Consider the following 71802-nt stretch of genomic DNA (forward strand, 5'->3'; position numbering starts at 1 on the left):
AAGTGCGAATGCACTTCTTAAGCGAGCCTGAATCGTCCGCCGCCGTCGTCCGCATAGCAACAGCTGCGGGTGCGCGCGCTCCTCGTCTTCCTCCTCGTCTTCCCTAGCAACGGGGGGAGATGGGCGCGCGCTACTCTCCTCCTCCTCTCTCCGCTCAGTGACTGCGGGTGTTGGGCGCCTCCTCTCCACTTCGGGCGGGAGAGCTCTCGCTCGCGTAGTGGGCGCTCCGCATTCCGACGCGTGAGGGCGCTCGTGTAGCCCTCGCCGTAACGGCGGGCGCTACTCTCCTCCTCATCTCGCCGCTCAGTGACTGCGGGTGTTGGGCGCCGCCTCTCCACTCCAAGATCACGATATCCACCGTAATCGCGCAATCAACAACCGTGCATTCGCACTTACACACTCTCCCCCTCGGGGAAGTGCGAGGGAATTTTTTCCCATGTATCCCTATGGCTTCGGGGAATCCTCGGACTACCCGCGGACTATCCGCGGTGAGTCCGAGAGTGCAAATCGAAGAGCCCCAATGACACGGCGTTGCGCAATGTTCGGGGAGATCGACGACACGGAGAACAAGCGGCGTAACGCCGTAACCATTCCTTGCCCGTAGATGGCCATGCTTCACTGTGCAACACACATGTGGGAAAGCCAGCTTACAAAGTCCAAGCTTACAGGCGATTGGCGTCACTAAATCTTCTTAAAGTCGGCTTCACCTCGAACACAAATGCATTGCTGGGAAGACATTACTTTCAGGGGAATATGGTAGCCCTAGCCTAGGACCACTCCTTTTATTTTAAGTGCGAATGCACTTCTTAAGCGAGCCTGAAGCGTCCGCCGCCGTCCGCATTCCGCCGCCGTCCGCATAGCAACAGCTGCGGGTGCGCGCGCTCCTCGTCTTCCTTGGCAACGGGGGGAGATGGGCGCGCGCTGCCTGGCCGCTGACATGGCACATACCCACGTGGGGGATTGGCCAGGCATCTCCTCGTCTTCCTTGGCAACGGGGGTAGATGGGCGCGCGCTGCCTGGCCGCTGACATGGCACATACCCACGTGGGGGATTGGCCAGGAATCGGGCGTGAGAAGGGCTAATGCACCCGCTTAAAGGAGTACTGACACGAAATTTCAAAGCTGAGATCCGCTCTAGCAATCAAGTACAACGACAACACAAATAGGTGTCTGTGCACGGCACATACCCACGTGGGGGATTGGCCAGGAATCGGGCGTGAGAAGGGCTAATGCACCCGCTTAAAGGAGTACTGACACGAAATTTCAAAGCTGAGATCCGCTCTAGCAATCAAGTACAACGACAACACAAATAGGTGTCTGTGAATAAATGCATCTTTCTTTCTTTGTAGTTGTGTGTGTGTGTGTGATCTCTCTTTCGCGAACATTACCGAACCGCGCAAATTCAACTCGTGCATTCGCACTTTCACATTCTTCCTCTCGGTGAAATGCGGGTCAATTTTTTTTTATTAATTCTTTCCCATGCGCTGAAAATTGTTGGTCTACGCTCGGTCTGACTCTGGAGGCGATCTGATACCTACTAGCAGAGTCCTTCAAAAGCATTGAAGGACTCTGATACTACCCATAAACAGCTTTCGTTGGCACGTACCTTGCACAAGCTAGATGGCATATGCCGTCAACCCGATTTCATCACCATCAGGATCAATATTCTTCTCTCATCATGACCATAAGCTCATCAACAGCCGAAAATCGTTTTTGTTGGATTTATAAATTAATCAGGTAAGCGATGCATCGTCGTGCTTCATGTTAAAAAAAAATATACTGCAAAATGCGACTTTCTGGCAAAGCAGTATTAACTCTATAACGTCAAGCCGCATTTTGAGCGCAACTGAAGTAAAGGAACGCTTATCAAAGGCGCCAAAGGCGTACAAGTGCTCTATGCACTGTGCGTCTGCTCCATACCCTATTCCGTGCTCAAAGTGTATCGGGGAATCTGTTCACGTTTGTTTTGTATCCATAAATAATATTTTGGCATTTATTTGCCAATATTTTTGGTTTTGCTCGCTTGTAACTTTTTTGTGCATGGCTAAAAAACACCATCATCATCACCGTTCGACAATGCTTGCTTTTGTTATGCATTTCTTGCTTTCCTCAACTCAGCACATGCTTGATGCAGCGGTTTGTCTCCCTGACCGAACGTTGTACCTGACGCACGTCTAAATGGACATCTTCGGAAAAGACAGCGGCAAGTTCATGGTTGTGCCGTGGTACAACCGGTAAGTTATTCGCACATTCGGAACGAACTACGAAGGTAGTACGAGCCGATCGGTACGTAGTTCACTCCGGTGGCTTCAAGCAGCACCGCGTTTGACACGACTGTTCAAAGCGATCTCACTTGGTGGTGGCTAAATTAGCGTCGCTTTTTGTCACTGAAGGCACGAATGGGAGAAGACGTACCAGAACCTCTTCAGCAGTTCCGCCGAGGATTGGGCTGCCGGACTTGGAAGCATTGCCGTATGGAGGAGCAGGTAAGAACAACGGAAAACACACGAGTAAAGGCGAGAGAACCATCTCAGTACCCGGGGGAGCTCAGCTGCCTCTAGATGTGTGACATGGCACCCAGCAGCTGCAACTGCGTTTTCTTTATTGCCCTCCAAATCTCCTAGACAAGTCGTTGCGATGCGCCCGTCGAACTCCAGACGCACCCAAAGAAACGGTCAGAAAAAACTCTGTTGTGATGACACTTTCCGTTTCCGAAAAGAGACAAAACACTGTTGACTCGAGCGGATGTGTAGTGCGAGTTGTGTCGTTTGTTTGAAAAGAGCAAGTCGGGGAGGAAGAGAAACATATGCCTCATGCTAGCGTCTATTCTTGCCACTGAGGCATACAGTGCTGCAATTCAACAGAAAACTTGACATGTTACATGCTGTGGTAATCTTTGGTTACTTGTTGGAGTGAAGGGGACTGCACACTCTGTGAATGTCCACTTCGAAGTACGTTATGTTCAGAGCTACAACAGAATTGTCGTGCTTCTGTTTTGTGAGGCACGACCTGAGAAATGTGAAGTTTTGCAAGTTTTTGCCACAGGCAACATGAAGCTATTAGCTATTGCGTCCAAGCCAAGGCTCTGTACTTTAAGATAGATGAACTGGTAATCCAGCAAGCTTCTAAGCCTGGTATGCATCTAGGATTCAGTGCATTGGGCAATGTGTTTCCATCTATGGGGTAATGGTTGGTAGAGTTGAGCCTCACACAGCAAGCTTTACGTAGATACACGTATAATGGACTGCACATTTTGTGGCACATGATCTCGGTGCAGCTGCTGGATCTGAAAGCTTTTGGTGCGCACTGCTGCCCAAGGGCATTTGAGAATACAGTCTATCTTTAGGACGAATACAGAAAGCCCTCATTAAGTCAAACTCAAACTCTCGTATCTCAAAATATTGGTTGCGTTGAAAACTTTTTCTCGCCATGCATTTTCCTCCAATAGGTGCTGTGTATTTGCCCCCCTTTATCTTGAAACGTTTTTTCAGGGGACCACAGATATTTCGAAACATTGATAGTGAGGACACTAGGCAAAGTCTGCTACTGGCAACTGATAAGGTTTTTGTGCGAATGCTTAGCACCCGAATACATACCGAAAGTGGTCATGAATGGCAAATTTGGAATTCCCGGCGCTGCGGCAGTTTTCTATCCAACTTTTCAAGCAACTGTAGGAGTGATAATGTGTGCGTTATCAGGCAAGCATCACGCAGTTCCTTCTTCCGCGATAATAAAAATTTGTTTTCCCCCCAGATTATTTTGCGTTTATTGCAGTGGTGCATTTGTTACCAGCACTGGCTCTTATTTCAGTGACTTGTCCACAAATTTTTGACATTTCAATTAACTCGAAAGAGGATTTTACAACTTTAGGTGAATGAGGTATAACTGTACTTGATTACGCTAATGATGATAAACAAAAATAAATAATGGCACAATGCAGCTAGTGTACAAGTATTGTTTGCCCTGTTGACCTAACTAAAGGGTCTGGTTTTGATAGTCTTAACTTACCTCTCTGTGCTTGTGTTTCTGAAAGTAATCTGTAACAGCTAGTCCAGACGCTTTTTTTTTTTTTTTTTTGATGGGGAAAATTTCGCTTGCAAGTCTAAAAAACCTTGTGTGTCAGTGCCACACTTTTCACTGTTTCGTAATGATGGATTTGAAGCAGCTTTAACAGTTCAGCAGTGCAACGTCAAGTTCATTAGTAGCTATTGATATCGCAGTGTAATGGTGTTACCTTATGATATATAGAGGCAGCATATGGCTTTGAAAGAAAAACTAATAAAACTTGCACCCTAATGCACTTGGCCTATATATAGACCCAGCATATGGCTTTGGAAGAAAAAATAATAAAATTGTGCTCTAATGCAATTGACCTGTGAAGCACTCTGGATTCAGTTACACCACTTTGGGTTGTTCAGCGTTCGGAAGATTTGAAACAGCTAGTCAGTGCTGCAATAAAAAAGAATGTAAAACTGCGTGGGCTTGTGATGCAGTTTCGTATACGCAGTCCTTGATAGGCTTCAAGGGCGTGAGCTTGTTCGGCGGGGTCAAACAACATGGATCAAAGGGCTTGTACAGCTCTCTATGAACATAAATTGTTACTTCTAGCGTACATGCCACTGTATGAAAATACTACGACTTTCTATTTATACTGAACTGTGGAGTGTCCACACTCGTTAGTTGTTCGGCTACAAATTTTTGTCTTGCTCAAGAGACGTTTGTAATATAGTAGCGTCATTTCACCTAAACTGGGATAGTTCAGTCTCCCATTCTTATTGTAAAGTGGTGTTTTTTGGTGCAGCTAAAAAAGAAAAAGAACTCGCAAATCAACGGGGACAAGAACACATGAAGACAGCACAATTGCGCAATTGTGCTGTCTTCATGTGTTCTTGTCCCCGTTGATTTGCGAGTTCTTTTTTTTTTTTTTTTTTTTTTGAGATGCATCATTACCAACTCGGCCAACTTTCAACCATTTTTCTTAGTGCAGGTATTGTTTTGATTGATTGTAGGGTTTAACACGCCAACGCAACGCAGGCGATGAGGTACGTGTGCCGTAGTGGAGTGCTCCGGATTAATTTTGGCCTCCGGCAGGGGATCTTTAACGTGCGCCGAAATCTCGGTACACACGGGCAGGTATTTTGTAAGCACATGCTTTGGTATTCGTAGAGGCAGCTATGCTGGTTTGACTTGCGCTTATCAAGATTTCACTTCTCACTAATGTTGCTTGTGCCCTGTACATTATTCTCTGTTGATTAATCTGTTGATCCGCAACCCCTTGTCGAAATAGACGGTAGATTGTGTCCAGGGAACGTTGCTGGAACGAAAATACGCTCAGTAATGTAGCTTTTTTTTAAAAATGTGTTGGCTTGCCTATTTGTGGAGTGTTGTCATCCCTGCTCGTGTTTGCAGACTGTACAACCAGCTTCCCCGTCCGATCGAGGCCACTGCGGCATTGGTGCGGGCGTGCCTCAGCGACAACCAGTCGACGAACCAGACCACTTTGGGGCCTGGTGTCAGCAGAGCTGAGGAGCTGAGCTCTCTCTACTCGGTCGCCATAGTCAGGTGCGGGCTCACATGGGGGCGGACCGGCAATCGTGATTGTGGCATTTGTTTGTATTTGTATCCGGTATTTATTTATTTATGAACTTGTACGGGTCTGCAGTGGTAGAAAGGGAGGACAGTTGAGCTGATTTTAAATGGCTGTTTGTAAAACTGTTTGCAAATGGCCCTAGTGGTGTCTAGGACTACCTTAGGACTCCCGCCATTGCTGAAGTCATAAAAATAAAACTGCTTGCTTGCAGTTAAAAACAAAGTTGTGTAATAGACACCTGTCGACGTTTCCCGCCAATTTCGTCTTCTGATTCGCTGTTCGTTCCGTGCTTGCAAGAACCAAATGGTGATGCACTGTGATTGCAAATGGTATGCTTTTTTTTTTTTTTGGCAAGCAGCTGTGCAAATACGACCACGCCACATTTTTACCCTTATCAGATAAAAATTTCAGCAAGACACAAGGTTTATGCTGAAGGAAAAAAAAAAAAAAAACCAGTTGATTCTAAGAGGGTGTTTTCTAAACAAACCACGAGATGGCTTTACTTGCCTTGAAGTGGCTTGAGCATGACCAAATTGGGTCCTGAAATCACATCAATCAAAAGGATCAATTCTGAATGGACGTGGTTGTGAAAGAGCTGGTAAGTGCAAATGCTAGCAAGTTTTGATCAACCATACCTAAGGTGTTCCTTCCACAAGCAGAGGGTCGAGGTTGTGAGCCCTTGCTTAATGTGCAGTGAAATGAGCAACCTGCAACTTTTAAAGTGGAGTGCAGTGCCACAAACGATTTATTGGTGAGGCCTTCTACCCCAGGGAGCAATGGTTTGAAGACAAGGAAATGGAAGAGGCAGGGAGAGACCTGCTCATATAGTAGGGGGTGGATGAAGGGTCTTCGGTGCTGGGGATGGATCATCACACCTTCAACAACAAAAGCTCAAAAAAAGGAAAATCAAAGCCCCCTTTTTTGAGAGAAAGACTGTTAAAATGCGAAGCTTTCTCCTGTGCAACCTGAGTCAAAGTCCGAAATTCAAACTACTTTGACTGTACCAGAATGCCGCAATTGTTTTGATGCCGGTTTTATAACACGAGGGACCCAGGTTCAATTCCGACCACGGGAAGGGTTTTTTTATGAGCCACTTGATGTACCTTTGCCTATCATCGTCATTGTTTTGTGAAACCCATTGGGCAAAGTTGGCTTTCTGCCGTACGTTTTACTTGGACGAATGATGTTATCAGTGAAGCGTAGAACGCTTCGCTTTGATATTAGAGAACAACACTCCAAGAGTAGAGTGTTAGGGTAGAGCGTCCCTCATTTTACGTTTTGCGCTTTGAACGGTCTTGCAATGGAATACCAACTTGCCCAGAAATCCGCCTTAATCAGTTAGGGTAGAGCTCAAAATCTCTGATTTTCATCGTTCATCCCTTGAGTATGTTTTTTTTCTATGAAGCTCTCAGTTCTGTCTTCTTGTAGGCCATAAGTAGGGATAACTGCATTAACTAAGCATGTGGAAGAACAGGCATCAAGCTGGTGAGGAACTCTTTGAAGTGAGGAACTGTCTTTCAGTTTGTTCCCTTGAGCAGACTGTTCCCGTGGCCCATTTTGGCCCGGAGAAATTCTATTGAAGTCTGCCTCATAAAGTTGATCTTCAGGTTTGTCTTGTTGGTCTTGGTTATCCAATGTCGGGTGAAGGGGCCATGAAGACAAAATAGAAGTTTGGTTCATTAGGAAGACTGTCCTGGTAACAACTGTAGCAAATTTATCGGAAACTTCAAATACTGGAGATGGAGTGACTCCCTAGCCACTTTCTGGGGATTACTCTATGGCGTCACCAATTCTTGTTTGTGCAATTGGTGGCCATTGACTTGAAGGGGCCATGCAGACAAAACACAAGTTTGGCTCATCCCAAAGATTGCCTCAATAGAATCGTACTGAAACCACTTTTAACACGCACTTCGGTAAAATAAGCTATATAATTAGGAAAAAAGGGGATGGCCACGCAACCCACCAGCTCATTTCCCGCAACAGAACCTATGATGTCATATGCGCCCAGCTGTGAGATTGGCTGAGGACGGCAAAAGCAAACACAAATTAGGCAGGGTGTATAAGCTTGCCGAACGAGCTATTTGCGCTTAAATGTAATGCCTATTCGTTTTGCAGCAGTAAGAATGGTGGGGTAAGCAATGAAAGCTGTGAAACTACACCGATGCCCACTGTTGTTGGACTGGGCACACTATGCTTGTTTTATATGCACAGCAGTCGGCCGCTTTGGAGTTGCTACTGGCCGATTGGCGTAAGTGACGTTGTTTTACGGGACCCTGTTTGTCGAGCATACCCCATGTTTCACGAAACGATTACTTTCTACCGTAACAAAAATGAGCCAAGTGCAAGTATGGTCAGAAACAAAGCAGCGGTGGCCAACGGTCCGTGGGTGAGTAGGGCAGTACCATCTGGGAGGACTAACGGCAAGCAAGGCTGCAGAGCCTAATGGCGCACTGAAAGTTCGTCTAAATACCGGCCCTTCTGACTTCATGGCAGATGTCACAAAAACACACGATTCGGTGGGAGAATCAAAATTATGACCTAAATTTATTAATTTCTCAGTGATTACGGCACAATTTGTTGCTGGACAAGTGCTGGGGGCACAATAAAACACGAAGTCTTTCGAATAAAACAAACTTGTATTTTGTCTGCAGGGACCCTTTATTAAGCCATCATCACAAAACATGATTGGGTGATTGCAGTGTGACTGGTTGTTCTGTTTGATCATATCACTTCAATGCTAACATGCAGGTAACCCACTTTTTTTGTTTTTAGTGCTGGTCCATATCATCTCACTCCTGCCCAGATAATGTCAATGCAGTGTGAAATTTTGAAGTTTTTTCAATATTTTTTACGCTTTTTTTAAGAAAACATCTTTTGTGGTTGAATGGAGCTGAGTGGATTACCAAAGGCTGGTTCTTTCAGATTGAACGAAGTTGTATCTTGTCTTCGTGGCCCCTCTAAGGATGGTGTTCCTGCATGCTACCTTTTGCTTTGGTCCTTTAGCAGTACGCTACTATTGTCAGTGTTCCAAAAGCACTACATATTATAAGATGCAGGCCAACTGATGGCTCTGGATGTCTTGCAGGTTTGTGGGAGACATCATCGAGCCCGTGCGGGCTGTGAAGAACATCAGCGCAAAGGAGGCTGCGTTCGAGGTATGTCTCCAGCAGCGTTGAGAATGCGCGGCAGGTGTTCGCTTGGAAGGCCTCCATTTCGGCTGCCTTTATAAGGCTGTAGTGAACATACCCACATTTATACTTTCCAAAGTGCCGAATTCTGAATGAACTGTGCTGTTGGGCGGTGGGGGGAAATTTTGACTTTGCAAAGGCAGTTGACTGTCTTGTGCAAGAGTTCCAAGATTCTAACTTAGCCGTGCTAGGCTTAGAAATGTCTTGGCATAGCCGTTTCTACGGTTGTTGGGATCTTAGGGAAACACCTAGACTACTACTCTGTGTTGCCCTAAGGAAGACAAGAAAAAGTGGATTCAATGAATAGTGCTGAACAGTGCCACTGCATGGCTCAGGAAAGCCTTACCTTGTGGTGTATGGGACACCCGCCGCAGTGGCTAAGGCGTGCTGCTGAGCACGAGGACGGGGGTTCGATTCCCGGCCGCGGTGGCCGCTTTTCTGATGGAGGCGAAAAGCGAAAACAGCCGTGTGTACGAGATTTCGGTGCACGTTAAAGATCCCCAGGTGGTCAAAATTAATCCGGAGTCCTCCACTATGGCGCGCCTCATTGCCTGCGTTGCGTCGGCGCGCTAAACCCTACAGTCAATCAATCAACTTCCTCCACTGTGTGGGCAATGGAATGGCTGCAGTAGCTACCTTTGGAAGGCCATAACCTCATTTTCCTCTGTCATATTAATAAGGTGAAAGTCTCAGGTGTCTCGTGAAGAGTGACTGTAGTTGTCGTCGTTGTCAGCGTGAAGGGTATTGAAATGGCTGGGGCTGCAAACAGAAAATGAATAAACATACATTTAGATTGATGGGGGATTTGAACCCAGGTGGCCAGAGCAGCAGCCAAGTGCGCTGTCGACGAACCAAACCTGGCGTTGTGCCAGAATGGAACTAGAATTTGCCTTAAGCGTGCTCCAGGACAGGTAAACGCACCAGCACGCGCATAGAGCTGGTGAACGTGGAGGAGAGGTCTCGATGTCGGGAAGCTGCCGCTTGAATTGCAGCCAGTCTGCCTCTCGGAGTAATCCACGTGAAAGACGAAGAACCGCAAGGAAAGTAGAGACTGCAAACACGATACAACATTGGAGAAAGCCTTGATAATGATTAGCTTTTGCCTTCAAATGACCTATTGAGACTTTTTAAGTACACGAAGAATTTTTATACTTGTTTTGAGTGCTGCAGCCTGCGATGTAGTGAAGCCCCTTCCACAGCCAGAAGTCTTTCTGGAAATTTTGCTGAAACCGCACCAACTTGCTCACAATAATTGTAGATTTACGAGTACTCGTTATTTTCACATTTTTACGAGTATAAAACGTGGCTCGTAGCATATTCATATTAGTTGTTTTTTTTTCCCTCACAGTTCTGATTCTGGAATAGGCAAGGCTGGCTTGTTATCTAGGCTGCTGTTTGGGTTGTTTTGTTAGGAATGTTCCACTTGTCCTTGGCATGGCTCACCAACAAGCTCAAAAGTTAGCTGGGGCTGCAAAAAAATACGATATTATTGTAAAGGATTACGTAAAAATGTTTTATGAATAGAAAAGTGGAGCTTTAGGAGATTTAACTCTGGGAATTATTTAGGAGCTTCATGCAAGACGAACCAGAAAAAAATGTCGCCGTTTCTGGTTTGTTTTAGCTTTAAAAGTGAAAAGGAGCCTTGTGGTTAGCCAAGCCAAGTAGGAGAGGGACGTTGCTAGCTGCTATGGCAGCACCCACAGCAACATGCAATCGCAGTGACAGATTTCCTTCTAGTATATATCAGAGTTTTCACATCATCACATCACATACCAATCACAAAAAGCTGCTGTTTCAAGCAGCTTGACGAGGTGGCTGGGGTATTACTGACAGCAGTGATTCGGCGCACATTTGAACAGAAAAGTCAGGTTACACATACTCGCACGCAGTATACATTTTCATTCGTAGAACCTAATACAGCATACGTATCAAAAACGCAATGAGGAACGCAGTTGAACTCGCATTTGAACACGAAAATGAACACAATTGAACTTTCAGTTGAACACGAAAATAAAAAGATACCGCTATCTGTCTATTCGTGATAGCAAAGGAAAAGAAAAGGAAAGAAAAGGATCCTCTCTGCAATTTCGTCTTGTAGAGTTGTGAAGATCAGTTTAAGAACAAAAGAAATCCAATATGTGAACGTATCGAAGAAACAAATTGTGAGAACATCTTTCTGGCAAAAGAGCAATATGAATGTTTTGCACTTCAAGTTTGTTGAGCAGTTGTGGAAGAACATAAGATAGTGATTGCATGTCATAATTATTGCATGGTATGGGTACAAGCCATTTCTCGGTAAATCGGGTGTCATGCAAACCCGTTTTCATCTTTATCTCAGATAGGTCAGCCAAATACAGATCATTATTCTCCGCTCTTAAAGGAGCCATAAAGACGAAACACGACTTTGGTTCATTCGAAAGATTGCCTCGTTAGAATCATACTGACACCACTTTTGACGTAAACTTCGCTCAAATAAGCTTCATAATTAGGAGCAACGGGAATGGCCATGCGATTCACTAGCTCATTTCCCGCAACAGAACCTATGGTGTCATACCAGACAGCTATCGGTTGGCAGAGACCGGCAAAAGCAAATGCAAGTTATGCAGGGCTTATAATCTTCCTTCACGAGATATTTTTGTTTACACGTAATGAACATTTATAGAGGTAAGAACGGTGGGGTAAGCATGGAAGCTACGAAAGTACACGTAAACATTGAAGCACCAGAGTGTGCTGTTGTTGGTACTGTGCACACCTGGCTTGTCATAGCTGCGCAGCAGTATGGCGTTTTCAGGATGTCTGGCACGACACAGGAAGATTAGAGCAAGCGACATTGTCTTACGTGACCCTGTTTGTCAAGTATACCCCATGTTTCACAACACGAGTACTTTGTACCGTAATAAAAACAAGCCAGCCACAAATACAGTCAAAAACAAAGCAAAGGTGGGCAAATGTCGGCCACAGTATGGTAGCGCCATCTGGGAGGACTGACGGTGGACAAGGCTCTGTAGTTAGCTGGATGCCTAGTGCTGCGTTCGCGTTCACTTCAAGGCCTGCTTTTCTGACATCATTGCAGACAACCTCACAAAACACATGATTTGGGGGGAAGATCAAAATTTTAACATAAATTGATTAATTTCTTAGAGAATGAACTATCGTTTGCTGCCGGAGAAGCGCTGGGGGCAATATAAAGCACCAAATCTTTCGAATAAAACAAGCTTTTACTTTGTCTTCATGACTTCTTTAAAGGGGCCATGTTTTTTTATTCAAGTTTTTTAATTTAAGTTTTATTCAAGTTTCTTTATTTAAGTTTTTTATTCTGAAGATTTCGTGTTTATAGTGCCCCCAGCGTGTGTCTGGCAGCAAACGATGTTATATGCTCTGAGAAATTAATCAATTTAGGTTAAAATTTTGATTCTCCCGCGAAATCGTGTGTTTTCGTGACGTCTGCCCTGATGTTATGAGGGTGAGTATTTAAAAAACTTCTAGTGCGTCATTAGGCTCTGCAGCCTTGCTTAACATCAGTCCCCCCAGACGGCGCTACCATACTGAGCCGCGGACTGTTGTGCGCTGTTGCTTTGTATTTGACCGCATTTGCACCTGGCTTGTTTTTGTTACGGTAAAAAGTAATCGTTTCGTGAAACGTGGTATGCTCGACAAACAGGCTCACGTAAAACAATGTCACTTACGCCAACAGGCCAGTGTCGTATAGGAAACTCTAAAACGGCACACTGCTGTGCTGCTAAAACTAGCATAGTGCACCCAGCACCAACAGCAGTGTGCATCAGTACTTCTATATTTACGTGTACCCCGCACGGGGCACCTTGAGCAATCTTGGTGACGGTACTGGCGATACCGCGGACCCCGAGCCCCCAAACATACGCTGGATCCAACCGTGGCAATGTGTTTATAGGTGGAGGGTTAGAAACCACGAACGGTGGCCGTCGGAGCCCAGGTCAAGCTCCGGCGGATGGGCTCCCTGTCTGTTCACCAGGCAGGGAGCTCCGGGACCTCTTTGGCTAACAGGGTAAGGTCAAAGAAGAAAGTACCCCCGTCTCCCTGCTTTCCAATGTATCATATGGCATTTTCCAAACCCCCCCCCAAACGTGATCGGCCCCCGAAAAGGGGCCGCACCGAAGCTTCATTCCCACCCTTGCCAACAATTGCATCCCAAAAGCCAGATAACTATCCGCGCTTCTTGATTGTTGAATCTCTTGACAAGTCAAATCCTATCTCCTCCCAGTCAGTGTTCCTTATCACCAAATTCCTTGAAGGCATCCTTGGCAAGTCTTTCCAAGCCAAGAAACTGAGAACCGGCGAAGTTCTGGTCGAGGTGAACACTCGCCAGCAAGCCACAAGCCTCCTTACCCAGAGTCGCATGGCAGATCTGGACATCAGAGTCACACCCCACCGTAGCCTCAATAGCTCTCAGGGTGTGATTTCTGAGCCAGATCTGATAAATGAGACGGAAGCCGATCTGCTCGAAGGTCTGAAAGGCGAGGGCATGACGGCAGTGAGGCGCATCACCATGCGGCGAGATGATAAGCAAATCATGACAAAGCATATAATCTTGACATTTGACCGTTCCACACTCCCTGAATCCATCAAAGCGGGTTTCATTCATTGTTCTGTCCGGCCTTACATCCCGAACCCGCGGCGCTGTTTCAAGTGCCAACGGTTCGGGCATGGCACCACCTCCTGTCGTGGAAAAACAACGTGTGCAAAATGTTCATCTCAAGATCATGATACAGATAACTGCCAGGCTCAACAATTAATGTGCAGCAACTGTCATGGACCTCATGCTGCGTACTCCCGCACGTGTGAAAGGCAGGGACGCCGGAACCGGGGGGGCAAGGGGGGCCAGAGCCCCCCCAAGCATTTTTATGTCAGGGCTCGGCCCCCCCTACTTCCTGCCTCATTGACATTTTTTTGCGCAACTTACGGTCTCCAAGTTTCTATAAATTTGGCTCCATCACTGACGTGAGAGTAGCCAATTTTGCGTTGATAATACTCGCAAAACGTGACAGCTGCAACCACGGATTACCGAACCGACACGCTGACACTGGTCTGCGTGGCTGCAACTTGCGCTGAGGTAAAAAAAAGCGGGAGCTGTTTTCTCGTCTCCCTAGGCCTGCAGTCTCAGACGTTTCTTGTGCGGGGTTACAATAGGTATTGTACTGACTCAGCATCGCGACGTGGAATAATTGCCACCACCACCACTACCAACAACATCATCATCATCATCATCGGCCACTGCAGGACGAAGGCTTCTCCCATTGACTTCCATCCGCTCCTGTCCTGCGCTGTTCGAGTCCATTCTTTGCTTCCGAACTTTCGTATTTCGTCCCTCCATCGAGTTACCGGCCTTCCCCTCCTTCTGGTCCCGTCTCTCGGTAGCCACTCAGTTACCCTGGTGGTCCACCGGTTGTCATTTCGTCTCATTACATGGCCTGCCCAAGTCCATTTCTTCTTATTTTGAATTATGATATCTTCTACTCGAGCGTGTTCCCTGATCCAGGAGGCTTCGTTTCCTGTCCCTAAGTGTTACTCCTATCATTATTCGTTCCATGGCTCGTTGAGCCGACCTAAGTTTTCTTTCCAATTGTTTAGTAAGGCGCCAAGTTTCCGCCCCATATGTCAACACCGGTAGTACGCATTGGTTGTATACTATTCTTTTTAGTGATAGAGGTAGCTTAATTTTGAATATTTGGGGGTGCTTGCCGAATGCACCCCGTCCCATTCCTATCTGGGCCAGATTTCTTTCTCGTGGTTAGGGTCAGCACTGACAACCTGTCCAAGATGGATATAATCTTCTACTTCTTCTAGTATTTCGGTACCTAGGCGGAAGAGAGTGCTTCCAGCATGTTTATTTAGCATTACTTTAGACGTATTCATGTTTATCTTTAATATCCGATGGCCCAGCTTTCTGACTAGGTCTTGAAGCATTTTTTACAGGTGTTCTGCAGTCTCACTGAACAAGACTATGTCGTCCGCAAACCTCAAATGGCTCAAGAATTCTCCGTTTGCCCGTAATCCCACCTCTTCCCAGTTAAGCTTCCTAAATATATTTTCCAGACATGCTGTGAACAATTTTGGTGCTCCCTTTCTGATCGTAAACTTTTCGCTTTTCGTGTGGAGGATTTTCCTGCCCGTACACCCCTTATATATGTCGTCTAGGAGTCTTATGTAAGTCTCCTCGATTCCCTGGTCTTTTAATGCTTCCAGCACTGCTGCGGTGTCTAGCGAATCGAACGCTTTTTCATAGTCTATGAATGCCATGTGAAGGGGTTTATTATACTCCGCTGATTTTTCAATTGCTTCATTGATGACATGGATGTGATCTGTCGTCCTTTTCTAAAGCCGGCTTGTTCCCTCGGTTGTTGGAAATCTAGGCTGTCGCTTATGCGGTTAACTATTACCTTGGTAAACAACCAACACACCACCGAGAGGAGGCTGATCTCCCTTCTTGTGGATAAGAACCCCCCCCCGTAGGTGCGCTGCGCCACTGCTAATGGTGCTTTACATTACCTGCTTGTAGGGAGGCGGCGGCAGCAAAGAGACGAGTGCATTAAACCTTCGGGTCGGGTTATAACTATGCGAACTGACCCCTTCTTCTGGCGGCTTTTCTGTTTTAATCCGGTATTCAAATCCATCCACGCTCTTTCTCCGTATTTTTCCACGAACAAGCGCCCTCCCGTTCCCCAACGGCGTGTCGAGGGAAAACATGAAGTACAATGGCTAATTGTGTCTTACTTTACCTGCCAGTGGCGAGGCTGCGGTAGCGCAGACACAGGCGGCGGCAGCAGAGAGACGAGACGAGCCGTTTGAACCTTTGGGTCGCGAACTGACCCCTTCTTCTGGCGGCTTTTCTGTTTTAATCGGGTATTTAAATCCATCCGGGCTCTTTCTCTGTATTTTTCCACGAAGAAGCACTCACCGTTCCCCATCGGCGTGTTGCGGGAAACGCATGAAATACAATAGCTAATGGTGTCTTACTTTAACTGCCAGTGGCGAGGTTACGGTAGCGCAGACACAGGAGGCGGCAGCAAAGAGACGATAATTGCCTGGTGGGGTCATTCTCCCCGCGCGAGAAAGCGGCAGAGGGGCGCGCAGCTCCAAGTCAGTCTGGTCGGAAAAGGGGATTGACTCGTCACGCCGTGGCGGGGGAAGCAAGGCTTGAGAGTGAGTGGAGGAGACAAACTAGAAACGACTGCTATTGATCCTTGAGGAGTGCTACCGAGGCTGAAAGGCGACGCCGAGCTTTTTCTGTCTTATCAGTAATGCTTGTCAGTAAGTGACGGCGGCAAGCGAGGTACACCAGCTTTTGATGGGTGAAACTGAAAAGAAACCGGAGAAAAAAAAAAAAAAAAAAATTGCTTCAGCCCCCCCACTGAAAATATAGTTCCGGCGTCACTGGTGAAAGGTTCCAGATAGAAAAGAAAATAATCAACCTCAAAATAACTGAAAACATCACCTTCCCAGAGGCGCGGAAGAGGTTCGCCTCTTTCCCTCTGGGGAGGTACGCCGACGCAGCTCGCCGGGGGGCGGAGCGGCGTCTGGTTTCCACAGGGACCCAGTTCAGCGAGTCTGACCTGGTCCCTCCGCCGCCCCCCTCTGGGTTGCCTCTGGCAGCCCAACCCGCCACCACGCTGCTTGCTGAGGCAGCAGCGGTTGTGGTGGCAACCTCTTCCGCAGGGACCGGTGCCGCTCCCGCCTCTGTCTCCCCATCCTCCAGTGCGTTGGAGGGTACCGAGGTGATGGACACCACGGGCCCCGCACCGGTTCCCACCGCCACCGCACCGCCCGTGCCACCTCTGGCGCCCCGGACGCCCTCGGCGGTGGTGGCTCAAACGAAGGGCTCCCGAGGGGGGGCCAAGTCCGGGGGGCCCGGTCCGTCGGGCACCCCTCGGACATCCGACGACGACATGGATGTCGGGCTGTTCCTGCCTGCAACGCAGCGCAAGGAACGCGTCCCGACCCCAAAGCCTCCCGACAAGCCAAAAAAGGCGAGGGTCACAGCCCTGAAAGACGACACATAAACAAACACACACACTCCAGTAGCTCTCACACTAAATAATGGGAAGAGAAAACATAATTCAATGGAACTGTAGAGGCCTTCTTAAAAATCTTGACGATGTATACGAACTACTGCATGCTAATCAGCCAAGTGTAATGTGTGTTCAGGAAACACATTTGAATTCCAAGCACACAAATTTCTTGAATAGTTACATGGTCTTCAGAAAGGACAGGGATGGCTGCACACACTCTTCTGGCGGTGTGGCCATAATTGCCCGGAAATCCTTAGCCTGCCACCCTGTCACTCTGAACACTGTCCTCGAGGCTGTAGCAATCCGTACGATAATATTTAATAGGTTGATAACGGTATGCTCCATTTACATTCCTCCTGATTTTGCACTTCTGAGCTCTGATTTCGAGGCACTGGTCGACCAGCTGCCCGAACCATACATACTAACAGGCGACCTTAATGCGCACGACTCTCTTTGGGGCTCCTCCAGAACGGATGCCCGCGGTCGCCTGATAGAGAAGTTTCTTACATCCTCTGGAGCATGCCTTTTCAACAATAAACAGCCTACATATCATAACATAGGACACAACACATACTCATGTCTTGACTTGGCTATTGGCTCCGCAGTTCTCTTTCCTCTTCTCGAGTGCGGTATGGGAACTGACCCATATGGCAGTGACCACTTCCCCACCTCACTTACATACATAGGTAAAGGCCCATGCAGTCCATCTTCCCATAATAGGTTCAATGAAACACGAGCTAACTGGAATACATTTACAGAGACATCCAAACTACACCACACATCCATAGGACACCTACACGTTGAAGAATCTACTCAACTCCTCACGGCGCACATCCTCGACGCCGCCGAAAAGTCCATTCCCCACGCCTCTGGTGCCCCGCGCAACCAGCGGAGGCCGTGGTGGAATGAGGACTGTAGGCGGGCGCGAGAGGCCTAGAACAAGCGTGGGGTATCCTTCGTCGGTACCCCACGTCGGGAAACCTCCTCTTGTTCAAACGGGCCAAGGCTTTAGGAAAACGTGTGCACCGTGAGGCAAAACGAGAGAGTTGGCATACATTCATAACATCAATAAACTCCTACACAGACACAAGGAAAGTATGGACACGAATACGCAAACTCAAGGGACAGCAAACACACAGCCTGCCTCTGGTCAGCACTACAGGGGACACACTCGAAGACCAGGCTGACACACTCGTACAACACTTCCAACACGTGTCCAGTTCAGCACACTACACAAACACTTTCCTGAAACATAAAGCCTGTTGTGAAAAGAAGTCCCTACGCGACAACAACCAATCACAGACTTCTTACAACTCCCTGTTTTCACTACATGAGCTGAGGGCTGCTCTAAGCACGTGTAAACCCTCAGCTCCAGGCCCAGACAACATTACATATACAATAATACAGCACTTACACGCAGACACTCTTGTAACACTCCTTCACCTCTACAACAAGATATTTCTTTCGGGGCACATTCCAAAGTCTTGGAGGGAGGCCATAGTTGTAGCATTCTTGAAAGAAGGGAAGGACCCTTCCTCTCCTGCTAGCTATCGACCCATTGCCCTGACCAGCTGCCTGTGCAAGCTTCTCGAGAAGATGATAAATCGCAGGCTCGTGTACTTCCTTGAGTACAACAGTCTTCTCGAGAGCTGCCAGGCAGGCTTCAGGGCGGGGCGATCAACGAACGATCAACTCGTATCTCTTGAAACATATATAAAGGATGCCTTTGTGCATAAACAATTTTGTCTGACGGTGTTTTTCGACATAGAGAAAGCCTATGACACCGCTTGGCGGTACGGTATCCTCAGTGACCTAAAGTCAATCGGTGTTGCGGGCAACATGTTGAACATCCTTTGTAGTTATATGTCGGAGAGAACCTTTCGCGTCAGAGTTGGTCGTGCACTGTCAAATGTTCACGTGCAAGAAAATGGCGTGCCGCAAGGTGGAGTGTTGAGCTGCACTCTCTTCATAGTAAAAATGAACTCTCTTGGAAATCTCTTATTCCATGTATGTAGATGACGTGCAGATATCCTTTAAATCGTGTAACCTGTCCATCTGCGAACGTCAAGTCCAGCTCGGCGTCAAGAAACTTGCCGGCTGGGCTGACAAGAATGGCTTTAATCTTAATCCCGCGAAGAGCTCTTGTGTTCTATTCTCCAGGAGGCGTGGCGTCCACCCGGACCCAGACATCACTCTTGCGAATGTGCCAATTCCTGTGAACAAGGAACACAAGTTTTTAGGTATTATATTCGACGAAAAACTTACATTCATCCCACATATCAGACAGCTCAAATACAAATGCTTAAAAACAATGAATATTCTTAAGGTCCTCTCACATCAATCTTATGGGGCCGACAAACAACTCCTGCTGCGCCTGTACACAGCGTTGGTGGGGTCTCGGCTCGACTACGGCAGTGTCGTGTATGGGTCGGCGACAAAGACCGCACTGAGAATGCTCGACCCAGTGCTGCATCTTGGCCTTCGCCTCTCATGTGGCGCATTCCGGACTAGCCCCGTTGAAAGTCTTTATGTCGAGTGCGACAAATGGTGCCTAGGGCATCAGCGGGAGTATGTTGACCTGTTGTATGCATCCAAGATCGTGTCACTGACCAACCATCCTTTTAATCCCATCATGAACGATACATCAAATTTACAACTCTTTTTAAACAGGCCATCTATTCCCTTACCGTTCTCTCTCAGAGTTAGGGAGGAGGCTTGTGCTTCTGCACTCAATGTCCCCCTTTCAGACACGCACAAGACACCCATTCATAATTTTATCGCACCATGGCATCTTCGTCCTGTAACATGCGACCTGTCATTCATTCGTGTAGAAAAAAATAGGGTACCCAGGAATGCAATTCTGCAGCACTTCCTGTTCCTGCAGGACAAGTACAGGTGCGCAGAATTCTATAGCGACATGTCCAAATCTAATTCTACTGTCTCTTGTGCAGCGCACGGACCAAATTTTAGAGTTATCAAAACAATGAATTTTCACAGCAGTATTTACACGGCAGAAGCGTATGGCATTTTACTCGTGTCAAATCACATCCTCGAACATAAGATTCCAAAGTCCATCGTCTACACAGATTCTCTAAGCGTTGTGCAGGCATTGTCATCAGGAAGGTCGTCAAAAAACTATGTAATCAATGTTCTTTTAAAGGTCATAATGACTGCATATGCTTCAGATTTAGAAATAACCATATGCTGGGTACCAGGTCACTGTGGGATCCCTGGCAATGAGACCGCTGATCAAATGGCTAGTGCTGCTGCTCTCATGACCACAGTTGACATAACAACAGTACCTTACACCGACCTAAAGACACACATCAGACGACAGCTTCGTAACACATGGCACTACATTGGAGTCAACAAACAGACAACAAACTACACGTAATAAAACCACAACTGGGACGCTACATAACTGACTCACACAACAGATACACTGAAGTTGCCCTGGCTAGGCTGCGGATAGGCCACACACATGCGACGCACTCCCACCTGCTCACTGGAACTTCGGGACCCACGTGTAGCAGGTGTGGAAAGGGCCTATCCGTAGTCCACATACTAATCACATGCAGAGCACTTGACACAACACGACACAAACATTTCCCTGAATTATACAGACGACACATTCCTTTGCACCCATCATATTTTTTAGCCGACGAACCAATGTTTTCTAGTCAACGTGTTTTTAAGTTTTTAGCTGAGGTAAACTTCCTGCAGCTCTTGTCATATCATGTGTAATCACCCTGGCCCTTTACACCAGCCATCTCCATTGTCTTTTGTTTTGCATCACCTTTACTTTTAGTTACATGTTTTAGTACTTACGGTTTGATGAAAACTCAATAACTTCTTCTTTGGCGCTCTTTGCCCTCGTTGGCCTTGCGCCATAAAACACCAACCATCATCATCATTATATTTACGTGTATTTTTGTAACTTCCATTGTTTACCCCACCATTCTTACTACTGTAAAATGAAGATGCATTACATCTAAGCGCAAATAGCTAGTTTGGCAAGCTTATAAAAGCCCTGCCTAATTTGCGTTTGCTTTTGCTGTCCTCAGCCAATCGCAGAGCTGGGAACGTATGACATCGTAAGTTCTGTTGCGGAAAATGAGCTAGTGGGTCGCATGGCCATTCCCTTTTTTCCTAATTTTTAGCTTATTTGAGTGAAGTGTGCATTACAAGTGGTGTCAGTATGATTCTAACGAGGCAGTCTATCGAATGAACCACACTTGTGTTTTGTCTGCATGGTCCCTTAAGGCAAAATGAACGCGCTAAATGGTAGTCATAAAAATTGTTTACTTTGATTATATGGTACTGGCGAAATATTTCTCTGTAGGACGCAAAAATGGCACGTTTGCAGCGATTCGCACTACTCTTTTTTGTAACAGAAAAAGTGTGTTCAACTTCTTAATAGTTGATCCCCAGACCAAATGAGCATATTGGACCCCATATCCAATATGCTCATTTATATAGAATAATTATATAGAAAAAGTTTTGTGCGCTCAGGTAAGACAAAGCTATGTTTGTTTATTATGCCTATAGTTTGGTAAACCTTTTTACTTATTGCTTTGACATGTTTATCCCAACTCAGATTACTGGAAAGATGAACCCCTAAAATTTTAAAGCGTGATCCACATGGCGCGTCTTTGCACGCGATTCGTGTGCGTCGGTGTTGCGCGTGCGATTTTTTCACGTCTGCGTCGACGATTCCACTCGCGTGGCAGCTTGTGCCTCGCTCAGAAAATGACATGCTTCGCATGCGGCAGTGGGAGGAGCCTCACGACTTCCGCCAATGGGGTGGTGCGCGCCTCATGGCGGCAGTTTCGAAGCGCTTGAGACAGCCGGCTGGCTCCGCCAGAGATGTTCAGGCTTACGACCCCCGCAGATATTGTATGGGCGCTTTCACAAGCGGCGTGGATGATGATTTATAGTACCGCTTTCCCCCACATTATCAGCTCCTTTACCGCACAAGCAACTTCGTGCGTGCCTTGAGCGGCCTTTTAGAGACCACTTAGAAGCGGTCGCGTGAGCTCCCAACACCACTTTGCAGCCGAAGCCGCCGCCATGTTGCTGCCGCCAACCCCGCCGCGCGCAGCGTGCAAGTGGTTCCGCGTCAGCGTCAGCACGGGTCTTGTGGCATGGGTGGGACGTTTTCGCGAGCAGAAAACGCTCCATGCGGTTCACGCTTAAAAGATTTTGCTACCTCAACGTGTTCAGTGCCAAGTGTTATTCTAGGCGAGGTGACAATTTTATTTTTCGGGGGAAAAAGGATTGCTTTTGTTTTTGCTGGGTTAATTGTTAAGACATTTTGTTTTTTTCCCAGTTTACGAGCTGATGCAGGCTATGGTTGGAGATTGTTTCTATTCCGCTATTACTCCTTCTTGTGACTAAGAGACTAATGTCATCTGCGTAACAAATTAATAATAGTTTGGGTTTTTGGAATAATTTGTGAAGGTCGTTTATGTACACAGTGAAAAGCAGTGGCCCTAAAATACTGCCTTGAGGCACACGTGTGCTTATGGTTTTCAATTTCAAAGAAAACTCATTTAACGAGACATTGTTCTTTACGGTATTTTAGGTAAGACGCAATCAAATTAAGGGCCATGCCATGCACTCCGTAGAACTACAATTTTTTTAAGCAAGATACTATGGCTGATTGAGTCGAATGCTTTTGACAAGTCTGTATAAATCCCTAGAGTCAAACTGTGGCTTCTCCATGAACAATTATTTCCTTTTGTTTCAGTAGTGCAGTTTCAGTTGAATAATTTTTTCTAAAGCCATGTTGAGAGCTGTTTAGAATTGAGTGCCTATTGAAGAACACACACCTTTGAAAGTAGGGGCAAGATTGATGTTGGTCTGTAGTTTTTGAACATGTTTTGATCGCCTCCTTTGAAAATTAGAATTACTCTTGTTATTTGCATGTTTATCGGGAATGATACTTAGAGTTGCTCAATTTTTTGAAAACCATTGAAAACAGCCACCTGTTTCGCACAACTCTAGCTAATACTGTTAATTCAGAAACCACGTAGACCTGTTATACACTACCTTTTTGCTGCATCTGTTCTGTTTGTTGTGTAGTCCACCTGCTGTAACACCATCGGCCTTGAGAATGAAATAAATGAAATGAATTGGAAAAGTGGTCGATTTTTTTTTTTTTTATACATGGGGCCTTTGGGGAGTTTCTTGACTGTAAATTCACACTTTGCGTTAGTAAGAAACTGTGCCCCCCCCCCCCACCCCCCGTGCAGCTGGGCATTCCGGAGTGGATCCTGGACCTGCGGAACGCGTCGGCGCACGGTGCGGTGTGCGCGGGCGAGGCGTCGCTGAGCATGCTGCGGTCGACGGCGTCCCTGCTGCTGCACTGGCTGCGCCTGCACCACTGGGAGCCCCAGAGGGACGCCCTCCTGGTCACCGACGCCCCCCTGGCGAGGAAGGGCTGCTGCACGCTGGCCCAGGTGCAGGAAGCCCTGGACAAGTGGCTCGCCATGTTCACCAAGGTGGGTTCGCTGAAGTCTCCCCTTTAGGAGGGGGTTCAGGTCCAGAGTACGTAAAATTGCTTACTGTGCAATACCAGGGGGTGCGGTCTGGATACTCTCACGTTTACGGAGTATTTCTGCGAAGGGAAAATTTCAAACTCCACATCTACAGTTGAACCCCGTTATGATGAAGTAGTATCGGGGCAGTAAATGAGTTCTTTATATCCACCTGTCACAGTGGCTCAGTGGCTAAGGCGGTGCGCTGCTGTGCACAAGGACGCGGGTTCGATTCCCGGCCGCGGTGGCCGCTTTTCTGATGCAGGCGAAAAGCAAAAACACCCGTGTGTACGAGATTTCAGCGCACGTTAAAGAACCCCAGGTGGTCAAAATTGATGCGGAGCCCTCCACTGCGGCGTGCCTCATCACCTGCATTGCGTCGGCACGTTAAACCCTACAATCAATCAATCAGTTCTTTATATCCGATATTTGTTGTAACCGTAGAGGTAAAAATCGGCTCTAATAGAGCGGCAATCTGGCTCGCTCAACAATCCAAGATAACACTCATTGTTCTCGGCATCGAACCCAGCAATAAATGAGGTAATCCTTGTTTATCTCTGTGTGGCATTTCAAACTAAACAGACTGAAACGTGAGAATGGGAAATTACAACAGAACAAAGTTTGTTTTGCAAAACAGGGCTGCGTTTTTATTTACTTTACTGAGGATGTGGCCTTCGCCTGGTGGCTTTTCACAGTCTGAGCGGAATGAAGTTTTTCACAGTGCCCACGCAATAAGGGGCCTTTTCTACTTCTGCAGTTTTTCAAGCTATTAACAAATGGTTTTTTGTCTAACTTTCTTTAAATTTCGCTTTTGTTATTCTAGCTGTCAAGTTTTGAGCCTCGCAGGAAGCACATATTTCTTTGTGATAGACGGTATCGCACGGTTCTCGAGGTTTTTGGTTCGTTATAAAAAGAATAGGTGTCATTGAAATGAAGTGTGACCAACCAAACAAACTTCGTATTTAGTTTGCTATATCTGATAATTCGCTATATCAGTGTGCGCTACAACGATGTTCCACTGTATTTGCAATGCAGCCATATGGCTGTATCAGTCAAGACAGAGCGGGAAGAAGCCTTTATTTGTGGTAGCTTTGTGCTTATATAGGTACGCCGAACACACTGTCACATGTGGCTGTAATCGCTTGTATTGTTAGTCACAGCCAGTTTGTATGAGCGTGCGTGGCTTGTGCGATACATCTTCTCTTGTTTATCAAAAGTTACTTGCGTAAATGGAATTCACTTGGTTAAAGTTGTGGTCGTAGCCAAGGCGGCTTGGTCGGCGAGTTGTTCGAGTGGGCCGTCTTTGTGCCAACAGTGTCGGTTGAAGAACCATTGACTGCGGTATCGGTGAGGGTGTCTCATCCGGAACCTCCTCACTGTCTGACTCGTCACTCTCGACCGGAATCCGCTGGAGCGGCTCGAGCGTAGGGATCAGGTGATTGCGGTTGCATCGAAACACTTGGTTATCTTCAGTAACAACCCGATATGACGTCGGCGCAGACAGTCCTATTACTTTAGCTTTTCGGTTCCATGCCTTTCCATGAACCCTCACAACTTCCCCTTCCTTAAAATCTGTTAGGTTCTTTTCTTACTGGGATCACGTTGCTTGTGCTTGAAAACAGGGCATTTGGGCTGCAGGATGAAAGTCTGGTAGTTGGGTGTGCAGCCTCCTGCTTTCTAAAAGTTCACCCAGTGAACGGCTATCCTCCAGCAGAGTTCAAACGGCAACCAAAAAGGCCAAGCCAAGGTCGTTGTGGGTTTCCTGTGTTTTTTTTTTTTTTTTTTTTTTCGGTATTCTTTTTACGACTTGGACACCTTTCGCAGCAAGTCCGTTTGACTGCGCAAATCCAATGGTCGATGTCATGTGCTTGAGGCGTACCTGGATGTGAAAAGAGCAAAATCATGAGCAGAAAACTGAGGGCCGTTGTTTCGGCACACTTTTACCGGAACCAAGTGTCTCGCGAATGTGCGACTCAAGTTGTCAGTCACGGTGCTTGCTGTTGCGTCGCTGAGTCGTTCAACTTCTGCGAAATTGGATAGAGCATTGAACACACACAGATAAGGGTTCCCGCCGTGTTGGTAGATATTTACACTAAACGTGTACCAAGCGTAGTTTGCTATTGGTCAGAATATATCACTCGTCTTGTTGCTTGTATGTGTACTTGCGACATACAGCACATCCCTTCAACATGGTCTCGATATCGGTGTTGAGCCCATGTAAGAACCCCAACCGTCGTGCCGAAGCTTTGCACTTGTTTATGCCTAAATGGCCCTCATATGCTTTGCATATGAGGGTCATATGCTTCATGGCCCTCATATGCTTTGCATCGACTTAGGCACAACTACTTTGCTGCCATTTAGCAAAATGCCTTGAACTGCCAACAGCTATGCAGCAAATGGCTTCAAACTGCCACCAAGATCACCGTTTTCTCCCAAGTATGCCATCGCTTTTTGCAGATCAGCCTTTCCTGCATCAAATGTGCAGGCTATACGCGAGGAATTTTCTTTCTCTTCATGCGGGCTGAAAGTGTGGGTGCGGATTATATGCGGGGGTGGGTTATACACGCAAAATACGGTACTTGTGAGACGTTAGGGTTAGAGTTTTTTTTATTAATTCTGAATGTGTAGCTTGCACCTGTGCTGGTTAATTTGTTTCACTTCTTACAATCGAGAGGGGGCTTCTTTTACCGAACGGCATCTGCTACCTACAACCAACCGTTCTACCGCACCATGTGACAGAGGTACTGCGCAGGCAGGTGGTAAAAACAGCTGTTTTACTCCCTCTTTCCCTCTCTCTCTGTTTCACCAGGGCAAGGGCAAGCTCTCCCTGCGTCAGCTGAAAGTGCTGCGCGAGAAGAAACTGGCATGCGTCGAGCACATCGCCACATTTGCTGAGGAAGACGGGTGAGTTTGGCTTGTCACGTAGTGTAGGAGGCGACGTAAGCTCAAGGAACGATTGGTGGCGTCTCGAGTCTCTCTCTCTTTTTCCCTTTGGCCAACCTTTTTACACTTGGTGAAAGTTGGAAAACAGGCAAAGAAGCGAAGCGTGATGAGACAGCGCCAATCTTTTCGGTAGCTGTTACTCTCTTTATCGTTGCGCCTCTTCTCTAACACATAGTAGTAGGTGTTGTACCCGTGCCACTCGTACGCGAAAAATGACATTAAGTGTTTAATCTTGCACATTTGCACATCTGCGTTTTATGGCATTATATAATGCTGTGATGATATGATCACACCTCGTTGTGTATTTTCTCTAGCATTGTGTTAAGATGTGTTGCTACTGCGAAAAACGCTGTGTATTATTATTATGCCATTACAGGCATGCTTATACATGTGTCCATGTGTGTGGATATATTGCATGTATATATATGGGTATATATATATGTATGTATGTGTATATATGTGTGTGTACATATTTTAACTCTTGTTTAAACTACGCTTACTCAGTGATTTTTCTTTTATTTTTGTTTTTATTACAAATTCTTTCCTTTTTTTCTTTCCTGTGTGTCTCTGCCGGCCTGCTATCAAGCAGTGTACACTGGTGTGTTTATGCTATTTACGCTGGCTGCTATGTAATGGAACGGTTCCATGTCCTACGTGAAGCTGATTCACAGCTTTTAGTCAAGGAACCGTCCAGAATTCATTCTGGAAATAAAAGATTTGATTTGATTTGATTTGAAGGCCTTAAGATGCCAAATGACATTATTTAAACGGGCCGTGCTACGCGTGAAAATGCGAAGGCAATAAACGTGTTAGGCATGATGGTGATAATGACTAAAAACAGAACTAAACTCATATTTTGGATGTTTTTAACGTAGAGGAAAACGTACAACGTTTAAAAATGTTTTTTGCAAAGAAGACGTTATGAGAAGTAGGGTTTTCTAAAAAATGGCGCGAGCCGTTTTTAAAAGCGGCTTCAGCAGCTGCCGTCGCCTGCCAGCGGTAGCCAAATCCAAGAAATTCAGAACGACGAGTAGCACGATGTTTTACCTTTTGCCGCTGTCTTAGCGAACTTCGTCGTTTTGAGAACTTCGCCACCAAGAGTGCACAAAAAATTGTCTTATTTCGAAGTTCAGCTACGTGTCTGCGTCAATGCTCTGGTGCTGAGAGTTTCGTTGGCTTCATTTGGTGCTCATCGTGTTCGAGACTAGGCAGATTTAAGATGTTCATGAAGGCAAATGTGTTGTGCAGAACTCCTTAAGCCAAAAATGACATCGGAGCGAATGGCATTAAATTTTTGCGTGTAGCGGCAAATTAATGGCATTAAAACTTATGGCATTAAGCACTTAATGTCATTTTTCGTGTGCGTGTGGCGTGGGTATTAGTCTCTTTATCGCTCTGCCTCTTCTCTAACACACAGTAGTAGGTGTTACTTTCTTTATCAGTGTTACTCTCTTTATTGCTCCGCCCTTCTCTAAGACATGGAAGAAGTGAATGAAAAGTTCATTCATAAAAGAAGTTCACAAATGAAAGTTCAGCTTTCGATACAATGTACCCACCATATTTATTGTGGCTTTCGGTGTTCTAGGGTTGCCACAGAGTGGCAAAGTGGTTGGAGCGAGATTCACTGACATAGCCGGTATTTCAATTGTAAATACGATAGTCTTTCTTGGGCTACGTAAACCAGCAGCTTTTAGCCTATCTGTATGCCTGTCCCTCGATTCAGGTATTCTTGGACAAGATTTCCGAACCACTAAATCTGTAAATACACTTCGTACATGCCAACATTGTTCAGCAGCAAGAAAATATTATGCATATTTGAGGCAAAGCATCAACACGGAACTGATACTAGCAGTCTTCTTGCGATTAAAAATAAATGTGTGCTCGATATTTATGATAGCGAAAAAAAGACACGTTGAAAACAGTAGTTTGACCCGGAAATACAACACAAGCTCGCAAGAGCCTGAACCTCGTGGCAGTGTTCCAAGTTCATCAGTAGCGAAAGGTTCCAGCAAATGGCGCACGAGCAGTGGAACGTGTTAAAATTGAATTGGCTTTAGCAAACCTGCTCCGTGTTTATCGTACGGGAGGATCCAAAGTTAGGGGAAGAGCAAGAAAGGCGGGCGGTGGGTGGGGAGAAGGGAGGCATTTATGCGGCAGGGGTGGCAGAAGTCTATATAGCCTTTCTACGACATTTACAGTGAAGTAAACAGATGCACGGTCTTTTTTTTTTTTTTTTTGTTGAGATGGCCGCAGAAGATGTTCTCTCTTCTCATTGAGGGTTTTTTAATTTTTAGGTTTGTTTCATAGTGCCGTACCAAATCTCTTGCCCTGGTTTGTGGCCCGCGTTTGAATGAAAAGCATTCAGGTATCTGAGACTTCAGATGCTTCACGGATAGTGTTTAGTGTTCAAATGGACTTGCAGCACAGAGCTACCCTCCTGAAATCTTGATTTTTTTTTTTTTTAATGTTAGATAATTTTTCTGGCCTTGCCACATGACATATGCATTTCTTTGAATTCGCAGCATGGCACGTGTTTTAACGTTAGCTTTCCAGCACAGTTTTGCTGTTGTGTAATAAAGCGTAGCATGCCTTTCCTTTGAATAAAACAGGTGTAAGACTTGAATCTGTTAGCTGAAGTGGAATGCTACTTGCATGTAAATTTTCCAGTATCAAACTGCCCGGGGGCACACCCCAGCTGGTTTGGTACTGGGAAAGTTGTGGCGTGAAGTGTTGCCCATCCACGCCAAAAGGCGATGAAACGAAAGCAGAGAAAGAGATGCAAACACGACGCAGCAGTGACGTAGTCCTTGAGAAGTATTGGCAGGAGGGCCACAATGCTTTTGCTCTCAAACCACGTAAACAAAACTAAATGCCCCGAGAAGGAGGAATAGACATTTGAGCGAGAGTGTATTGGGACGGGAATGTGGTTAGCCTCCCATGTCCAGAAGGCTGTAAGACTGCATGGAATCCAGGGCTCGTTGCACCAGAACTTCTTAAAACTTTGGTGCCGAGCTGGTCAGCGCCGACTCCCACAACTGAAGGGATGGGTTGTTAAGGGAATCCGCCTCTTTCACAACCCCACTGCGCATGCGCAATCCCCTAGCGGCCAAGTCCCTAAGCAGTCCGGCAGGGGCAGCAGACGACATTCCCCACAGCTCCCGCACAAGCGGGAAGGGGTCGTGGTTGTATTTACATTGTTTGATTTTTTGTGTGTGCTCGTTGTGCGCGGAACAATGCCCACAACTTGTGCTGCGTTCCGCTGTAACTCGGAGTGCCGAAAAGGGAACGTTGTCGGCTTCTATCGCTTCCCGTCGGCCGCACGCGATCGGCTACGGCGGCTTGCGTCGCTCGCGTCGGCTCTGGTGATAGGAACTTTAGGCTTAGCATCCTGGCGGATATTTGATCGCCGCTATCTGTGCAACTGCGAATGACAATCCGCAACACAACTTTTCACTACACTATCATCCCCTTTCTCGCATGCGGAACTCTATTTAAGCTATACCTTTCGTTTGAGTGATCGGTAACCGAGACATCTGCGTAGCCTGTCTCGATGCTTTCGCGCAGGTATCGCCATCTCTCGGCCGCTCGGCGCACCACGCGCCGCGGCGACCGGTCAGCGTAGGCTTGCATCGCGGCAGATATCTGATCGTCGCTTTTAAAATAAGCCCTGACAACAATCCCTAGCACAATTTTTCACCACACTAACACCTACTTTCTCGCATGTGGAACTTCTTTTTAGCGATCAGATTTATTCAGAAGAGCAGCGAGTCCGACAAGCGCGGTTGCTACCATGGTCTGCGCTGGTTCGAGCCGCTGTGTGTGCCGAGCTGGCAGGCGCGGCCGGCGTGTGCGCGGACTGTTTCCGAAGGCAGAAAACGCTTCACGATTGCTTGCTTTATCCATTTCTTGCAAACAAATGTGCAGAATCTACAAATTCAGCTCTGCGATCATCGTAGTTGACCATGGAGCAAAAACAGTGGGCGGAGCGACGCCGGCGACGCATCTAATGCCCGCATCGGGTCGTCTCAAATTCACGCGTACGACTAGTCGTGGTGACAGTCGTAACGATCAGTCGCATGCGAATCGCGTGTACCAATCGTACATGTGTCCAGCGCTTAAAGGCATTTTGCGAACTGCCGGCCTTTGTTGAGCTGGCAATCGCACTTCATGCCAGACGACTCCAAGTACTGCTCGCTCTGCTACTCAGACGGCACACGGATCTGTCCGAGATTTCTCTGCCAGCCCTCATTCAGTGATAAGAAGCCGCCTGGTATTATGTGATGACCAGGGGCTGTCATCTTAAGGCGTTATAACACCAACACAGAAGAAAAACTTCGGCTGCTCCTCGCCGTAATGTGGGATTGCCGTGCATACAACGAGAACGCAGCCGGAGGATACGCCGGCAAACCCTACCACTTCAACTTCCGCTAGGCACGCTAGGTGGCAGCACACCGCAATGAAAGAGGCGGATTGAGGACTTGTGAGCAGGAGGGGAGGATGATAGTACTTTGTAAGGGTTAGTTGCAGTGCAGGCAGTCTGGTGAGAAGAGGGATGGTGATATCTTCGGGAGGATTACGTGATTGTAAACTGTTTCTACTTGCAGTCTTGGGAGTGTGTGTGCTTGGTCATTGGATAATGAGAGGTGTGGAGGAAAGTACCATAAAACCTAGTTACAAGAGACCCTTGGTTATAGGAGACATTTGAATGAAAGCGGTTTGGTTGGCTTTCCTACGTTCGCCATGTTAGCAACATTGCATACAAGAGACCTTGGTTACTAGAGACGTGTTTCCTGGGTCCCTTGAGTGTCTCTTGTAAGAGGTTTTACTATCATCATCATCATCATCATCATCACCAGCCTATCTACGCCCACTGCAGGGCAAAGGCCTCTCCCATTATTCTCCAATTACCTCGGTCCTGTGCCAACTGTGACCAATTTATCCCCGCAAACTTCTTGATCTCATCTGCCCATCTAACTTTCTGCCGCCCCCTGCAATGCTTGCCTTCTCTAGGGATCCACTCTGTTACCCTTAATGACCAGCGGTTATCTTGCCTTCGCATTACATGCCCTGCCCACGTCCATTTCTTCTTCTTAATCTCTACTAATACGTCTTTAACACCAGTTTGCTCCCTGACCCACTCCGCTCTCTTCTTGTCCCTTAATGTTACACCTATCATTTTCCGCTCCATTGCCCGCTGAGTCGTTCTCAATTTAAGTTGAACCCTCTTAGTGAGCCTCCAAGTTTCTGCCCCGTAGGTGAATACCGGTAAGATGCAGCTGTCATACACTTTCTTCTTCAGCGACAATGGTAGGCTGCTATTCATTATCTGAGAATGTCTGCCATATGCACCCCACCCCATTCTGATCCTTCTAATTATCTCTGCCTCATGGTTGGGATCTGGGGTCACAACTTGGCCTAAGTAGATATATTCGCTTACCACTTCCACAGCCTCGCCACCTATCTCAAACTGCTGTGCTGTCCCGAGGTTATTGATCATTACTTTAGTTTTCTGCATACTAATTTTCAGGCCCACGGTTCTACTCTGTTAGCCCAGTGCGGAAAGCATGCTTTGCAATTCGTCCCCCGAGTTACTTAGCAAGGCAACGTCATCAGCAAATCTGAGGTTACTGAGGTATTCTCTATTAACCCTTCCTCCCACCTGTTCCCAATCCAACGTTCTGAATACTTCTTGTAAGCATGCTGTGAATAACATTGGAGAGATTGTGTCTCCTTGTCTGACACCCTTCCTTATAGGTATTTTACTGCTCTCCCTATGGAGGATGATGGTAGCTGTAGACCCATTATAGATATCCTCTAGTATTCTTACATAATGCTCATCTACCCCCTGGTTCCGTAATGCCTGAATGACTGCTAGGGTTTCGACCGAGTCAAATGCTTTCTCATAATCTATGAAGGCTATATATAGGGGTTCAGTATACTCAGCGCACTTCTCTATCACCTGATTGATCGTGTGAATATGGTCCATTGTTGAATAACCTTTACGGAACCCTGCTTGTTCTTTAGGTTGACTGAAATCTAAGGTTGCAGAGATTCGGTTAGCGATTACCTTGGTAAATACCTTGTAGACGACTGACAGTAAGCTGATCGGCCTGTAATTTTTCAAGTCCTTCATGTCGCCTTTCTTATGGATTAGGATGATGTTCGCGTTCTTCCAAGATTCCGGTACCATTGCGGTCATTAGGCATTGCGTATACAGGTTTGCCAGTTTTTCAAGTACAATTTCGCCGCCATCCTTCAAGAGGTCTGCTGTTATCTGATCCTCACCAGGTGCTTTGCCCCCTTTCATTTCTTTCAAAGCCTTCCTTACTTCTTCGGTCGTTACTGGTGGGATGTCTATCTCCTCTGAACTACTGTCTGGTTCGGCATTATCCTGTATGTCCCGGCTACTGTACAGATCCATATAGAACTCCTCGGCCACTGTGACTATTTTATCCCTATTTGTGATGTTGTTCTTATGTGTGTGTATGTTGTTCTTACTGTATGTTGTTCTTACGTGTGTGTAAGTGTGAAAGCATCTAGTGGGGTCGATGGGTGCTGGACTGGTTGTTGGTTTCGGGGCGCTTGGGGTGTTCTGCCCAGTAGTTGGGGGAACGCCCAGGTATCAAGTTTGCTTAGCTATCAAATATCAAGTTTGCCAGATATCAAGTTATCTTAGTCTGGTGGCTGTGGAGGCTTTAACAAGTTTTTAGGTATGTGTTCCGAATTAGGTTGTGTTTAAATTGGGGCTAGTTCGATGGAGATAGTTGATGACCTGCTCCTTGGTTGGCTGGGGTACATTGTGGGTGGAGAGTTTCTTGCAGAAGCCAAACCTTGTCAGTGGGTAGAGTTCTTGCGATTCTAGGCAGTTTGTGTGTCCTTGATGCGCAAGACAATGGTATACCAAAAGTAATGACATCAAGGCATGTGTGCTTGAAATGCATGCAGAGGGCTGATATAAATCCTTGGCATGCACCTCAGGTTATTTGGTGGTGTTGTGCATGGCTAATTATAATGACGTTGGTGCCGACACTGCAACGTTATTGATGATGGTAGGCTGATGGTGTGCTGGGCTGATCACGACTCTGCTCATCTTTATCATCAGCTGCTGACCCTGCTACTATGTTGTTAGACTAGCGTCACAAGGATACACGTAATGCGTACCGTATTTTCGTGCCTATAACCCGCACCAAAAATTAGAAAATTTCAGGGGTGAAGTAGGGGTGCGGATTATATGCGAGGTGTTTCCTTTGGTGCAGCTTCACCGCTATGTGCGCTGGGCCATGATGCCCCTACGGCAGTAATAGCGACCAAGCCGCTGATATCCCATGGACAGAGCTCATTTTGCGCACACAGCTCAACAATATACCAACATGAAAAAAAAAAAAATGCATGTGGCAAATCATCTGGTAACGTAGTCCGCTAGGTAAGGTTTTTGCATGAACAAATGTGCAATGTTGCTTGAGTAGTAGTAGCTTTGGTGAATCCTCTTATTTATAAAATATGTGGGAAATACGCGGGGATATATTTTTATTCGTTGACGGGAAGTGGGGATGCGGGTTATATGCAGGGGCGGGTTATACGCGCGAAAATACGGTAAGTGGACTGGGGGGAGGGGTGGTATGGGATCCCTGGGGGGTGCGTGCGATTTATAAATGGGACTGCTTCCCACCGACTTTTGGGCTGGAGCAGCTGCAAAAGGTGGCAGTGCTAATAATGGGCCTGCCTCTGCCTTTCAACATTTCAGCGACCTTGTGGTGGAGGCCCTGGTGACAGGCGGCGACTACCTGCTGCCCTCGAGGGACGCACTGGAGGAGCGATACCCAAACATGAGTGAGTGTGAGAGCTCGCACAGTCAGCTCAAAGAAAATTACTGCCCAACGAGAGCGTTGCAAACGGCTCTGTTAGGCCTGATGAGGAGCACGTTTTGGAGATGAACGATCAAAGAATGCTCTTGTGCTTTTGGTCAAGAAGTTGTATATGCTTATTTGGGATGCCATTTTGTAAAGGAAGTAGTGACTACATGCAGCGATTTTGGTAAGCTATGTGAAAAACGTAACTGGATGGGTGCAGGAAAGAAGTGGCGTGGTTGACAGCGACGAGTGAAAAAATGTGTACACAGGCTGCCAGGGGCGACAACATTGACTGCGACGGGCCATTGGTGTCACTTGTGTCTGGTTGGCCTGAAGCAGCTTACAGCAAGCGACAGCGACGGAGGCGCTTGGTGTCAGTGTATCGATTTTTTTTCACTCATCGCGGTCATCTCCTAGTATCTTAAAACAGCCCCAGCTACTTTCTACTCTATCTATTCTTTTAAGCAAAGTAGATAGAGCTGTTGAGATAGAATTAGAGGGCATGGATCTAGAGCTGTTCAGGTTTGTGGACGATTACCTTGTTTCGGTGAAAGATCGTCCGGGCAGCATCGTGCTTCCAGAAGTGATAAAAACCTCCAGGAAAAGCGAATTCGGGCTTGAGTATACTTTTGAGTTACCAAAGCTGAGCAAAACTCGGTTTTTAGAACTTGAAATTGAGTTTATGCCCTTCCACACCTGCTGGATGTACAAACCCAGGTTGGCAAAGCCTTTGCCGAGTTACAAATCGGCTAGTTCGAAGTTAGTAAAGAATGGCATGGCTGCTTCCTGCATCAAATCGGCCGTGACAAAATTGTGCAAACATTTTATTGAGCAAAGTTTTGCCTCCTAGATAGACTGACAAAGAGCAGCCGCATATCCAGATGAGTGTATCCTTTGGGCATGTGAGGAGAATAGGCAGCAAATAAGAAAAGGAGAAAGCAGGACACAAGATGTAAAAAACGAAGGAAAGGGGGCCGACAAGGTAGCTGTCGTACGGTACTTGCATAACATTTCACGTCGGCCAAAAAAAGTAGCGTCACAATATCGGGTGCGTGTGGTGATGTTGGCAAAATGCAAATTGGCAATAATTTGCTTAGCAGTGCAAAGGGCGATAGAAAACGAAGGCGCAAACAAAGATGGCTGTGGCATTAAACATGGCACGAAGTTTTTAGATTGTGCGAAAGATGTTATCTGCACTGTTCCGTTTACATCTGGAAAAGGAGTACACATTGGCCAGACGGGTCACGGCCTCAACGTCTGTCTTCGCGAACATCAAAGATCTTTGAGAGGGGCACCGTACTCGCATCTAGCAGTGCACTGCAGACATTGCGCAGAAAGGTGTAAACCTAAATTACCTAGATGACACGGCCATCATTAATAAGCATGCAAAGTGATCCACAAGAGAGATCATGGAAGCTTTTTGCATCACAGAGGGAAGGACTAGTTGTATCAGCCAGTCATCTGTACAGTTATCAGATATTAAGTTTGCATTTTGGGAAGGGGTTTGATTGTGTTTTTCTTATTATTCACTAAAGGTGCTTTGTGATTATTTGCTGCTCTCTGCTGTCGATGTTTGATCCGTTCAAATGTATTCATGTTCCAAATGTATTGATGCTATCAACGTTTTTGGTGATGATGCATATTTTTGTTCCTTGTATATAGGGTGGTGCGACGATAAATGGAACACTTCAAAAAAATTTCCTGTGTGACCCGCCGCTCTGTTCGCGCTCAAACTTCATACGAAGGTCGCATTTTGTGGTCTACTATTTTGTTTTACACTGGGAGCAACGATGGTACTTACCGTATTTTCTCGCATATAACCCGCTCTCGCATATAACCCGCACCCCTAGCTTTGAACTCCCCGAAAAAAGAAAAAAAATCCTCGCGTATAACCCGCATGCTTACCTAAAAAAAACTGGTCTAGGAAGTCACAATTGCACAGTCACAATCTCGTTTACAGGTGAACTTTATTTCGAAATGACCGCCGCAACGTTCTCAGCGCCGATTCCGGTTCAGTCAGTTCAGTCAATCATCGCCAGACTCGCCACTGTCGCTGCTGCCATACGAGGCTTCGTCACCGCTTTCAAAGACGCAGTCGTCTTCGGTGCTATCTAAGGAATTGCTGATGGCGCACTTCTTGAAGCTTTTGCGCACCATGTCGGCCGGAATCGCCCCCCACGCATCCACGATCCACTGGCACAGCAGCGCAATGTCTGGCCTCCGCATGCGTCCCGTCGGTGTGAGGGCGTAAAGGCCGTCGGCCATCCATTCGGCATACAGCCGCTTCACGTGCGCCTTGAACGGCTTATTTAGGCACACGTCCACTGGCTGGAGCATGGAAGTCATGCCACCGGGTATGATCACGAGGTCCGTGCGGTTGTCGGCGAGGCGCGCTTTCACTGCGTCAGTGCAGTGGCCTCGGAACGAGTCCAGCACCAGCATTGACCGCCGTGCCAACATGGCTCCTGGCCTTCTCTCCCAGATCGTGCGAAGCCAGTCACCGACGAGGTCACTATTCATCCAAGCGTTATCTTCGGCCCGCACAACAATCCCTGGTGGCAGTGGGGTACTGGGTAGCGTTTTGCGCTTGAAGATTACATACGGGCGCAGTTTGGTGCCGTCCGCCAAAGCGCACAATACGGTGCAGCGCAGCTTGGTGTTTCCGCCCGTCAGCACGCTCACAGATTTCGAGCCCTTTTCCTGCAAAGTGGTGTCCATGGGCATCTCGAAGTACACGGGCGTTTGGTCGGCATTTCCCACCTGGGAGAGCAAGTAGTTGTGCTCCTTCCTGAGCCCGATGACGTAACGTTGATAGTTCAACAGCTTCTCCTCGTAGGCGTTGGGAAGCCGCTGGCACATGGTCGTTCGCCGCCGCATCGAAAATCCGTGCCTGGCCATGAATCGCTGGAGCCATCCACGGCTCGCACGAAACTCGCGTGGGATGTTCATCTCCCGAGCCAACCTCAGAGCTTCCATCTGCGCCATCTCCGTGGACACAGCTTGGCCACGACTCCTCCGCTCCTCAATGAATTGGACAAGCTGTGTCTCAAGAAGGGGGTACGCGCCAGTCTTCGGGCCGCGAAATGCTCGCTTCTCCTTGTGTGCACTTTCGAGAGAGGCCTTTTTCTTCCGCCAGTCGCGAATGCAGGACTCGTCGACGTCGTGCTTTCTCGCAGCAGCTCTGTTACCCATTTCCTCCGCAGCAGCTATGATCTTCAGCTTCTCTTTCGCGGTGAAAGATTGACGCCGAGACCCACTCATGGTGCCTCACCAGACAAGGCTGACCAACGGTGCAAACTGGCCACACCTGAGTTGGGGGCCCAACAACTTCGCTACAAAGCGCACGCAAATCACCGCAACAGACGCTGTTGACCAAACCAAACAAAGCATGTGAAAAGTCCGAATAAACACGCTATGTAGGGGATCTGTCTATGGCCTGTGTTGGCTTCTTATTGGCTTTGCACCTGATGATGACGATGGAGATGCGGACTGCATGGCAGGCCGTGCATTGCCGTGAAGCCGACCTCTGCTTCCAGAATATTCGCAGATAACCCGCACCCCCACTTTTCGGACGATTTTTTTCAATTTTTGGTGTGGGTTATATGCGAGAAAATACGGTACCTGTGTATTCTGAAAATAAATAAAAACAATTTTCGCCTATGGGAAAATGGCGGCCGATTTAGACGTGCGAGCCAACACAAGCTGATCTCGTAACGACGAAGCCACCTGGGTAATGCAGAGCGAAATGCAGCTTTGGGATTCACAGTAGGAAGGAGCCAAACGGTGTAGCAGACGATCAGGAAATCTCTTTGTCCCTAGTGTACGGTGATCACAAATACTTGCATAACAGCTGATACCAATCACAATAAAGTATTCCCGCGGTTCATTGTTGCCAATAATTGTTAGATTTGTTTCCTCTCCTGCTTTCACATTTTCTGATCGTCTGCAACCTCATTTAGCTCCATCCTGCCGTGGAAGGAGCAGGAATCCCCATCGTCCGTTTGGCTCTGCGCACCCCAGCACCCCAGGTGGCGCCTTCGTTTTAAGATTAGCTTGCGCTGGCTTGCACGTCCAAATTGGCTGCCATTTTCCCATAGGCGAAAATCGTTTGTATTTATTTTAAGAATGAGTACCGTATTTACTCGATTCTAACACGCACTTTTTTTCCGAAAAAATAGGCCGAAAAATCGCATGCGCGTTAGAATCGGATACAAAACCGAAGCTGCCGAAACAGTGGTAATTTCGTTACACCCATCGCCATCGCCATCTCCAGATGGCGCCAAAGCTTTTAGCAACGATTTTCTGGACCCGGCAAGCCTAGGCGTATAGGCTTTTCTATCGGCGTTCACACAAATCGTCAAATCGTTTCACTTGCGCGCTTGATAACAGCAATGGCAGTAGCGGCTCCCACGCGTTCAAAACGAGTGGTCGGCTGAGGCGTGGGCCACGATCCCATCGACCATGGTTGAACGTTCGTTCAGATGTGTAGCATCGCGAACGCGCTTGAAGGCACCGAGGACGAGATGTTGTGGTCAGCAGAGAGCGACGATGAGTGAGATGAGTGAGATTACATCGGGAAATAAATCGCCCGTTTCTCTCGCATTCGTTTGTCTGGGTCACAAAGTCCTGTGCGCGTTACAATCGGAGGTGCAAGTTTTTTCGTTTTTTTTGCCAGGAAAATCGGGTGCGCGTTAGAATCGGGGGCGCGTTAGAATCTGGTAAATATGGTAGTTAAAGGGACCCTGCAACACTTGCCATCGACTACTAGTACTGTATTTTGGGATAAAGTCTATTGTCCCAAAAATCTCCTCCCGCAAGAATTATGAAAATTCATTCACAATTAACGAAACTACGCGCGATGAGAAATCGCGCATAATCGTTCCCTCTCAACTCGAGCGCGGACAAGGCGACGAAAGCTGTGCGCTCTCTCCCGGAGAGGGGGGCGGCTCGCGGCGTTCTCTTCGGCGGCCTTCGATATATCACATGCCGGGTATTTTTCTCCTTTTCTCCACAACGCGGAGGGGCCTATTTCCGGTCTGGTGCCACAAAAAAGCAGGCATGGGTGCCTGCTCGTAAGTGCGCGCTCGGGCTGGTAGGGCGTTTTTGAAGCAATAAACGTTTGTAGTCGAGTGGTCCCGTTGAAAGCGAAGTATTGAGCTCATCACTCAAACTCCACGCGCACTCAAAACACAAAATAAACGGCAAAACTGTGCCTACAGGTTCAGGCATAGAAGAGGTTCGTACACAGCGATGACGACGACGGAAATGGGAGAATCTAGCCGCGAAGTTGACCAGTGACAGCCGATCGGGCAGCCATGGCCTATGTGACGTCCCTTAGGCCATGCATAATGAGGACAACTGAAGAGAGAGCGGTTTGTTTTTCTGCGTCTTTCTCATCGATTTGCGCGCTCACCGCTTCACGTGCACGTGTAATATTTGGCTCAGGTATTCCTGGCAGTGTAATCTAAACGTCGCGCAGGTTTACTTGTACTGCTCAAAGAGTGTTGCAGGGTCCCTTTAACTCTTTCGGGACCGCTCCATAGGCCATCGATCACATATGATCGATGGTTGCCCGAGCCTGCAGAATACAAATTTTCGCTCGATGGAACACCTAGCGACATCTAGGAGATAGTTTGAAAACTGGAGTTTTCAGTTCTGTGAAGTTTCTTTTTTTATCGCCAGGCGGCAACGCATCAGATATTTTATTCTGACGGGCAGTGGTTTCGAATGTAAACAAACATGGCGTCATACTCGCGCGAGCGCGATAAGAAATCCGCCTCGTCTCGTCTCGCATATCTTCGCCTTCTACTGTTGATTTTAACGATTAGAGTGGCAGTGAAGAGTCGGAATGCGGCGTTAGAGATCGGATTTCAGCTCGAGTGAGGTTTCTGGTGTCGATCAGCCTGGAACATCAAATCGCGCTCAAAGGTGGGTGTTGGTTTCAGTTTCAGTTGGCTCTGGAGTAGGTTTGTGCGCTCGAAATATGTTCTGGCTGGTTTATATTTGTTCGCTAGGGTGTTAACTACCTATGGTGGTGATATCCTGCCACCAGCGCAGAAACAGATCAAGTTTTCGCCGAGACGAGAGCCAGGCGTGTACCTGGGCGACGACGTAGCCAAGGCCTTAGTGCCAAAGAGATCACACACAAAACAAAAAACCAGTTACACCTAGCCGCATCAAACTTTCGCGATAAATAAACGAAGCATTGGGTTGGATTTTGTATATCCTGAAATAATTTTATTCTTTTTTAATGTTTTTATATTTGCGCTTCTTTCTATTTTTTCTTTAGTTTTTTCACGAAGTTCTTACTTTCAGATTTTTTCATGGTTCTGTCGTCAGCGTTGAAGTAAAACTTGATATTCTATGTCAAAGAACATATAATTAGCTGCATTTTGGTATATGCTAAGGCAGGATGGTGCCTTTGCTTTATGTAATAAAAAATTTGTACCGAGACCTCCCTTTTTCATCACTTTTCCGGCGGTCCCGAAAGAGTTAAGTACTGTCATTGTTCCAGGTGTCAAACAAAATGGACCACTAAATGAGACTTTCGTGTGAAGTTTGAGTGCGAACAGAGCGGCGGTTCATTCAGGAAAAATTTTGAAAGTGTTCCATTTATCGTTGCACCACCCTGTATAGATGATTGTTTTTTCAAAATAATGTTCAGTTGCTAGTAACGCTTCGTCTTGCGCCTCTTTCTTCGTCTTCGTTTTTTCAGTAGCACTTTTCCAATCATGAACATATACCAGCGAGCCCAACTGACAGTTCTCCGTATTTGTAGTCCAGCACTCTGGTTTGTTTTTTTATACATTGTAATCTACCCGGAGCTTTAACTGCCAACTTGCTGTGGAATGTTTCTGCAGTAAGCCATAGACAAGCATATCAATTTGACAAAACAACATTAACGGCATTGTTTATTGGAGGAAAGTACTCAACCTGCGAGATGTTGGCATTCGTTGACGCGCTGTATAACTGCTTGTCGCTTGTTATTTTTACACTTGAGGTGTAGAAAATGGATTGGTTGTATTTTCCGACTACTCGAAGTTCCTTTGATAAACGTGTCGTAGGCCATAAATTCCCATTTTAAGCTTTCGGTTATTTATCGCATCGCGTCGGGAAGTTCACGCTTGTGTCACGCACATAAGAGGCTATGAGACAGGCGTCGGCAAGCTTGAGCAAAAATACCGGTTAGCGGAATTGTAGTTTAGATTAAACAAAATAGCGTAAGCAGTTTGCAAACCTAGTTTAAGTTGAACATGGTTAGTATGCCTGCACCACTAGCCGGCGTTGGGCGCCGGCATGTTGCAAAGACGACCCGCCGCGGTGGCTCAGTGGCTAAGGCGTTCCGCTGCTGAGCACAAGGTCGTGGGTTCGATTCCCGGCCGCGGCGGCCGCTTTTCTGATGGAGGCGAAAAGCAAAAACGCCCGTGTGTACGAGATTTCGGCGCACGGTAAAGATCCCCAGGTGGTCAAAATTAATCCGGAGCCCTCCACTACGGCGCGCCTTATTGCCTGCGTTGCGTCGGCGCGTTAAACCCCACAATCAATCAAATGTTGCAAAGACAAGGGGGAGCTACGATTGGCTGGATTGCCTTCTTTACTGTGACATCACATCAAAACTTGAGAAGGAAAGCCTCAGTGAAACCGTATCTACATTTTTCTTTACCTATTTGCTGATATCGTGCAACGAAACAGCCATGCATAGTTTGTATATCAAGGGTTCACAGTTCTAAGTACACAGAAAATGCACTTTTCAAAATCTTTTCACGACCCCTTCAAGGCGAACCTGTCGCTGCAATCGCGTGCCGTCATGGGTGCCGCCACAACAGCTGGCAGCATTCCTCTTCTACTTGGCTTGGCTAGCTGCGTGGCTTCCTTTCATTCCTGGAGCCAAAATGAACAAAAAAAGGAATTTTTTTTTTCTTGTTCGTCCTTCATAAAGCTTCTAAAAAGTTCCCGACAAATAAATGTTTTGGAGCTCCACTTTTCTATGGATGAAATAACTTAAAATAACCTTGTAACAATTGTAATGTTGTTTCTTTGTAGCCCCAGGCAACTTCTGAGCTAGTTGGCGAGCCGTGCCAAGGACGAGTGTGCTGTTGCTACCCGGTACGTGGCGGCACACTCGCTGAAGTACAGCTCGCCTACAAACTAGCGCCGGATTTCCCTCCAGTATGTAAAGCAGGGCTGGAGAGTTGAGCGGTGACGCCGTCTCGGTTTTCCCTCGCGTCCCTCCGACACAGGGTTGTCCGTGCCCTCCCCGAAGGACGGCGCCCCCTGCGAGCTGCCCGAGGCCCTCGCGGCCTGCTGGCGCCCCCTGCTGTCCCGGCTGGACCCCTCCCTGCACCAGCGGCTGGCCGAGGGCCTGCTCAGGCAGTCGGCGGGCCACGACGAGGACGCCAGCCTGCGCCACTGCCTGGTGGTGGCTTGGCTCAGCCACCTGCTGGCCGCCAAGATCCGACCTGGGACGGGGCCCCGAGGTCGGTGCTTCGGGGGGCGCCCTTTGTTCGTGGTTGGTGTTGCTCAGTGCGCAAGTGCGAACTGGCAGTTTGAGAGATCAGGCACTGTGCCTTGGTTGAGGTCTTGCGAATTGACAGTGGATGGAATGTTGTCGTGGTCAGAGCCATTGGCTGTACCAGTATAAATATATCCCATGATGTATGGGGCAGACAGAGGTAAGGAGAAAAAGAGGGAGACTAGCCCGTCTGAATTTTGTCCATAACCAAATTCGTTGGCGGGATTCACACGACGGGGAAATCCCGTCCTTCTGGCCCATGGAGCCCACTCACGTGACCAGTTTTAGGCTCCGCCCTTCGGCAGGGAACGCCCGCGGATGCTCTGGGAAAGAAAATGCCTCCGCATGTTTTCGCTCGACAGCAGCAGACGTCCATGGGGAATAGAAACTGTTTTTGGCCCTCAGTCACGCGGTTTTAGGTTGCACCAAGTGCAAGGGCGGCTTTTTTTTTTCTCTCTCTCTCTCTCTCTCTCTCTCTCTCTCTCTCTCGATTGGCGTGGTCGACACGCGTGGAAGGGGCAACTGCGGGCGCCGGAGAAGTGCGCCTTGGAGTTTGTGGGCGCTGTGGGCAATCGAGAGCTAGGGTGTCTCGATGTGTGCCTCTCAAGAGCTGCCTCGCTTCCTCCGCCCTGTCGTCTGCTAGTCGCTCCGCACGTGTGGATGCGTCGCCGAGCCAGACCATCCGGTGACGTTGTGTGGATGTCACATATTCGTCCGTCTCCGTGGGCCTCCGTCGTGTGAATCCCGCTTTAAACCCCTTGGGATTGGTTGCACTGTTGTAACCAGGCAGCACTGTTTTAGGAAGCTTTTCTGAGGAGTCCCTCTTCTTCTTTCTTTTTTACTTGCTCCAGGAACCAGTGGTGGCGACCGCCGGTGCAAAGCTGAAGCTGAGTCGGCCGAGTGCAAGCTCAACGTGACCAAGCTGCTCCGGGTGGCCATGGACCATCCAACGGAGTACACAACCAAGGCCATAACGCTGTAGGTTCCTGGGAGTGGGAGCACGGGCTGTGTCGTGCGTTTCAGACCTTCCTTCAGCCCTCCTCATCCGTTGTCCTGTTAAAAGCGCTTTTCTCGTGAAGTTCTACCTTGTAAAAACTGGACCTTCTGCTCTCATAAAAATGTTCATGTGCAGCCTATCGGTTAGCAGGGACCTGCCACATTCGCGCGATTCTAACGCGCACCTTTTATTATGAAAATAGGAGTCCAAAATACCTTCGCATTACTATCGGACTCAAAACCAAAACGAAGCGGCTCAATGAACAAAGGCAGCCTCGTTTGAGCGCAAAGTAATAATGTTGACGAAAACGGAAAGGAACCGGGCAGTGTCCAGTGCATAAGGTGTCCCCAGTCGTGTGTTCGCAGTTTACGGAAACAAAGGGACAGCATTTTTAATAAGTCCAAAGCTTCACGGAAGGGCTTTAGCTGTCCACAGTGTGTACTGATTTATGTTCAATAAAACGTTTTGTGCCATTCTAGGTGTCTGTTAACTGGATTGTTTTGTGTGCGCGGTAGAACCAGTGCCAAGCTGTTTTTTTGTGGTTTCCTGTTCTACTGCGCGTTGCTGTTGGGGGCGTGTTAGAATTGGGCTAATACGGTGATTCCCGAGAGACTTGATCCTCGTTCCACTTCGCCACCTTCCTCAGTGGCTAAGGCGTTGCGCTGCTGAGCACAAGGTCGCGGGTTCGACTCCCGGCCGCGATGGCCGCTTTTCTGATGGAGGCTAAAAGCAAAAACGCCCGTGTGTACGAGATATCAGCGCACGTTAAAGATCCCCAGGAGGTCAGAATTAGTCCGGAGTCCTCCACTACGACACGCCTCATCACCTGCGTTGCGTTGGCGCGTTAAACCGTACAATCAATCAATCAATCAATCAATCAATCAATCACTTCGCCACCTCCTCCTGTGCAGCCTTGGCGAGCACATGAGCCCACCGCTGAGCGAGGTGGAGCTGGACCACCTGAAGGCCCTGGCGGCCATCCAGAGCGGCCTCATGGTGCGCGGTCGGGAGGGCGACGGGGACGGCGGTGGCGGAAGGAGCAGCGACTCCGACTCCGACAACGAGGAGCTGGAAGAGGAGGAGGGCCAGGGGGACGGAGAACCCACCGGCATTGAAGGTAGCGGCAGCTACGTGCCCTACACCGTGGAGGACTTCCAGGGTGAGTTTCCGCTTGGGCTTCTTTTCTGCCAGAGGGTGGGCTCTCTAAGAGGCTGTTGCGAGCGCTCTGGTGCAGGTTTGTTTCAAGCGTGCGCATAGCAAGTTAAGGGGGCCTTGAAGACGAAAGACGACTCAGTTTGGAAGAACTACCCCATGGTAACTCACTCAGCCCCATTCAAGCCACGAAGGATGCTTTTCTAGCTCAACAAGTGCAAGAAATGTTAAAGAATTTTCGAATTTCATACTTCAGGGAGCAATACCCCTGTCACACAGCAGATCTAATGACATTTAGAGCAGATGTCATTCGCTCTAAATTTCAGTTATACCCCGGCTACACAAGGGTCCGTATGACATTTGAACCAAATGTCATTTGACTTAAATGGGGTGCTTCGAATGCCATTCAGAATCCGCCATGCTACACGACAATTTTGATGGCATTTGAAAGCTTTCACGATTGCTCGCCGTGCTGTAGTGGCACTGTTGTTGCCCCGTTCCGTTTTCGTACAATAATACAACAATCAAATTTAGGAGCAGTCTAAGGCAGTAAAGTGATATCAAATTGGAAGAGACACCAGTTTTTACTCTAATGTGGTGGCTGTTTGCGTAGTTTTCTTTTCTTTTCTTTTCTTTTTTTTTTTTTTTTTTTGCAACTGACCAACTGGTTTTGCGAGTATGAAAATTAAATATGTTGATTTCATATTTTAAGTAAATGAACACTGAAAAAAGTTCCACAAACAAAAATATTTTGTTTGTTTTATGTTCAGAAGTATTACATTTTTTATTGCTGATCGAAGACTCTGCGTGTGAGAGTGCTAGAAATGGCATTTGAAATCCCAAATGTCTCTCTCGGTTCTCATTTGGCTCGAATGTCATTTGAGCCGAATGGCGTTTCAAAGCCTAGTGTAGCAGCCCAACTTGACATTTGAGTCAAATGACATTTGGTTCAAGTGACATTCGGTCGATAGTGTGGCAGGGGTATTATTCGGCGCTACACGGTAATGCCAAATGACATTTGAAGCGAATGACGTTCAGCAGCTAACTGAGGTTCGGGAGCTCATTCAGCAGCAAAAGGACTAGCCTCAACAGCAGTGGCGCGTCACTAGAGGAGAAAGTTCAGTAATAAACCGAAGAATACTGTTTCTAAAAACTGTTAGTAAGCATATTTTCCCCTCCATGTTGTTCTTCAAGTAAAGAAAGACAAACAAGTAATAACAAAAAAGAAAATCGCGTCCCCAATGCACGCGCTACCCTAATGCGGATTTTTTGCTGCCTTGTCTCGGCTTGTGATGTCTGCTGACGTCGCCTGAACTGATAATTTTCTTATTTTTCTTTTAAAAAGATTTACCTATCGTATGTTTTGAAAACAATATGTATGTTAACATTCTAGGTGCACTTCGAGCATAATTTTGCGGCTGTGCGAGGTCGCTAATCGTCACCGCTATAACTATCAAACGACATTTGTTTCGCCGTGTATACTTGGATGGGCAAACTGAATATCATTGACAGTTAATGTCATTCACTTTGAATGACATTAGATTTGCTGTGTGACAGGGGCATGACATGGGCAGGAGCGACTAAAAGTGTAGTTGTCAGGGTATTAACTGCCTATTAGGATTCAGGTGATTCAATCAAGTGGAACTTGGGGCCTTACTTGGGGCACCCAGGCAGGTTTCCACGTGGTGGCTGAGGGCGGTGGCCACCAGTTGCACAAACAAGAATCTGTCACATCATGGTGGCACTGCCGGAAAGTGGCAGGGGGGTCACCACTTCTTTATATGCATTCCTTAAAGCTGTCCTTAAACCAATGTGCAAAAGACTGAAACCTCAACGGCCAAGACGGCTCAGAGGCAAACTCCAAAAGCGGCCAAGACATGATTGATTGATTGTAGGGCTTAACGTGCCAACGTAAGGCAGGCGATGAGGTGCTCCGTAGTGGAGGGCTCCGGATTAATTTTGACCACCTGGGGATCTTTCACGTGCGCTGAAATCTCGTACACACGGGAGTTTTTGCTCTTCGCCTCCATCAGAAAAGCGCCGCTGCGGCCGGGAATCGATCCCGCGACCTCGTGCTCAGCAGCGCAACGCCTTAGCCACTGAGCCTCCGCGGCGGGTGAGCGGCCAGGACGTCAGAATCAGCTTGACAGAGTCAGTCGTCTTACCCACTCGGAGTTGACACCCAAGATTCAAACTGCTGACTCACTCGGCTGTGACTGTGGGGAAAGGAACCACACCACTGCTCGACACAGAACACGTGATAGGGTACTCGTCGCACCTGCGGGAGCCTAGTTTAAGTGTGCGTGTTCCGGTCAGTCTTTCTTCGTTGTTATGGCAGCAACGGTGGTGTAAAGGACGTCGCGGCAGCGAAGAAGTAAATTGGCTGCAGTCGTCGACTTCACACTTTCGTGGCCGTGGAAAAATGAATTGTTTTGTGGTAGTCCAAGAAATATTTTTTTCCTGCCACAGTAAAGGATTGACGCTAACGTGTAAGGTATGAAGTGATAGAGGAAGGATAGGGCTTTCCAACAGTATTAACCCTTCGAGGGTCGAATTTTTTCGCCAAATGCGACCCCCCAGGGTTGATTTTTGTTGTTGCTGATTTAAATTCTTCGGATGAATCTATTTCGAGAAAAAATTATCGCAATTTTTTTAGGGTGGCCATAAAGTGACAAAAAAATTGTTTGTGTGTTACATACATGTGGTTTATTCATGAGTAACACAAAAAAAATTCTAAATAAAACGAGAGAGTAACAAGCCGGCACCTTTTGAGTGAATCGAAATCAGATGGACATCAGTTTCACGGGCGCAAAAAGCGGGAAGCGCCCGGAGGACGATACCGAAACCAGCCGCTGCGCGCGCGCGTGGGTCAATGCGGTAAAACAAAGGTTGGCTCCACTGTGCGGCCGGTGATAAGCGTTCCCACCCGAACGAAGTCGACACCCTGCAGATAAGAGCTGTGACCTTTAGAACAGGCCGGATATGTTTACATCGATGCACGACAGCAATAGAACGGGCAGAGGAGAAAGCAAAACTTACTAGCGGATACCTGCTGATATTCCAGGGCAGTTTGACGCACTTTTGCCGTTCGTACTGAAGTCTGATGAATCAAAGTCATCTTACGTGTCTGTGCTGGTACCATCATCCAGAGATTACAGCTCAGATTCATTTGAATCCGTCAAAATTCGCCGTTCGCATGGAGAATCGGCAAGCGGCATCTACGTGATAACTGACACCACGTGTGCCCGACTGTGAAGGAGCTTTACAAATCCCTCCCACGGCAAAGAAAAGAAACTCAAAAGTGAAACTGATGAAATGCTTTGTCTTTTATCCTTTGGGTGGTGTCAGCTGTCCAGAAGCACTCGGAGAGCACGAAAATTAGAATTTTTATTCGTTGATAACGTACTATCCATGGGAATAGGCGCGGTCACGAAAGTGTTAAACCGTCGTGATGGTCGTGAATGTTGCGTACAGCTTCGCTACCTTCAAGCCTTGCACGGCGGTGTGAGCTTCCTTCATTTTTTGAACCAATACTAATATCAGCGAGTACTGTGGTATTGCCGTCCTCTGTAGGATTTGCAACAATTTTGGACATAAAAAATTTGGGTCGCAGTGTTGTCAACGCTCAGCTTCTAAAGTGGAAGTGAACATTTTCTATCTCTCCTTTTTGCAGTGTCTGCATGTTTGTTAATTGTTGTGCGCTTTGCTTTACTCTTTTTTTTTTTTTTTTAATCTAGAGTCGGACAGCGGTTTTGAGGACCAGGAGCACGGGGTCTGGAGGCCCTCTCCGAGTGAGTCGCTTTTTTTTCCCTCCTCTTTTTGTTCTCAGCTTGCAGTAACGGTACTGAGATATCACGTTACGTACTACAGTTGAACCTCGATATAATGAACCTCGATTTAATGAAATTCGCGATATAACGAATTTTTTCACGTTTTCTATCAAAATTTTGCTAAATCCATGTATTTTTATATCGATTTTACGAAGTAATTTCGTGCAACGCTTCCGACGAAGTCATGGCGAGAAAGGAAGAACGAAATTCCGGTCGAGGCACGTTTTATTTTGCCTCTCAGAGCCTACATTGAAAACATTCAGTACTCACGCTAACTCTTAAAAGGCTAAGATGAAAGAAAAGCGGTGAAATCTGCGGTTGACAACAATTAAAAGCGTTGAAAGAAGCTGCTCAAAAACCGCTAGCAGTCATGAACGGTTTAATAGTGCGGCCACCATTTTGACGTCTCCATCGTTGCCTACGCCAGCGCCCTCTATGCTTAGGCTGCCGAAGCCTACTTCAAGTGTTTTTTCTACGCGTCCTTGCTCACGGTGCTGCTGCTCTAGGTTGTGCTCGCTGATAACCACACTAATATTTTGTCCGTGCATCATTAGGTGAGTCTTCTAAGCAGCATGAGCACTCCAAGGGAGAGAAAAGTGTTCCGAACAAGATCCTGAGGAAGTGTCGGTGAAACCGAAGGCCACCGAAGTGATGGATGCCATCGATGTTCTGCGGAGGCACGCAGGCGCACGCGAATGTTTAAGAGCAAGCCTTGTTAGCGCTGTCAGTATACGAGCGTCACGTAAAGCCCACCCTGGTCAAGAAACGTCAAGCACTGCTTACGGACTTCTTCACTACGGCTTGAACATCGAGTGCTGGTGGCAATAAATTGCTCTCCGAACGTGGTCAAAACGTGTTCATTAGACAGCTGCGATGCGAAGAAAGCTGTTTCTTTAGGGCCCAGCGGGCATAAAAGTAATTGCTTAATCGAATTTGGCCAGAAGATGTTTAATGTAAGCTTTCCGCTTTACCGGGAGCACGTAAGCGCTGCTCCACAAAGTGAAGCGGTCCGCGTGTACTCCGCTCAACTCTCAATCATGGCTTTATCTCGAGTGTCGTGGTTGCATCACGCGCCCATACTGCAGAGCCTTTGTGCATGAAAAAAGTCTTTCGAAAGTTTTATAGCACCCTTCCGCTGTTGGCCCACCGCACCACTCAACGCCGCGCCTAAGCCTACCACTGAACAGACGAAAAGAGGCGTAACTTCGAACCAGCACCTCGACGGGGTGAAGTTCATGGGGCATGGACAGGGTTCAATTGACTAACAGCGGCGTTTAGTAGTGACCGCAATGAAAAAAAGAAAAAGTGGAAACCTAGTCTGCTATCATATTTAATGAGGCGTTGCGGAAAAAGCACCGGTTTTACGACGACACGAACTACTGCCGGCTATCCGAATTCCATTGCCAGGTGTTGAAGCTCTTAATTCACACAATTTTCGCGGCCAGTTTTAGTACTAATTTCGCTTTAAGTGGAGAGGTAACTACATAGCAGTTGTTTTCAAGTGATGGGCACGGTTTTGAAACCTCAATAACTGGTTAAATTAACTGTAAAACCGAAACCTCGATTTTACGAAATTCTCGATTTAACGAAATTTTTGCCCGCAAGTACGACTTCGTTATATCGAGGTTTAACTGTATAGTGCGGCGTGAAAACATTTATTGGGGGTACTTGGCAGGCTTTTGGTGGATCGCATGTTTGCGGGAGCCACATGCTTACATACATAGACATCAACTGGGCTGTTGTTTTGTTTTCTTTCTTTCTCGGCTAGACGTGTGCCATAGAAGGCGCTGCGTCCAGTTGAATAAATGTAGTTTTAGGTCAGCGCTGTGTCTGTTCGCACCCTTGCTTTTGTTTCATTGCATTTTGCGCTGTTTATTTCTTTTAAAGCGTACCTACTTGCCAGTCTTCCATTTTGAAAACTAGTCCTAGCTATATACAGTGTAGGCACGGCACCTCCGGCATGTCTGTACTGTGCGGGGTGCTGTAGGAAAATTGTAGATGCTTAAAACAACGTGGTCGCTCATCTGTGCTCAAATTTTGCACAAATGCCGCATTTGGTGGTCTATTTTGATTAACAGCAAGCTAGTTGCCTCACTTACCTGGTGTTTCTTTTAATTGAATAAAGCTTTGTTCGGCTATGGGCGTGTTCCGATGAACTATCAAAATCAAACTTTCAGTGAGAAAACAACAGCAGCTACAACAGAAAAAGTCTCAAGCACCCGTTTTGTGAACTTTCTTTAAAGGAGCCCCGAAACAAATTTTAGACGAAGGAAGAGAAATAGAACAGCTGATAGGCGAGAGTGCGCTAAAACATGCTGTCATACGTAAAAACGTTCTAATGGTCTCAGTAGAGACTGGCAGTATTGTAAATAATAATGAATTTTTAGTATGAGTGACACAACATGGTCATGCTTAAAGCTCATTGTTGTCCCCTTCCCAGTTACATGGTCGCATAAATTGTGGAAATGTCGCGCATGTGTAGGGTGCAGCAGAAAGCGGCCTTCTTTTTCACTCTGGTTTTTGGATTTTGTTACAAATACCATGCCACTGTAAATTCTCCCTGGAACTGAAGGGACTTGCTGTTTCCCGCATGTGGTTGAAGAAAGCGACATGTGGTTGAAGAAAGCGAGCGTTTGCTTCCTCTGATGCTGCCTCTAGGCTGTCAAGTGCTAAACATTCTGCCACAATGCACGTCCTTGTGGTCTGTAGCCATGCTTATGTTCACTGCATGATCCCGCACCGTCCCTTTTTAAGTGCAGAGCACTTTAGGGGCTCGCCTTGTCGCCATAGCTCGCTGTAACTGTCGATGTCAAACGGCTGCTGGAATCGGGCGGTGCTGCGAGATAACGGACTCAAGTAGAGCCCAGCGTTCTGTCGTAGGGCGTCCCGCAGAGGCTTCGAAAACCAAGCGGTTTAAATAGTCGTAACCGTTCGAAACTCGTGAAACGCTGTTGCTTGTCATACATTTCCCCATTGCTTAGCGAAAAAAAAAAAAAAAACTGCAGGTACATTTGACTCGAAATGTATGCAATTAACCGGCAGCACCAGTGTTCATTTAGTTTGGAACGCTGGTTGGGTTGGTCTCTACGATAGTAAGGAAAAACAAGTGGCTGTGTAACGCTGGCACGTGCGGGAGGAAAAGCAAGCACAAAAAGAACAGAACTTGTGCGGTGCAGTTTCAGGCAGAGGGGGGCGCGCGAGCACTGCGAAGGCGGAAAATTTGAATTGCTTTGGGTGGTAGCAGTCAGCAGATAATGGCGCTACCGCTTATTATGGTGAATAACTTTCTCTGCACTTCCGTCAGCTTTCACGTTGAGTGGAACAGCTTTAATTTTTTTATCCCAGTGCTGCACGAATTGCTCCCACTGTTCTTCAACCGTTCATGCCTCTGTGCAGCCCTCCTGGACTGGAGCAGCACGCCCATTGGCGCGTTGCCGGGATGCCAAGCCGACAGGATCGACCTCAGCCTCGACTTCAAGGAGCTCCGGCCCTTGGGTCAACCCACCGTGGCAGAGGCAGCAGGGTGGGTGCATTGACCCGCTTTGAATGCAGGGTTGTCTCTGGCCATCAGAGCCTTCCTTCTTTCTCTTTTCTTCTTTTGAGCACTCCGGAAGAGCGTGAATCCCCATTTAGTAGCAGGTTCGGACTCCTTCTTATGTTAGTTTGGTTCTCAAATACTGTATTTACTCGAATCTAACGGGCAGCTTTTTTCCGAAAACATAGGTCCTGAAATCGCATTCGCGTTACGATCGAGTACGACTCAAAACTGCAGCGCCGTATCGCCATCGACGTTTCAAGATGGCTGCTTGACTACTGAACGCATAGTCAGCGCTTTGTAGTCGGCGCATGTTTGCCTTTGTTGTCTGCGTAGTCCCTTTTTTTTTTTTTTTTTGAGTTCCTCTGTTCTTTCCGCCATAAAATTTCCCACTGCGAAGACAGGGTGGGTTCACTACGATGCTGCATTTGAGAAGAAAGTAATCTTGTGCGCGGAAAGGAATGAAAATCGGGCTGCGTCACGTGCGTTCAGTGTTCCGGGCACTTGCGTGCGGGATGGCGCAAGCAGAAAGAGAAAATTTTCGCAAGGAAGGTGACACGAATAGGGTTCAGCGGACCAAAGAGGGGACAATATCCCCAAATTGAAGACCCGCTGGCGGAGTACGTGCAGCAGCAGCGAACGGCTCGGAGACCCGTAATGACGGAGCTGCATCGCTGCCCCAGACCGTCGTCAGGGTGACTGTCTTGCCGCCAATAACAGGCACGTTTCATTTCGTGCCACCTTTGGAATAAACCTTGCTTGTTCCAAGTTAGAAAAAGTTAAATTTTTGTATTAAATGATGAAAGTCTAGTGCGCATTACAATTGAGGACGTAGCGTTTTTTTCTTCGGACCGCGAAAAACGAGTGCGCGTTACAATCAAGGGCGCGTTAGATTCAAGTAAATCCGGTATGTTATTTCAGTTTGCATTGTAATGCACCGTGTGAAAAGGCACACAAGGGCTCAAAGCAGGCAGCAGTGTCTGCCCTCAACCACGCCTATTCATTCAATTTACGTTTTGAGTTTGTGTTTAGGTTTTTATCCAGTTTACAGAAAAAATACGCAGTAAAGCACTATTCAGCCTCGTTCAGTCTGTGCAGTGGCATGTACACCCTCTGTCAAAATTTTCTAGGCCAGTCCTAAGCCTTCTCGACCACAAAGAATTGAAGAAATAAGCTTTATCTTTGAATGTGAGAAAGATATTTTATGACAGTAAGAAAGAAAGGTGTTTTTTTTTTAGCTTACCGGCATAAAACGTTACAGCCTCACTCGGGGGCTAAGCTTGTACATTGGATTTTTTTGTGGCCTGTGCACGGTCGGCTTGGCCTAAAAAATTTTGACAAAGACTGTACAAAAAAAATTTCAGGCTCGGTCAATTGTAGGGTCCGTACTCTGTGGGTTCATATCCGGGGGCCTCGGGTGGGACATTTCCAGTGCTGCAATTGCTTGGGTCTTAGATCTAAAAATGTAACGACTTTTGTATGCTGCACCGATCTTGACCATTCCTTTTGCATCTGCCTCTGCGTGACACAAGGAGCAGATGTAGTGCCCAAAGAGTTACCTTAGGGGGCCACATGGGTCTAAACCAAAAATGTTTACTTTTACTGTTATGATGATAAACATTGGAGGACATATGTAGTTTTTCATTCTGATTGCAGGTAAGAAATTTGTTTTTGTGTAAAATGACTACATTCAGATTTAACCGCATTCTTATATTTTGTTTTCTTACAGCTTTTGTAAATAAACTACTGGAGTGATGCAGCTGAACAAGGTACCAGTGAACTGTGCACAAATCAAGGAGCGCAATAAGACTAACGTTATCATTCTATCTGGTCTGTAGCAGAAGTTACAACTGTTTGAAGTTTGGGCTTGGAAGGCAAAACCGGTTTTTCTGGTTGCCACCTTCCACGCCCAAACTTAAACGGTCGTAACTTCTGTTACACACCAGATAGAATGACTCTGTTAGTCTTATTGCCTTCCTTGATTTGTGCACAGTTCACTGGCACCTTGTTCAGCTGCATCACTCCAGCAGTTTTTTTTTACAAAAGATGTCAGAAAATAATGTATCGATAAATGTGGATAAATTTAAATGTAGTCATTTTACACAAAAACAAATTTCATATCGGCAATCATAATGCAAAACTACATGTGTCCTCCAATTTTTATCATCATAACTGTAAAAGTAAACATTTTTGGTTTAAGACCAGTGGGCCCCGTTAAAGAAAAGTGTTGTGGGGACCCTTTCAGTCTCCCGCAAACGCTGCTGTGCCAGGTTGTCTGCCCCTGGCCTAGTCTCTTCCAGATAAAGCTTGCCCTTCTGTGGATGCGCTTATGACAGAGGCAGTCCCAGATCTGCCTCTATCAGTTCAGAAGACAGCTTCTTCGATGCAAGATGTGATGCCTTGTTGAGCATTCAGTCCACTTCAAAATGGCGGTATTCGTCAGTGACGGAGACATTCTTTCATTTTCGAGAGAAGGATGGGTGGTCGTCCTCGAGTGTAGTCGCCTTCTTCGCGGTGGCTCGCAGCAACTTGTAGTGGCCTGCTATGGGCCGTGAAATTGATTAGGCTTGTGCGAATATTCGAGCGCTTCGAATATTCGAACGAATATTACAGTATTCAATTTTGCTTCGATCCAAATTTGAAATTTTCGTTATTTCAAAGTATTTGAGGTGAACAAATTTATAGACTGTGTTCAAGTACTATGAGTGTTTCGCTTTTGTAAGGCAAGCCGCAGTGTCATTAACATCAGGCCTACATCTTGACTACATGTGGAGCCAAGACAAGCCAAGACACATTCGAGCATTGTCGTAGCCATTTTAGTGCGAGCTTCTTATGTAATACCTCCTTGTGGGGTCTTTAAGGAAATAAAATATAATGATGATGATGATGAGTCTTTGCAGCAAAGCCTACTCGTCAGTGAGAGCTAACCTAAAAGCAAAACCAACAGTGCTCACTCGTGCAGGTGATAGTGTATGTACAGGTGCCCCTAAAAGTAAACAGAGCTTGGGTTGGAGATTTTGAGGGGATTTCTCCGCTGTGTGTCTATGGGGAAACCTCGGAGTGACTTTTCAAGAAAGTCATTGTAAAACAAAATCAGGCCGCACATGTTCTATTTATGATGGCAGCCGCATAAAATAGAAATTATTCTAATTTCACGAAGCCGTGCACCGTTTACTTCTTGGCGCACCTGTACATGGCATTACCTGTCATTCGAATGCACCTACAGAAAGTTTACGTGAGGGTCGTTGCAGGGCCGCTAGCTTGAGATGTGTTCATTATGGCTAAGGGTGCTGAGGGGTATCATCAGTCACCCACAAGTATTGTCACTTCCATCTGTGATGTCATACTTACTTACCACAATGCCACCACCGACGATGTTAATAAATTGACGTGTTTGTGTGTGTGCGTGTGCATGCATGCATGTGCGTGCGTGTGCATCAGAGAGAGAGAGAGAGGAAGACCAGTGTATCCTGTGGTCAAAGTAAGACCGAAACAAGCAGAGGAGTTCACTGAAATCATTCGCATTGCCTAATTGACTGTAATCAAACTCAGCAACTTTGCTGGCCATTCACTCTGTGTGCGGAAGGTGGGGTGACTGTGCTTAGTAATGGTTCTTCGTGCCCTGACCTGGTGCAGCCCCAGTGCAGAAGGAGAGGAGGCTGGCGACATTGGGGAAGACGAGGAGCTTGAGGAGGTTGCGTCACCCGAGGCCCAGATGGAGGACATCAGCCAGAACGTGCAGATGTTCTTAATGTGACGTGGCTCTTGCCAGAAAGGTGTTGCAGGGCAGCCACTTTATGGGAATAAACTTTGTCGTGTTTTATTGCGTGACCTGTGTACATTGTTTGATTTGATCCTTTATTTTAGCAAGGAGTGGTATGCATGGACATGGCAGAGCTTCTCGGGGTGACTCGTCTGATCACAGTCGTACGGGACCGCTACCTGTGCTGCACGGCTCTTTCATTCAAAGGCTTTCCAATCTATCAAGTTCCCCATTGTGAATACATAGGGCGCACTGAAGTGAGCATTCAATGTCAATTGAAAGTTGCGTGTGGCACAGGCATCAATAATTCATGACCCACATGGTACAAACCATTGTGCACCAATACGAAAAGTTTTTACGGATCTATGAAACTGTTTCTAACGGCCTGGTTTGCTTATTTAGGAAATGTATCACTTCTGTACTGGAATAACAAACAAACACGCTTCAGTTTAGCTAGCTTGCACTAGGTGGCGCTCGCTGTCTAGCAAGCGGGAGTGTTTTTTTTTTCCATTACAGGAGTGATTTATTTCCGAAATAGGCAAACTAGGCTTTCTAATTGGAGCACGATGGTTTTTAAAAAGCCTGTGGGTAAAAAATTATCAGTCCCACAGGGATGTGATCAGGTAAGTTCTCCTTGAAGGTCAGCTGCATGCACTCGAACATTTCGTTGTTGACACTTCATCCAAACAAGCACTATAGTAATACCTCGTGCACTCGAAGTAGTGAAATCCGATAAAAATTTCACTATAAGCGGAGTTTCGAGTGAAGCGAAATGTAAAAATGCCAACAACACACTGCCAGCAAGACCCAATTCGACATGCGTTGCACTTGATTGATTGATATGGGGTTTAACGCGCCGACGCTGCCCAGGCGACAAGGCGTGCTGTAGTGGAGGGCTCCAGATTAATTTTGACCACCTAGGGATCTTTAACGTTCACTGAAATCCCCAGGCGTTTTTGCTTTTCGCCTCCATTAGGAAAGCGGCCGCCGCGGTCAGGAATCGAACCTGCATCCTTGGGCTCAGCAGCACAACGCCTCAGTCACTGAGCCACCACGGTGGGTCATGTGTCGCACGTATAGCGCAATGAAAACAATCTCTTTCGTGCACTTGCAAGGCTCGGCCCGGCCGTGGCCCGACTGACTAAAAAGACCCGTGATCACCCACACACAAGTGCCGCCACTCCTGGGCGCCACGGTGACACACATGTCACTCCTACAGACACGTGGGATAGGAAACCGCGGTGGCGGGAATTTCAAATTAGCTGCTCACGACGGCATTCGGCGCATAGTGGGAGCTAAGCATGTGCACTGAAAAAGCGTTGAACATTTCGAGATCTCAGATATCTGTAGTCCCCCTAGAAGTTGTTTCAATATAAAGGGAGGAAAATGCATCGAGAGGAAAATAACAACCAGTATTTTGAGGTATCCGAGTTCTTATTATCAAGGTGTTGCATACAGGAAGGCGTACCCGAGCCGAGCTCCGTTGCCTCTGGCATGCGTGTGGTAGCATGGTGAAGCAAGCGGCCAGCCAGTGTTGGTGCCTCGAAGAATACCAGAAGCCGAAGGCAAGCTTAACTTGTTTACTGCATGGCGAGAGATGGGCCAAAGCCAAAGAGCAATGCCCCGACGGGCAAGGTTACAGTACAGGACTCGAGCAGAGTGACAGCATTGATTCACTGCTCAAACAAGAATGAACTACAGTGCTTGGGGGGGTCTTATTTATACCCAAAGCGCCAACGGTCAAACAAGCGTTCCCTCCAGATTGTGCACACGACACTAATGGAACAGACACACACAACTCTTTCCAGAGTTCGTGAGCGGTCGGTAGTAGCGGCGCACGCTGAGTCCAAGAGAGGGGAGAGAGGAGGTCTCCGCAACAGGTTCCGCGTCCTTCGGACAAGTCTCTGCAAGTTGCGTCGGCAGCCACTGAAGTTTGAATCACACCGATAGCGAGGCGCCAGCAATCCAGACATATAGCAGCTTGTTTGGATCCGTCGGCTGCAAGCGTGAGTCACCGAAAGGCAGGCCTGCCCAAAAGGCGCACTAGTGGAGGCTTCGCCACACAGCCGAGGAGTATTGCACAAAGCACTGCGGCAGGCTGATTCGTAACAGCTCCGTTGGGGGTCCGAGATCCCGATGGATCAGGGTCTTCAACCATTGTCCGGAGGGATGCTTTCGGAGATAGTGCTCGCCAGATGCTTGACTCCAGGCCTAGGCTGTACGACACCGTGCTGGAGCTTCACTGGGCTGGTCACTGGACAAATAGTGGCTCGCCAAGAATGTCTCTGGCTTGGTCAGGCAAGCAACAGAACAACACAGGAATACACAACCGCATCGCCGGCAAGTTCAAAGACAAATCCACAATGAAGGTCTACCAGGCTTGTAGTTGCGATAAATTATGCTATTAGCTAACTGCACTAGTTATGTTTTAGCCCAGCAGTACTTTAGACAAATACACAAATTTGAAAGGTGACATTTCGCGAGATTGGAAATGTCCCACACAAAAGAAATGTAATCGTAAAGGGTGAAACCTACTTCAGGAAAAACAATGCAATTGAGAAAGTCGGGCCTCTACAGGGCACTTCTCGTGCTGAGAGCTGCAATTTGAGCTCTCGTCATTGCCCTGAACTTTGACTGCAAATCTGGAGGGCATGAAATGCACCTAAATGCTTCAGTAGTAGTTTGAGTTCAGCCGGTCTTTGAAAACACTTGACAGTGGCTGACACTCATGTCTTGTTTAGAGGTACACACGAAGAGGTTCTTGCGCGAGGTAGACTTGAACTGGGCAGGCTCGCGCCTCGCGATCGTTCCCCAAGCATCACGGATGTCCGTGGGACTTCCGAAATACAGCCGATCAGCCAATGCCCAGTTTGGACGGCCACTGGATGTCCATGTTTGATGTACGTTTTCGGACGTGCAGTGGATCCAGAAACGAATGTACAAGTCTTAATGACGCCTGCCAGTGGACATGAAAAGTTACTATGAAGCATCAAATAATGGCTTAAATTGAATATAAAAACAAAAGAATTTCGGCAGTTTGCTTTTCTATTAAAAACATTTTTTACATCAACACCCTGACTTGTCTATTGCAAGTTTCATCTTCATATTTCTAAAATTAAGCCAAATTTTTTAACATTTTTGAAGCACCTCACCGACTCCAACGATGATCTCTTTGGGGAACGATATATAAGAATTCAGAACCTCTAACAAAACATGTGAAGCAAGTTCACTGTGTTCATGTATGCCTGTCTGCCCGGTAGTATGTCGGTCTTGTGCGGTGCTAGTATTCATTGTAGGAACATAAGCTTCTGGTTGTGTGATTGTGGAAATTTTTACTGAACATCCAAAATACCTCCAATTTTGGACGCACGACTGGACGTACGAAAGTGTTAAATCTGGATGTCCCACGGATGTACATGGTACGTCCATCGCCCCTAAAATGGTCGTCTTACGGATGTCCGCTAGAGCCGGAATGGACGTACGGTGGACGGCCGACAAATGCCCGGTGGTTGCTTGAGCTTCAGGATAGCCACTAAACGACTTTCTTATTTCAGTGGCTTGGGACAGACCCAGAACACCAGTAGAAGCTGTATAGGTACAACAGAGCTTTTTTTCCTTGGTGCCGAGGTGACAGAGTGCACAGTATGTAATTGCATCAGGCCCAGGAGGTGTAGAACGAGCTGAAGCAGAGCGCTACAATAAGTTCATGCAGCGTAAATGGCACGACTATAGACAGCTATCCACAGTTGGAAGAGCACAGCGATGTAATGGAGCCATGCCTGCAGCATTTTCTCTAGCTACTATGCAGAAGTCTTCGCCAACATCTCTGTCCATGTGGTTCTGGTATATGGCTTTAACAACAGATTAACCTTCAGTTAATCTGTTCATCAACAGATTAACTGAAGGTCCAATGGGGCTTTCGCCTTTGATCCCATGTGGAATATTTGAGGGTTCTAAGCCTCCATCGTGATTTTATTTTTCGCATCTGCATAAATGTTACTGGTTAATTTTGACTTGCATATTTGACAACGACGGCAAGAAGAGGGATAATTTTGAAAAACATGGCCTTTGATTGCGTTGATCAAGCAACAAACCGAGAACATCCACAACGCACCCAATTTCGGATGTTCGATTGGATGTACGGAAGTGTCAAATCCGGACATCCCAGGACATACAAGGCATGTCCATCAGCTCTGAATGGACGTCCGCAAGGAACTTCTGGTACACTCTACTTTGACGGCCGACAGATGGCTGGTGGTTGCTCGGGTATGCGTGGTTTCCGGCCGTGCTTATCAACCTGAGACGTACTGCTATAGAACAAGAAAAGGTCATTGAGAAGCTAGGCACGTCAAAAAAGCTCTATCCTGATGCAGCACGTCATGAAGCTTCGATGGTTTATTACATGAGGCCATTTGCAACAACTTACAACTTCACGCTCGCAATGTGGGCAGAGGGGCTACAGCCGGGACTCTTCCCTTCGCCTCGCGGCGACAGCACATCTCGGCAAGTTACGGAGTAAGAAGTTCAAGGTTTCCGCAAGGTATCAAGCCACCCAAGAAACTAAACGCCATCCCTGGCCTTCATATCTTTTACGTGCATGACATAGCTTTCTGGACTGCCAAAGAATCAACAGGGAATCATCAGAATTGACTACAAGAAGCCGTGGACTGAACCGAGGCACACCTTAGGCTTTGAGGACTCTCCATTGCCTCAGAAAAATTCAAAATTGTCGTACATACTCACAAAGAGAACGACAGGCAGACCACAGCCGGAAGCAACTGATCTGGATGTGGCATTTACAGTGTGCAGTAATACATGGTGATAGAAAAATAGCCAGTGCAAGGAAGATGAGGACGAGAAAGGTAACAGACACAGCGCGGTTAGCTTTCTCACTCTCGTCTTCCTTGCGCTGGCTATTTTTCTATCACCATGAACCAATACCAACTCACCCAGCTTGCCATCTTGGTGCAGTAATACATCACAACATCAGCAGAGAATCCTAGTGAATGGGATCTGAAGTAAAATTGTCATTCAATAATGTACTCAATTGCCGTCTCACCCACTTCAGTGGCTCAGTGGCTAAGATATTTGTGCTGCTGACCACAAGGACATGGATTGTATCCTGGCCACGGTCGCTGATTTTTAGACGGAGATGAAGCGGGCATTTGCCGAGATTTCAGCACACGTTAAAGACTCCCAGGTGGTAGAAATTAATCTGGAGCCCCCTACTACGGTGCGCCTCATAGCCCAGATGTAGCTTAGCGGGGCGTTAGACACCCACAGTTTTAATTTGTTTCAATACTCCTCTCTTGAGGTAAGCTAGACAATGATAAAGTAAATGAATAATAACACAAATGCAACAGGAACATAATTATATAATCAAAGGTAGCAGAAATGAGAAAAGGTACAGTCATGCAAAATGCAGATTTACATTGTATTACATTTATCGAATCTTTTTTTATAATCAGACCCACCAAAGGTGTCACTTCATTTCGCTACAGCAGGATATCGATACAGTCAAACCTCGTTACAAGAGACACTCAAGGTAACCAAAAAACGTGTCTCTTGTAGCCAAGGTCTCTTGTATGCAATCTTGCTAACATGGCGAACATAGGAAAACCAGCCAAACTGCCTTCATTCAAATGTCTCTTATAACCAAGTGTCTCTTGTAACAATGTCTCTTGTAACGAGGTTTTACTGTATCTAGAAAAAGCTCTAAAACCTACCGTACTTTCGCGCGTACAACTCGCCCCTGCATATAACCCGCACCCCTACTTCCCTCGACGAATAAAATATATACATATATCCCCGCGTGTTGCCCACATGTTTTGTACATAAAAGGATGAACAAACGCTACTACTCAAGCAACATTACGAATTTGTTTATGCAAAAGAACGTACCTAGCCGACTGCGTAACTAATGACTTGCCGTATACATTTTCTTAGGTTGGCACATTGTGGAGCTGTGAGTGCAAAATAAGCACGGTCAATGAGATACCAGTGGCTTAGTCGCTATTACTGCTGTAGGGGCATCACGGCCCAACGCGCACTGCGGTGAAGCTACACCAAAGGAAATAAATACTTTGCGTATAATTCGCACCTGTACTTCACCCCTGAAGTTTTCGCATTTTTGGTGTGGGTTGTACGCGCGAAAATACGGTATCCCCTCGGTAGAATGCCCTGCCACCGTCGTTCCACATCCACCTCATGTGACATAAACGTCCATCGGACATCTAAAGTACGTCCATTCCATCTCTAGCGGATGTCCGCAGGGCGTCCGGTTCAGAGCCGATGAACATCCCTTGTACATCCGTGGGATGCCTGAATTTAACACTTTTGTATGTCAAAACATCTAACATAGGATGTATTGTGAATGTTCAGTAAAAATTTACGGAATCACCTGCACGTTGTTTTCGACCACCACTAGTGGGGTGTTCGAGAGCAATGTGTGCTGACTACCCCAAGTCTGGCAGTCATTCCAGTTTCAAGAGGACAGAGGTAGGTATGCCATTATTGACAATGCTCCCACCATGCCAGTTCAGGTACTAAGACACTGTGCTACTTACTGAGCAAGAAGTCAAGTGTTTCACTAGTACTGGTGCCGGTAGTCGTCTTTCCGACAGAGGCGAAAAACAAGAACACCTGGGTGACTTCGCCACATGGCAAGTATCCCCCATCTGGTAAACTAATTAACCTGTAGACATCAAAATCTTGTTACAGCATTCTTCATAATGGTCCAGGTTTAAAACACCAATGGCAGTTTTTCAACTTCATCAGTGCAACTGTACCAGCATGCTGTCTGCATTAGCCAACTGCCGAATGTACACACAGAACACTTTTTACGGTTGTTTGCAAGGTACGCCAAGTGTGGCATACGTTGGTTACAATATCTTCCAGTGCCGCCATTCAGAAGGCATCTTTTTATGGTGCCGATAGCAGTGCTCGTACAAGCACAAGCGAAAGAGAATGCAAACTAGAAGAAAAATAGCTTTATATACATTATTATTTATTCTGACATTCCCCACCCAGGTTTGTACAAGCCAGTTCCTTGGTTACACTGAGAAACAAGCACGCATAAAAGCATTCACCCTCACACAGCCACCTTGCAAGTACAAGAGAGGGAACTTTTACGGCCTGAGATGAACTTTGAACCAGACTTGGATCCACCAGCATTTATTTCACCGAATTGTCTTTCTAAGTGAAGTTAATAAGCCGCAAATTTTCTTGTGTAACCCGACACTGTGACACTGCCCTTGTTGTGTCATCGGCTTCTTTATTTTTTTAAAGTGTTCTTTTTTTGTGTGTGTGTGCGCAGTTCTTTACAAGGAACTCCTGTCAACTAGTTCATGTTGCTGCCCTCCCACATAACGACGAAGGGAAGTAGGACTGTAATATGTTGCACAATCTTTGGATGCCCCTCGAGATGAAGTACTACTACATATGGTACAAATATTTTTAAATATTTAAATGCATGCATTGGGGCAAAGTGCTGGATGGACCCGTGTATAAGATTAAAAAAAAACTGCACAATAAAACTACAACGTACAAGACGCAAAACCTTGAAACATTTGCATTAGAATACTGCAGATTGAGTGCAGAAAGATTGGGTAAACCAATAGCTCAACGTGTGTAACCAACATTGAGCATAATCACAGACTGCAGTCACCGGGACAAAAACTTGCAAAAGCATCGCCTTCTTTATTCAAACCACATAATTGTAACACCCAAACTTCCGTGAAGCAGATCAAAAGTTCTCAGATCTCAGCAAGCAGATATTGGTTCGCATAGTTCTTGTCACCGGCTGCTTGAAGCCATTCTTTTCAACAACACGAATCAACACTAACCGTTCATCAACGTTCAGTTAAGTAGAGTATAGCATTTTCTAGCAGTAGAAAAACTTTTGAGTCAATTGTCACTTTTGTCGTCAAGGTGCAGGTTTACATGTCAAAAGAAAGACTACGGCATGCAGAACCTGAACATAAACAGATATAATATGACACTGTTCCAGTCTGGCATGAAGTCTTTGTTACACTGTTACATCCTTTTAGCTTTTACACGTGTAGTATATGTTTACTTTTCTTTTCTTGCTCCTGTATACAACGCTCAATTCAGACACCTGCAAAAGCTTTGCACTGGGACATAAGTGTAAACGCTTACACACATTTTGCAAGGTCGAAATGAGCGGGTAGTTCACAGAGTGAGCTGCAAAGTGTGGAAAAAACTTTCACCCACTTGTCATGCAATTTCCTTAGCCTATGTGTTAGTGTGTAAATTATGTAGAAGTTAGAAGACCTTATTAACTTAAATGTACCCAAAACCAGAGCCAGCCCATTTCAGGCTGCTAATTTAATTAAGGCATTAAGGAAGCGCTGTTTTCAATGTCTAGTATAACCACAGTATTGTAAAGGTGGTACATAATTGTTTGCCCTCAAAAGAGTTAGCCTGAAGGCCTGCTTTAACCACTACACAGTGGAAGACAGACTTAAGGGGGCTCACTGGTCTTAAACCAAAAAAGTTTATTTTTGCAGTTATGATGATGAAAATTGGGGGGCACATGTAGTTTCTCATTCTGATTGTAGATATAAAATTTGTTTTTGAGTAAAATGATTATATTCGAATTTATTTGGATTTTTATATTCAATTTTTTGACAGCCTTTGTAAAAAAACTGCTGGAAGGATGCAGCTGAACAGGGAACCAGTGAACTGTGCACAAATCAAAGAGTGCAATAGGACTAACTTTATTGTTCTATCTGGTCTGTAGCAGAAGTTACAACCATTTGAAGTTTGGGCTTGAAAGGTGGCACCCAGAAAAACCGGTTTTGCTTTCCAGGCCTAAACTTCAAATGGCCGTAACTTCTGCTACAGACCAGATAGAACGATAATGTTAGTCTTATTGCACTCTTTGATTTGTGTACAGTTCACTGGTTCCCTGTTTAGCTGCATCCCTCCAGCAGTTTTTTTACAAAGGCTGTCAAAAAATTGAATATAAAAATCCAAATAAATTTGAATATAATCATTTTACTCAAAAACAAATTTTATATCTACAATCAGAATGAGAAACTACATGTGCCCCCCAATTTTTATCATCATAACTGCAAAAATAAAGTTTTTGATCAAAGACCAGTGAGCCCCCTTAAGATACTTTTCTTCGTATAATTTTTGTCTGCTCCAAACAGAAGCACTGTGCTTGCTTAGATGCAAGAGTACCTTCAGTTCAAATTCTCACTTGCTAAACGAACGAAGACTTAAATGCCACTTAATAACAGCCCTTTTTTTTGCTACAACTTCTGTACTCAACAAGGTCCAACGATAACTAATTTTCCCAGAGCCGTGTCTTCGAAGTGCGTACCACATTGTCCCTGCATGTTCATTCAGGTAGAGTAGGCTGGTACGGCATGGCAAGAAAATGCTTCAGCGAGAGCTGCAAACTTCAGCAGTATAAGTTTCCTGTAGCATAGGATGTTGAAAAAAGAGTGCGTCGAAAAACAGGCACCGAGACGAATATACTATAACTGGGATGGGTGGCAATTTTTGCTGCAAGACACGTCCTATCGGCTTCACCAATTCCTAACCTTCAGCTGTACATGAAAAGAACACATGCATGCGTGTAACAATTCTAAAATTTGTCACAGTACAATCTGCAACTGTAAATAAAAAACAAAAGCACGACGCAACAACAAATATCAGCGGTTCGAGAAGCCCAGAGAGCACTGTAAAAATGACTGCGTGTGTAAATAACGACAGATCTCTAACATTTCTGCCCCGTTTTGTAAATAATAACTTGAATATTCACACAGTACAAAGCGAACCTAGCATACAGAAAAAGCTTCTTGGGTTGCACATCTACCAACATATAGGCCTCAAATTTAACACCGTCTACAAATCACAACCGCATAGTTCGGCTGGAGCTAAAAAAGTTTGCTTTGGTGGATTGGCTATACAATTGTATATCATTATTATAGTAGAAATAAAGAATGCTTTTAAATGACAAACCGGCAACAAGATGAAGGTGAATTTACTAGTATTTTATATATATATTGAATGCATTGCACTGAGCTTGGCAATGTACACTTTCAAAACATTCTCAACCTCTCAGATGCAAACATTGAGGCAAAGAAGAATGGTACAAGTAATAAGGATATGCATAAGACAGCCTTTTCTATTATGCTATGGTACAGTTTCCTTTGCTGTTCAAACACAACTACTTCCCTCCCTTCCGAAGTAGTTTTGTTAAAAAAAAATAAAACACGTTGACTCAACCATGAGTAGTAGCTACTATGAGGAGGAGCATAATATGAATAACAAGAGAAATGATAAAACGGTCACTTCGAAAAACGATCTTCACAATGTTCGCAATGAACAATGAGCTTGTTCACAATGACCAAGCTTCCTACTTTTCAACGTGACCAAAGTTCCACACTGCAAGGAGGAGGACCATGCAACTTGCTTGTACAGATGCACGTGCATACTAAAAAGAAAATAAGTGGAATATTAACAGTAAAAGCAGCCACATAGATTTAAAATAGACGACTGCAAAAATTTTCACGAACAGAGTAAACCTTACCCGGGATACCCATGCAGAAAAGACTGAAGCATTTGAAAAAAAAAATTAACAAATAAAGCAAACAGAATATCTCTACAATTTTAAGGCAATTCCAAACAATATACACAATCAGTTAGCTTCTCCAGCAACCTCTTAACAGATATCGAAAGGTAAGAAATAGTAAGGCAGCCTCGACTTCAGGCCACAGAAATTGGGGGACCAGCCCCATCTTGCTACCTAAATTCAACACCTGAATGCATGATGAAGGCTTACATGCACAAACAATAGTATACATTTGAAGTGCAGCTCAAGGTTTACATTCACTGACATGCTTTGCACAGTCTGTATGCTTTGCGCATGGACGCATGCGCAGTTAAATAGCAATCAAGTTAAATTAGCTGACCAGAACCACTGAATCAGAAGATATGTAACGCAACCGCAGTGATTACCTAGTAAGCTTCTCAAACTGTCACCATGTTATGGGTCCTGTTTAATCCATCCAAACTGTGTAACCTCATTATAAGGGGGCACACTGGTCTTAAACCAAAAAATTTTATTTTTAAAGTGGTAATGATGAAAATTGGAACACATACGTAGTTCTTCATTTTAATTGTAGAAATAAATTTTTTTTTGTGTGTAAAATGAATGTATTCAAATTTATTTTGATTTTTTGGCAGCTTGTCTAAAAAAAACTGCCTTAGGGATGCAACTGAACAAGGTACCAGTGAGTTGTGCACAAATCAAGTGCAATAAGACTACAATTATCATTCTATCTGGTCCGTAGCAGAAGTTACGACCGTTTAAGTTTGGGCCTGGAACGTGGGAACTAAAAAAAAACGGTTTTGCCTTGCAGGCCCAAACTTCAAATGGTCGTAACTTTTGCTACAGACCAGATAGAATGATAATTTTAGTCCTATTGCACTCCTTGATTTGCGAACAGTTCGCTGGTACCTTGTTCAGCAGTATCCCGCTAGCAATTCTTTTACAAAAGCTGTCAAAAAAGGAAATATATAAATCCAAACAAATTTGAATACATATTCTTTTCGCACAAAAACAAACTTTATATTTACAATGAGAATGAAGAACTATATACGTCCCCCAATTTTTATCATCACAACTGCAACAATAAAGTTTTTGATCAAAGACCCATGCGCCCCCTTAACCTAAGTAACCTGGGCCACATCACTTGACGTTGTTAGAACAGTTCTCACAACAAGACTGTCTATCTTTGGCATCAGCCATGCCCTGTCTTAACATGAAATTCAAGCCAAACACAACACCGCCTTTAATACAACACTGCTACCGAGACAGCATGCCAATAGATTATGCAAGCGAACTGCACCACTACAATAATCATCCGCTTCAACTGGATACAGCAATAGCTTTTGTGACTATAGATGCAGCTGCACCTTTGAGGTGATGCGCATACAAGAAGTGACACAAAGTTGGACAAAACCATCTCTTCCCAGTAAAAACAACAAAAATTTTGCCCTGAGCCCCTGAAAGTAGATTCTATGCACCGCTTGTGAGGACTAACATTTAAAACTACCTCATAATCTACACTATCCTAACCACTGTCGAAACTGCCAACAGTCCCAGCAGCACTTGCTTCATAGGCCAGCACATAGTTCGGCCTATTTTACCCGTGGGCACTTGTATTGCACTCCGTCCCGAGGCTAAGATTGTCATGTCACACATTAAACTACTGAACTGGCCTGACACCCGCTGCCTAGCCATATGCCAAGTCGTGACTGCCAAACAGTCGCCGTAAAAATCACGGTTGTGGTTGTTCACTGTGCCTCCATGCGTTGTGGCTGTTAGAAAAACCCGTCCCTTGAGAACATGAGCCTTGAACACATCCTTCACCAACGTGTGGTGCATGCCTGTACCAAAGCTTTCATCTGAGCAATCTTTGTTAAAGACAGCATTACGTGGAATACACAACTAGGCAGACAGGGCAAATCGTGCAGGCCCAGCTGAATATGGCAAACATAGCAGACATGACAGCCGCTCATATCCCTGCCTTGAGCTTCATGTCATTTCTGCACCAACGTTCCGAAGGCGCAAACGACTGGTTCCAGATTACTTGTTGCAACATACAGAATACGAATTTGTAAACAATCTACAGAACAAGGCCTGCTAGAAATGACCAAATCGAGCACATCTAAGATGTTACACTGGTACGTAAGTGAAGACTCGTCGATAATCCCAATGGTAGGACATTAAAAGTTAGGTAAGGCCTTCCAAAAAATGCATGCGTTAACCGCTAAGATTTTGCAGAATCAAAATTACTCACGAATTTCACAGAAACAACTTACGAGTTGCGCGATACATTTTGTCGTAAGTAGACGACTATCCTAACGCTGTGGGTGAGGCTGTTCACCTTCAGCACACAAATTTAGAAGGATGCACTGTTGACAAATAAGTTACAAGATGAACAGAAAAGTCCGGCTTTTTGGGATATGAGAAGGCAACACCACAGATGAAAGTGGCTTCAAACAAGGTGTCATCAAGGTGATGCTTAGACCAAAAATAAAAACAAAGCTGAACCTGACATGTAGCAGTAGTAAGGATAATATTAAGCCACTCTTATAAAAAATGGCTGCTTTTTGGCGCTGTGTTCGCCACCTATGTGCTAGGAGTAATGGACAGCAGTACCCATGAAGAGGAAGGGTGCATGACAGCCTAGAGACAAAATCTCTCAAGTTTCAACCGCGTTCTGCATGCACCAGGATGTCTTGTCGCCCTACTCTGCAGAACTCTCCGGGTTAATTTCGTTGCATTTGAGACACCAGGGAATTACTGGCGCGACACCGAGTTGCTCGCACAGCATATCACACAGCAGACTATGCTGTTTTTTCCCTTAACTCTTTTGTGCTCATACACCCAGTACTAAGGCCTGTTCTGACGACGTTTAATGGCACAAAGTGCACGGCCTGCAACAATAAAAATGGTGAAAACAGTAAATCTGGAGATTCTAGAATGTATACATCAACCTGCAGGCATACACCATCACAAACTAGAATAAGACCCTGAGAAACATGAAAAGCACAAAGCTGGACTAAAGATGCATTGGCCCTCTTCACAAAGTTCATCTATCATTTCGTCAAATACTAAACACAAATAAAAGCTGAAATCCGAGTATTTGCTTGGAAATAAATGCTTCGTAATGTAGCACACCTAATGTTATGCTATACAGTATTTTGCTCTATATACAATGTGTGCTAATGTTACATAGGATAGCCGGCACAAGGAAATAGTCAAGCTGGCGTCTGTTTTAACAGCATTAACAGTAGACAAGTGTCTGTCATGCAGTGATGACACATTTTAAGCATCAATAGCTGAAAGGCCTTGGCTTTATCCGATGAAGCGCGCGGCATCAAAAGCATCTTTTAGGCCAGAAAGCTACTGCAACGTAATGGAGATTCCTGGGTCCCTATTAGGATACCACAACGTCAGCGCCCTAAAAGACAGAGCCAGCTGTGTATAGTCTGAAGTCAAAGTCTCATTTCCATGATTCTCGCCTCACTGTAAGAGAATAAAGGAAGTAGCATGGAATACTACTGCTCGGTTAGTAGTAGAAATCATTGTTGGCCCTTCGCACTGTTTGTAATATTAGGATTCTTCACACGACTAATGGCTTCCAAAAACAAAGCCCAAGTTACTATCCACTAGCTGAAATTCAAGCGCCACCAAGTGTTGCGACAACAGTTTCTAACGAGACGACATTGAGCAACATTGCAGGAGGCCTTGACACTAAGACTCCCAGTGAGTCCGAACCCGCTCTTCAAAGTATGATAGTGTCGCCCAAGTTTATACAAATGCAATCTATTTTATATTATAAAAAAGACAACCATTTCTGCTTCCAGAGTTAGTAACTGCTTTGGGGGGTATCATGTGGCAGACGTCAATGTTCCTTGACTGCTTCCAAAACATAGGCTGCTGACAGATTGAGTGTCTCGTTACACAGTAATTTCCTACCTGACCCGAAATTTGGCTTACACTGTCAATCTGACCAGAAACCTTTCGTTTTCATGCCGACATTTCAAGAGCGCGGCCACGCACACAGTAGCCAAAATGAACGACACTCACAACTTGAGCTAATAATGTGGCTGCTATTTTTTTGCCCTTGTGTAAATAACAGACACAGTGTACCACGCAGCATTACCATTTCAACATCGTGTCAAGTGAGTTGTCAGCACTGAATTGCTTTGTTGCTCAAATGGGGTGTGAAAAAATCAAAGCAGCAGTAACTTGCATTTCACTCACAGTGACAGCATCAGCTCCTCCTTAATGCAGGGAGGGCTCTGTGAGGCCCCTCTTTACAGGGCCATGAAGACAAAATAAAACTTTGGCCCATCCACAGACTGCTTTTTTTGTCTCGATTACAATGGTACCAGTGTTATCGCAAACTTCAAACAAATAGTGGGGATGTTTAGGAATACACATGGAGCAGTGGCAGCTTTCCAGCCACTTTCTGGCAGTGTCTTTATGATGTGACAGAATCTTGTTTGTCTCAAGTCACCACCTGGAAACATGACAGGGCGATTGAAGTAGGCCCTCTAGTGCTGTTTCATCGCATCACTTGAATGCTAGTATGCAGCTGACACCGTGATAACCATGCTTTCTATGCTGTCCCATATGACGTCACTCCTGCCCGTACTATGTCACTGCGGCACAAATTTTGAAGGTTGTTCAACATTAACTGCATTTTTCAATTCAAAAAATGTCTTTTGCGGCTGGGATGGAGCTGAGTGAGATACCAAAAAGCGATTCTTTCAAGCGTAGTAACGTTGTATTTTGTCTTCATGGCCCCTTAAACTCGCCCTGCTGGCGACACCAGTGACCCGAGGTGAGTAGGTGGAGAGGCAGGGTCACGAGGTGGGTGCGGTGGTGGCGGTGGGGCCCCCCCGGGTGTCGAGGAGGTGCGAGGCGGCCTGGTCGGCGTCCCAGTTGAAGGCCCGCAAGGCGGCCTCGCACTCCCCGCGGCCTGCGATGCCCAGGGCCTGCAGCCGTGCCAGCTGCGTCTGCTGCAGGGCCAGCTGGGGGCTGCCCCGTGCCAAGGCCAGAGCACGCCGGCAGTCGGCCTCCGACACGCCCGGCAGCCGCGCTCGCAGAAGGGACAGGGCCGCCGCCGTGGCCGCTGCTCCGCCAGCACCCATTCCCTGTGTCGAGAGAGAGAAGGAAGGCTATTCGTCGGGGGAAAGCGGACAGCTCTGCCAGCACGCTTTCGCGTACCGCCGCTGGATTCTTCGGAAGGGTCGGAAGGGTGCGGGAGGGTCAACCGGGATGTGGGTCAGCGCAGCAGAGCCAGTGA

General features: G+C 46.4%; 2 protein-coding genes across 4 annotated transcripts in view; one reads left to right on the forward strand and one right to left on the reverse strand.

Annotated features, from left to right (window-relative positions):
- The first annotated feature begins 2074 nt into the window (after positions 1 to 2074).
- On the forward strand, positions 2075 to 56011 carry LOC144153742 (ribosomal biogenesis protein LAS1L). Its single transcript, XM_077685434.1, has 13 exons — positions 2075 to 2233; positions 2393 to 2485; positions 5409 to 5561; positions 8675 to 8744; positions 23077 to 23325; positions 26171 to 26265; positions 34049 to 34134; positions 42395 to 42631; positions 43518 to 43644; positions 44575 to 44822; positions 48553 to 48606; positions 52042 to 52168; positions 55817 to 56011. The coding sequence occupies exons 1-13, from the start codon at positions 2178 to 2180 to the stop codon at positions 55935 to 55937; spliced, it is 1716 nt and encodes a 571-aa protein (XP_077541560.1). The 5' UTR covers positions 2075 to 2177; the 3' UTR covers positions 55938 to 56011.
- An 11406-nt stretch (positions 56012 to 67417) lies between these two features.
- Ack (activated Cdc42 kinase) overlaps positions 67418 to 71802 on the reverse strand; it is a 90505-nt gene continuing 86120 nt past the window's right edge. For 2 of the 3 annotated variants that reach the window (XM_077683770.1, XM_077683771.1), the window contains one exon: positions 67422 to 71650. In XM_077683770.1, the coding sequence (XP_077539896.1) occupies positions 71360 to 71650 (291 nt within the window). In that variant the 3' untranslated portion in view covers positions 67422 to 71359. Of the gene's footprint in view, positions 71651 to 71802 lie in introns of all 3 variants that reach the window. The other variant, XM_077683769.1, reaches the window with a different exon arrangement.

Source organism: Haemaphysalis longicornis, unplaced genomic scaffold (assembly GCF_048455015.1).
Source record: "Haemaphysalis longicornis isolate Haplotype H1 unplaced genomic scaffold, Haemaphysalis longicornis Haplotype H1 scaffold_9, whole genome shotgun sequence".
Classification (NCBI taxonomy): Eukaryota; Metazoa; Arthropoda; class Arachnida; order Ixodida; family Ixodidae; genus Haemaphysalis; species Haemaphysalis longicornis.

What these genes read in the sequence shown, in the direction of transcription:
- LOC144153742 (XM_077685434.1), top strand. Translation starts at nt 2,178, where the DNA reads ATGGACATCTTCGGAAAAGACAGCGGCAAGTTCATGGTTGTGCCGTGG. An exon ending in GGAGCGATACCCAAACATGA is followed by an intron (nt 34,135 to 42,394) that starts GTGAGTGTGAGA and finishes CCTCCGACACAG; the next exon opens with GGTTGTCCGTGCCCTCCCCG. An exon ending in ACCTGGGACGGGGCCCCGAG is followed by an intron (nt 42,632 to 43,517) that starts GTCGGTGCTTCG and finishes TACTTGCTCCAG; the next exon opens with GAACCAGTGGTGGCGACCGC.